Here is a 72089-nt window from a genome sequence, read left to right on the forward strand (position 1 = left end):
TTAAATTCTACATTGGATTTGCTTCGCAACGAGGTATTGAACTTTAAAATCCGAGCTTGTTTCAAAAACTGCCAAAAATAGCTCGTTTCATCTGGAAATTTTTTGAAAAGACTATTTTACCCCTCTAATCTTCAAAATAAATTTCAAAATTGGAATTTGGACCGGCTCTGAGATGGCCCATCCATTCGCATTTCCTTTTAATTTACACATAAAAAAAATTTATTTTATTTTCTTTATTTTTTTTTTAGTTATTTATTTTTCTTTTTCTTTCTTTTTTTACTAAGGTGGGACCCACAAGGGGGTCGACCCCCCCTAGCCCACTCTCTTTCCTTTCTTTCTCTATTTTTTTCCCTCTTTTCTTTCCTCTTTCCTTTCTTCTTCTCCTTTTTCTTTTCTTCTTTCCTCTATCCTTTTCTTCTTTCCTTCCTTTTTCCCTTTCTTCTTCTTTCCTTCTTTTTTTTTCTCTTTCCCATTCTCTTAACCCCATACGGCTGAACCTCCTTTACGCCTCCCTTGTTCTTTAAAAAGATCAAAACTAAATTCATTAAACCCTAGATACTTACCATTTTCCCTAAGTCTACCCCCTTAAAACCTTTCCTTCTTACCTATTCCCATTCATTCACGCACAGCCTTGGCAACTCTTATCTCTCTCTCTCTATCTCTATCTTTTGGCTGCAGCCTTCATTGCTACACCTTCAGCCAGCTCCACCAGAGATCCACACCATCTTCAACCTCCAGCCACACCGAGGTGGCGGCATAGCAACACCTCCAGCCTCCACGGTTGCAGCAGCTTTCTCCATCGGTTCAACACAACCCCATCAACAGACATCTTCCTTCAGCCCTGTTGTGCGTCCACATCAGCTTCAGCATGTTCAACTCCCTTCAGCCAACGCTTGTGCATCTTCTCTACCAACTGGTGCCCAGCAGTCAAAGCCACTACCTCTTTGCAGCCCTCTACAGCCTTGACAAGACCTTCTAGCCACCTCACAACACCAACCTATTGGCAGCATAGCAGCAACCCCTTTTGAAGCTTCCATCAGCCGACCACAAGTCTTCTTCTTCGACCTCTTTCACTAGGGTTGCAGTAGTTCATTGGCTACGTCATAAGCCCAAGGTGAGATATCACTCTCTTGATTTAACATTGGTGTTAAATTTCATTAGAATGATGATCACCTTTGACGCCCTCCTAAAAAAAAAAAAATTTGATGTTTCAAGCATGGCTTTCGTGAAGACGATCATGCGAAACCAGCCCAAAAAGGTTGAATCTATAGCAGCATGAAAGTGGTTTGTTTACGTTTAAATGGCTGAGATAACTAGATCTTCGTCCTATATGTTTATGCAACTTAAGAGAGGGAATTCATCCATTCAATGGATTGAATTTTTCTTTTAAGATGCAATATTAAATATAAATCATGCCCCCCTGTCATTTTTTTATTATTATTTTCATGTCCCCATGTGGTTTGCATGCTTAAATATCACATTTAGGTTAGCTGCATCATTTTTTTTTATTACTTCATTCATGTAATATAGAGTTTTTTAGCTTTTGAATCAAGGTTCATAGGTTTTAATTTATGCGCATAGGCCTAATCGTTATTGCATGTATTAATTCTTTTCTAAAAATTCCGAAAATTTTATGATAGTTTGGTTTGTTTATCTGTGATCCCCTACCAAAAACCCGGACTGATTTGAATTTCAAAACCACACTGAATAAATCTGAAACCCAAATTGGGTCTTGAACCCCCTGAAAATTCTAGAATTTTGTTTTAGCAGACAAGAACCTTCAAGATTGCCTCCATGGACGATCCAATTTTCCCTCAAAAAAATCACAATGGATTTATGATTGAATCTACTAATGATCTGGAAATTTTTAGGTGTTTCCAAGCAGTTTTGACCTCTGTAAAAAATTGGATTTCTCAGACCTCTGGGAAAATATCGATTTTCTTTCGTCAGGTTATAGACATACCCTAATGCACTGAGTCTATCCAATCTGTAACCTTTCTGCAAAAACATTCAACATAAAAGTTGCTCTTAACATAATTTCCTATCATTTCCCAAAATTTGCGAATTGTTGGATCTGTTTCATTTTTTTTTCCCGGATTTTCTCTTTCTGTCTAACAGATTCCAATGTCCAGAAATCTCAGAGATTTAGGTCTCTGATAACAGTATGGCCTTTTCCAAACCATAACCCGAATTCTAATGGTGTCAAAAGATCAAATCTTTCTCTGTTTGTCAGGAACATTTTCCCACAATTTCAGCCTTTTTACCATCGTTTTACTATGTTTCTCACATTTTCTACCGAAACTTGTCTGGTTCCTTCATTTACTAGAGTCGCCGGATTCCGATCCGACTTGTTGGAGTGGTACAGCTCCGACCATATGTCAAAACCAGAAAGTGTAAAAAGAAACAATCATTGCCTTACTGTCCTATATCACCCCATAAAATTTGGGAAATTGTTATGAAAATTTGATATCCTAAATTCCCTTTAGAATCAACATTTTAGGCAAAAATCACAAAATTTAGGGTTTTTACTTGAATTTCCATATTTAAAAATACAAAAAAATTAGATTTTCGAGTTCCATTCTGTTTTAGGGTTATTTTAGGTGTCCATGCCAAATTTGGTTTAATTCCAAGTTCATTTGCTCCATGTGTTAGTTTATCTTTAAATTTAGAAGCGAAAATCAGGTTAAATTTGATATTTTATGATATTTTCGCCATTTTTGGGTTTTTATCATGTACATGAGCATGTAGAATCATATTAGGGTTAATTTCAATCTCGTTTGCATTTCATATTTTTCAATTTTGCAAAATTTATTTCAGAAAACCCTGGTTTCAAGGCCATAGTCTTGTTATCGGGGGTATTTTGGTCATTTTGACCTAAATTTCGAAATATCAATTTTTAATTCCATAAATTTTCATGCATATCATCATATTTAATCATATTATGTTTGATTTATTTCATTTGATTTTCAAATTTCCAAAATTTCTTTCAAAAAACCTTGATTTCAGGGTCATCAGGGGTATTTTGGTCATTTTGACCCCAATTTCGAAATTTCAAGTTTATTTTTGAAATGTATTCAATTTTTATCATGTTTATATCAAAGGGGGTATGAATTTGGGTTTATATCTGAATAATATCTGATAATTTCTCATATTTTCGGATAAATTCAGAAAAAACTACATTTTTGTGCTAACCTTGTTTTCTAGTTTTGCAGGAGCATTCAAGAAGAAGACTTAGTTATTTTATTTCTTTATTTTATTCAATTCAATGTAAAAATCAATGTAATATTTGGAATAAGAGTTACTTTTCTGCTTAGAATAGGGTTGCATTGCATATAGTTTAATTTCTGCAAAATTTCAATATCTGAATGTATCATTCATGCATATTTATTTCAAATTCACTATGGTTTACACGAATGGCACGTGCACAAGCTCTTGTAGAGTTTATAAACTCGGTGGGATTCATATTTATGGCCATAGTCAGAATAGGAAGAAAACCAAGATTTATGATCTTCATATTAGCCACATTAAAAAATGCACTGCATTTTTCAAAACTTCAAAGGGATTCCTCAATGAAATTCCCTTTTCAAATTCATATTCATTCATTCATATCATTCAAATTGCATTATTCTCAAATTCATTTTCCAATTTCAATTTCAGAAAATTCAGTTTTCTCAAGAATTTTCAAGTCTTTCTCAGGATCTGATTTTCTCAAAATCCTGAGTTTTCAAAAGAGATTTCAAAGCATTTCCCAAGTTCAAACCAAGATTTTCCAATGTTTCAAAATTCTCAAATTTCAAAGTCTCAAGTTAAAAAAAAAAAGATCGATTTTCTCAGATTTCCCATTTTCCTGAGAACTCAGATTCCTGATAATCTAGTTTTCATTTCAAAAGTCATTTTCCAATGAATTTCTTAGATTTTCTCAGAATTCTCAAATCCATTTTCTCAGAAAAGCAAATCCAAATTTCAAAATCAATTTTCTAAAGTTCAAATTTTCTTGAGAAATTGCTTTCCAATGCAAATTTCTGATTTCCAATGAACTTCAATGATTTTCCCAGGAATTCAATTTTCAAGTACTTTTCCAATCATTTTCCAAGCATATTTTCCAAAGCAAACAACATATTTTCTCAAACTTGTATTATTTTCAAAATTTCATATCATAAGCCTTATTCTTTGTGCATTCTAGGAAAAACAAAGCATAATTTAGATATTTGAGTCGAGTTAAAGCACATAATTGATCCTTGGTTCAATTACCCCTAGTAAAGGCGTCAGGAACGGTTGAACCTCGTACCGACAGGCGGATCCCATTCCATGGAATTTTCCCGCAAATTTTCAAAACGAAGGCGAGTTAGTTTTCAAAACAATTTTTCAAAACTTTGGTCGAGTTTGACTCGCGAAATTCGTTTCTCTCTCGCGAGGGAGGGAAAAAATTTTACGATGATAACAGGTTTGGAGACCGTGATGGGACCTATCTTTGCCTGATCAATCGTGTGCTTGACTTAGTTCAATTATCAAAATCATGCTCTATAAACTGTCAGCTTTTAACTTATGATATCATGTGAACCTAGGAGCCTAGATCTGAACCCAGCTGACATGGATTGCATGTAGACTAGGCATGGTTTGGTAGGACCATATTGAGGAGAATTATGCATGCTCACATAGACTTAGGTCGGAAATACAACACTCCTCAATCTAGGACTTGTATGAAAACAATGTTTTCTTCTTCAAAAAAATTCAAAATTCTATCTCTTTAGGACTTAGAGCCCTCTGTTTGCTTGCATGTGATCATATTTCAAAAAACCACCCCACCTATGTCTACCCGGTCTTCACGTTGCTGGGCTCTTTTCCAGAACCATAGTTCGGGACAGAGCCTCAAAACTGGGCCACTTATTTGAGCTAACGCCTCCCTGCCACGTACCAAGGGCCATAGTCCAACGTATATCGGCAGGTGCTCAAGGATGTTGGGAAAACACAAGCCTAGACCCAGAGATGAATTTTTATGCCACGTACATCGAGCCTCGGTTCGAGTATATCGGCATAGCATGATTGGACACAGTTGATCTGAGCCTAGAGTCAGGATTAGAGTCCTAAAGCTCTTTCAAAATTGATGCATTTAGAGTCAGCTTCTTAGGGAATGTTGTATGTGCATAATTGTTTGTGATTGAATGTATGATATTCATTTCCATATTATTTTCCCATATTTTTCCCAATTTTTCCAAAATACTTCATTTTTTTTTCATTTATGAAACATTTCTTTGTAAACCCTTGACGATTTTTCCAAATAATCCACCTTTTCTTCAAAACTTCAAGAGATTTTTCATTCTTTCGTTCCTCTGGACTTCGAATTGCCAGCTTCCATTTTATCCTGCCTGCAATTTTCAAAATTCTTGTATTTTTCCAAAGTCTAATTTCAGTCTTCTTGTCTTTCAGTTCAATGGCATCCAGTCAGCTCGATTCTGCTTTTCCTGAGGGTCACATCTCCTACGAGGTGCGACAAAGTCTTCCTGAGCATCGATCTCTTAGGACCGGACCCTTCTTCCCCCGGTGGTACTATGTCTGGTTCAAAAACTTCTCTCGTATGTTTCCGGACCACTTGAGTGATTGCAGGTTGGAATTGGCATCTGCAGTGGGAAAGTTGACAGTCAACGACAATTTGATTCATGCACTGGCAGAGGGGTGGAATCCGCGCACTTGCACGTTCTGGTTCCCGTGGGGTGAGATGACACTACTGATGGATGAATTTTCAGAGATTATGGGACTGCTCGAGCCAGCCGGTCAGCTTGGAGATTCATTAGAGCAGCAATATCTAATCAATGGCAAGGGTCTGGACCCCAAAGATGTCGTAGCTTGCATGACAGGGTGCAAGTCTTGGCCACTGATTGAAGAAAATGGGAATGAATACGTGATCTTGATCGAGATCTACCGACAGTATGGAGAATTCACAGAAGTCAGCTCGCTGTCCAGAACAGCTCGAGAGAGAATTCAGCATGTGATGGTTTTGTGCACTGTGGGACTTGCTTTCTTTCCAGACGGACAGAACTATATGGATGTCAGAATAGTCCAGCTTCTGAGGAGATGGGGAAGTCGACAGACCAGCCGTCTTTCGATAGCCATGGCCGCGCTTGCTTTTCTATACAGAGGACTGACCCGCTTCACACTTGGAGAGTCCATCTTAGTCGAGGGATGTACTTATGTTCTTCAGTCTTTGTTCCTTCAGCATGTACCGGCCAGAGCTAGTTCGTTCAGATACAATAGCAAGGAACTTCTTCCAGTTGCGCGGTACCGATTCATGATCGATTATCTGCTGGAAGAAGAAGTGGTGTGGGACTATTTTGATCGAGAATTATCGCCTCCCAGACACACCTAAGCATATGGCAAGAGATTCAAGTTGCTCGGTCCATTCTTCTGCGCTTACTATCATCCAGAGTGGTGTGTTCGACAGTTTTCTCAGAGACAAAAGCACATAGAGATGTGGCTGCTATCAGGAGTCGTGCCAGAGTTCGACCTTACATCAGCACAGTGGTCCGGAACATACCATTCTGCCAGATATGGCTGGGACTCTTTTGTTACTCTTCCACTTTTCCCCGGTCCTCGTATCTCTTCTAGTTATAAAGAGTGGTGGCAAATTGTCTGTCCGCCCCCTCTTTCCCAAGTTTATTATTGATGCAATCATGTTTTTCTTTCAATAAATAAAAATCTCGCAAATTCTTCAATTCTTGGTTTGACGACCTCGTTGAAATTCCACTAGAGGGGGGTGAATAGTGAAATATGATGCAAGTTGATATAATAAAAAATAAAGCAATAAGGCACAACACAATAAACACAGGATTTATACTCGTTCGGTCAAAACCTTGACCTACATCCAGTCCCCAAGCAAACCACTTGAGCTTTCCACTATAACATCCGAGTCACCGGATAAATAGTACAACACCCTCTTCCTCAGAGGTCTTCTTGTCTCAATAGAGAAGGGGCACACCCTCTTCCACAGAGGTCTTCTTCTCTCAACAGAGAAGGACAACACCCTCTTACACAGAGGTCTTCTTCTCTCAACAGAGAAGGGCAACACCCTCTTTCTCAGAGGTCTACTTCTTTCAATAAAGAAGGAATACAGTGAATAACAGAAAGTTACAATACTTTCTATAGAACCTTCAGGATGATATGAATGCACGAATGAAGGATTCTCAGAATGTTCTGTTTGTCACTCAGAAGATACTCTTTGTCAAAGAGTTATTTTTGACTTTTTCTCTTTCTTTTCTCTTTCTTTTTCTAGGCTCTCTTTCAAATATTGAATAGGTATTTTTCTCGTTGTAAGCTCACTTGTCTATTCCATTCCCTTCTGTCTTGAATAGTTCATTTGAGTGTGTTTTTATAGCTTAAAAAAATAGTCGTTGGCTTTTTGAAATCGTAGCCTTTTTGAGATGTGAAATGTCATGTCATTTCAAAAAACATCTTTAGAGAAATTCGAGAAAGTCTTTTATCCATAAAAGTAAAATATAGGGTACACTAGTCATTGTAATATTTTTAGGTAATATATATTTTATGTAAAAAGTCTATTTCTTACAATAGTACATTGAACGTTGGATTGTAGGTTGTCATGTGGTTTTGTCTTTATCCTAATTAATGATTTGTGGTACATAGGTACTTCTTTACTTTAAATGAGTGTAAGTACAATAAATGCTTTGAGATATTTATTTGTACATAGTCATGTCAAGAGTTTTCTTTATGTTGTGTTTTTCAAAGTCTACAAAGAGAATGAAGACTACAAGTAAGTCGACATTCTTGAGAAGGATATTTAAAAAGGATTCTTTACAGAAGGTATTTAATGCTATACAAAGAGAATGATGACTTCAAGTAAGTCGACATTCTATGAGTTTGTAAAAAGGTAACTAGAGTCTTTTCAAAACCAATATTATATTTGTTTTCTTTGTGTAGCCAATTTCATGTTTTGTCTTTTTCCTATATTTGAAATCATTTCTTTAAAGAAGGTAACTAGAGTCTTTTCAAAACATATTATATTTGTTTTCTTTGTGTAGCCGATTTCATGTTTTGTCTTTTTCCTATATTTGAAATCATTTCTTTTCATGTTGTCTTGTATATGATATAAGGTACAATTATTACATTTTGAAATCATGTCAAAATACCATTTTCATAAAGGGTTGTAAGAAGGTACAATTATTTGTTTTCAAAAAGGAGCTTTTTGAAACTATCGTATACTTTTATGAAATAGCTTTTATGAGTGAGTATGTAATATGCAATATGAATCCTTCTGAAGGTTCTGTTACATATGACTCTAAAGAAAAAAAATCTTCAACTTGTGGAAGCCGATCTCTTTAGATGGTCTTTAGGAGTGCATGGCTCAACAAGCTTTTTCTTCAAGGAGTATGATTGCATCATAGTTGTACTTGAACAAGAGGTCTCCATCCTTTTTTAGTGAGATATCCTTGCATCAAATACTCGTTAGATATATGGGAAAACATATCCAGTCATTATATAACATTTTTCAAGAAGACATATTATCATATTATCATATCATATGAAATCAAATAAGACAATGTATCATATTATGTGACATCAAAATAGAGTTTCTCAACATTCTCCCCCTTTTTGATGATGACAAATTATGCTCCTTCTGTCAAAAAGACATTATGCATAGAAATAATACTTATCATAATAATATTGAAAAAATGTTAAATACGAGTATTTTTCTCCAATAATGGAGACAGGATTTCTCCCCCTTTGTCATGGACAAAAAGGAAGGGATCAGAGTAAGAGAGTTTTTACAGACCAAAAAATAATGTAAAGTTATTACAGACCGAATAAACAAATGAGTTTATACCGAAGGTAGAGAGGATTGAAGTGAACAGTTGGCTTGATCCGGCTGGAGGGTCTGTAGAGTTTGCTGCAACAAGGCTTGACGACGAAGTATGCGATCTTGAGAACGCTGGACATCCATCAGTGCAGAGAAGTAATCAAAGTTGGATGTTGGATCTTCTTCATCAGAGCCGGGCAGGTGCAGGGACCTGAGATTGAAGGAAGTAGCATCGAGGACCTGAGAGGGATAGAGGATAACTTCGTTTTGAAGGAGTACTTTGAAGTATTTTAGAATGGGAGTTATAAAACACCCAAAAAGAAGAGGCTGGAATTTTTTATAACGAATAAAAAGGTCAAAAAGAATGTTGGACAAGTTTATCGGAGTAGAAGAAAAAATTGCGTAAAGAAGGAGAGAGATTTTTCTTGGTACTAATCCCTTGCGTGGAGGCTTGGGATAGATATTGTGGAGAAGAATCTGGGCAAGCAGTTGAGCATGAGGTTGGAGATTCCTCATATGCCAAGGAAGTTTTAAGCAGTTGGTGCAGAGAAGAATTTTTCGAAGTACCGACCGTTCGAGTGGTACTATGTTGTCTAGATTTATGCCGGTGGAAGGAAGGTTAAGAATTTTGCCTAATGAGGAAGCATGAAAGAACATCAGGCGTCCGCGTACTTTTGTGGTGATGGTAGTTTGCTCATGATCAGAGGAAAAATTTGTGTAGAAGAGTCGGACGAGTTAGGGATAGTAAGCAGCTTGGGATGAAGATCCTAGTAAGTGTTTAAGTTCGGGGAGAGATCTTTCTAGGTCAAATAATACAAAGTCGTCGTAGTTAACCAATTTACCTTCATGAATTGGTCGAGAGCAAAGGGAGTTGTAGAAGTAAAATAGATCGGGATACCTTAGGTCGGCGGCAGTGATTGCTGTGTTTGAGGAGGAAGCCATGGCAAGAGCTTAGAAAAAACGAGCAAGAGAGAAAGACTTGGAAATGAGTAAGAGTTTGTAAGAGAATAGAGAAAATCGTGGGAATGAGATATGAATCATTCTAATAAATAGAAGAAGAAATATAATGGTGATAAGAAATGAATGACATTGGAAGTGAAGGATTTTTAGATTTAAGTGGAAAGAGGAAATGCGTGAGTTGTAAAATAAGAGACTTGTGAATGACAAATCAAATCAATTTTGGAAGAAAGTGTATTATATTAGTATAGATATAAAGAAGGACATAGTTTCAAAATAATTTTTCTGTATATGTAACAAATTTACTATGGGCAATCTTGTTGGATAGTGAGAAGAGTCATGAATTGAGAATGGAGTGTCATATTAAACGTAAGAGAAAGAATGATTCAAGAGTTTTTTTAAAGATTTTCGTGAAGATCATGAAGAATAGAGAGTGGTCATAAAGGACACCAATCACTTGAAGTTGGATAGGAGATGTATGACATAAAGTGGAGTGAAGGACAAGGTTTTAACGAATCTCGATTGGAGAGAGATATAAAATATATGAGAGAGTCATGGTCACGGATGAAAAGGAACTTCGTATAATGTGGAGAGAGAGAGAGAGATAAAAAGGTGATACAAATCGTACTTATGAGTGGAGTACAAGTTTTTGAAAAGAGAATTTTACAACACTTTTTCGTAAAAGATGTAAAGCATGAAGAGATGATAATAGATTGTTTTTAGGCTATGATATAATAGATGATATAGTACAAATTTTACGTGAAATATAACAACTTAAAAGGTGGTATGAGAGGATAATCAATTGAATTTTTCATGAAAGGCATTAATATTTTAGTGAAGTGTCTCGATAGGAGGAAAAGAAAGACATGATAGAAATAGAGTGTACGTAATATATGATATAACAAATGATATAGTAAAAATTATACGTAAAAACATAGCAACTAGATCTTTAGAAGAAGGTAAAATGAACAAAAAAAAATAATCATTGGATTTTGACTAAAATTTGAAAAGCAAGATTTCTCATAAAATAATATGTTATCATGTTGAAGGTGAATCAACTTATCGTAAGAGAAGTTTTCACAAAAGGACAAAAATAATAAAGGAGTTATGAGATGAGTGATGTGAACAATGTCATGATAGCTTTTAATATAATTAGTTCTTATGGATATGAGTGAAAGGAGATAGGACAAGGAGTCATTATGGATGTGTACTTGAAAGATGACAAGTTGAAAGACATAAAGAATGTGTCTTATAAGAGTTTAGAGTATACGTGAATATGGAAATCTAGTTTGACTAACAAAAATCGATAAGAAGAAAAAAGCTTTTAAAATAAGATTTTAACATAACTTATAAGAAATATTATAATAAGTGTGATTAATTTATAAGTCACTTAGTTTGCATATTTCTAGTTCTCTTCTAATTCGTGTAAAGTCTTCATGTTTCAATGGTTTAGTGAATATGTCTGCTAACTGTTGATTAGTGGGTAGGAATTCGAGTTTAATTATGTTGTTTAAGACTTGTTCTCTTAAGAAGTGATGTCTTATTTGAATGTGATTAGTTCGTGAGTGTAAAATAGGATTCTTAGATAAGTTTATAGCACTAGTATTATCACAGAAAATAGTTGTATTTTCAAAATTTAAACCAAAATCTTTTAAGGTTTGTTTCATCCAGATAACTTGTGTACAGGCTAGGCTAGCAGCAATGTATTCGGCTTCAGTAGTTGATAAGGATACACAGTTTTGTTTCTTACTGAACCATGATACAAGTGAGTGCCCTAGCATATGACATGTTCCACTTGTGCTTTTTCTGTCAGATTTACTTCCAGCAAAGTCAGCATCGTTGTATGAGATTAAATCAAATGTAGAAGATTTTGAATAGAATAATCCAAAATCAACTGTATTTTTTAAATATCTCATTATTCTTTTTACAGCTTTAAGATGTGATTCTTTTGGATTTGACTGAAATCTAGCACACAAGCAAACACTGAACATAATATCTGGACGGCTAGCAGTTAAATATAGTAGTGATCCTATCATACCTCGGTATACCTTTGTATCCACAGACTTACCATCTTCATCTTTGTCCAAAACAGTAGTAGTGCTCATAGGAGTGGTTTTTGAAGCAGTTGAGTTCATGTTGAACCTCTTCAGAAGTTCACAAGCATACTTAGATTGATTGATGAAAACTCCATCCTTGGTTTGCTTAATATGCAGTCCAAGAAAGTAGTTGAGTTCTCCCATCATACTCATTTCGAATTCCTTCTGCATGGACTTAGAAAATTCTTCACAGAGAGTGCTGTTAGTAGATCCAAAGATGATATCGTCTACATATATTTGAACAATTAGGGTATGATTATTCACTATTTTCACAAATAATATTGAGTCTGCTTTGCCTACAGAAAAACCAGTTTTTAATAGAAAGGTTTTGAGTCTGTCATACCAAGCACGAGGTGCTTGTTTTAGGCCATATAAAGCACGTTTTAGTTTGAAAACATGATCTGGATATTGTTCATTTTCAAATCCTGGAGGTTGTTTTACATAAACTTTTTCATTTATAAAACCATTTAAAAAGGCACTTTTAACATCCATTTGATATAATTTGAAATCCATATAGCTTGCATATGCTAAAAACATTCTAATAGATTCAAGTCTAGCAGCAGGAGTAAATGTTTCATCAAAATCAATACCTTCCTCCTGGTTGTAACCTTGAGCTACTAGTCTGGCCTTGTTTCTTATAACATTACCTGTTTCATCTAGCTTGTTTCTGAAGATCCATCTTGTCCTAATGATCGAATGATCCTTTGGTCTTGGTACAAGATCCCAAACTTCATTCCTTTGGAATTGATTCAGTTCTTCAGTCATGGCTAGCATCCAGAACTCATCGATGATGGCTTCATCAATCTTCTTTGGTTCAAGTTGAGAAATGAATGCCATATTTGCAATCCGTTCTAGCTGAGCTCTAGTCTGAACCCCCTTTGTCAGTTCTCCCAAAATCTGCTTTTGAGGATGATCTTTGATATCGACAAATGTTTTTTTATGATCATCTTCATTAGACTTAGCTGTGTTATCTAAAAATAAATCTGTACTTTCAACATCATCATCGTTAGTTTGCTTATGAACAGATTGATCAATAGATTCACAGAAACTAACATGCATAGATTCTTCAATAGACTTAGAACTCTTATTGAAAACCCTGTATGCTTTACTATGACTTGAATATCCTAAAAATATGCCTTCAATAGATTTAACATCAAATTTATCTAGGCTATCTTTTGTGTTTAGGATAAAGCATTTACAACCAAAGACTTTTAAATAGTCTATTCTTGGAGTTCTGTTATAGAATAGTTCATAGGGAGTTTTATTTAATAAGGGTCTAATGAGAACTCTATTTGTTATGTAGCATGCAGTATTAACAGCTTCTGCCCAAAAAGATTTAGCAAGATTATTGTTTTGGAGCATAGTTCTAGTAGATTCCTGAAGGGTTCTATTCTTTCTTTCTACTACACCATTTTGAGGTGCAGCTCTAGGAAAGGCAAAGTTATGAGAAATACCATGCAAGTTACAAAAATTTTCAAAAAGTTCATTTTCAAATTCTCCTCCATGGTCACTACGGATTTTAACAATAGAACAAGATTTTTCATTTTGTAATTTTTTACATAAAATTTTAAATTGACAAAACGTATCACTTTTGTTTTTCAGAAATATTACCCAAGTAAATCTTGAGTAGTCATCTACAATGACAAAAACATATTTATTGTGATTATGACTAGCTACTCTAGAAGGACCAAAGAGATCCAGGTGGAGAAGCTCTAGAGGTCTTTTGCTTGAAATGATATTTTTTTATTTAAAAGATGATTTAGACAGTTTTTCTAATTGACATGCATCACAAAAATAATCCTTTTTAAAAGATATTTTGGGTAACCCACATACTAACTTATCTTTAGCTAATTTAGACATGTACTTAGAATTGACATGACCCATTCTCATGTGCCATAAATGTTGAGAGTCATTATTAGCTATGAGGTAATGTTCTGTGATGTTTTCTAGGTATAGTTCATATATATTATTTTTTCTTATACCTTTTAAGATAATATTTTCGTTGGTGTCTGCTATAAGACAAGCATTATGATTAAAGCTAACATTATAACCTGTATCACACATTTGACTAATACTTAGAAGGTTATGTTTTAAGCCTTTAACCAGGAGAACGTCTTTGATAAGAGGTTTATCTATATTTCCAATATTACCAATACCTATTATCAAACCTTTGTTGTTATCTCCAAAGGTGACGGTTTCTCCTTTTTTATGAAGAACAGCAAAGAGGTCTGAATGTCCAGTCATGTGTTTTGAACATCCACTGTCTAGTATCCATCTGTTCTTCTTGTTTGGAGCCTGCAAAACATTAAGTAAAATTTCTTTTTGGTACCCAGTCAGGTCCCTTTTTGTTAGACTTTGGAACCCATATCCATTTAGATTTGGGTTTGTTTACAGCCTTGGAGGAGTTCAAGAAGTTAAAATTATAATGCTCCTTTTTAGGTTCAGAAGAACTTTTCACAAATGTGGTCTTTTGATTCATACAAGAAGGCTTGTTGAAATGAGAGTAGCCAATACCATTCTTGTAAAAAGACACTTTTTGAGAGGATAGGAGTTTATCCAAGTTCTCTTTTCCTTTAGTAAACTTGAAAACCGTTTTTATAAGGTTCTCAGTTTTACTTTTTAATTCTGAAATTTCTACTTGCAGATTTTTAGTCTTGGAGCTGGTAGAAGAGATTTCAGAAGTAATAAGAAGATTTTTCTTTTGTAACTCAGAATTTTCAATACTGAGTTTTTCATTTTTCAAAATGAGCTCTAGATTCTCAGATTTCAAATGTTTATTTTTTAGAATCGTTTTCCTTGATTCTTCAAAAAGTTCCTGAAAAGCATTTTGAAGTTCTTCAAAGGAGAAATCAAGAAATTCACTTAAAGAGCTTTCTGCCATGAAGCACATGTTGGCGGTTTCTGCTTCATCATCATTTGACACTTCACTGGTGGATGGTTCTGAATCATCCCATTGAGCATGTAGAGCATTTTTCTTGAAGAACCTTTTCTTTGGTTCCTCAGTCTTGGATTTTCTTTTGAGAAGAGGACAGTCACGTCTCAGGTGACCTGGCTTATTACACTAGTAGCACATAGAATCTTCTTTTGGGTCTTTTCTTTCTTTGTGCTTATTTGGAAGCCGGTTCCTTCTCATAAAGTGCTGGAATTTTTTGGTGAGTAGCGCAATCTCAGTTTCTTTTCCTGAGTCCTCATCCTCAGAAAGGGCTGGAAAGGCTAGAGTTTTCTTCAAAGGTTGTTCTTCTTCCCTTCTTTCCTTCATATGGACTTCATAGGCCATAAGATTGCCTATTAAATCGTCCAGAGTAAGTTTGGACAAATCTTAAGCTTCTTCAATAGCACTAGTCTTTTTCTCCCAATCAGTTGTGAGAGATCTCAAGATTTTCTTCACCTTTTCTGTCTGAGAGTGGGTTACACCCAGAGATTTCAGATCGTTGGTGATATTGGTGAATCTGGTGAACATCTCTGTGATGGGTTCATCTTTGTTCATTTTGAACAACTCATATTTTCTGACAAGAGATGAGATTTTGGCTTCTTTCACTTTGTTGGTTCCTTCATGAATGACCTCCAAAGAATGCCAAATATCATATGCAGATTCACATATAGATATTCTATTAAATTCATTCTGATCGATGGCACAATATAAGGCATTCATAGCCTTTGCATTTAGGTTTGCCATTTTCTTTTCTTCATCAGACCATAAGTTATAGTCTGCGGAAGGAGATGTGTATGAATGCTCAACAATTTTCCATACAGCAAAATCTATGGATTTGAGAAATATAGCCATTCTGCACTTCCAGTATCCATAGTTGGAGCCGTTAAAGAATAGAGGACGAGATGCGTGTTGACCTTCAATATCACGAGCATAAGAGGTAGATGCCATATGTGCTGGAAGACTTGTTATGTCGAAACCAGCAAACCTGCTCTGATACCAAATGAAATTTCACTAGAGGGGGGTGAATAGTGAAATACGATGCAAGTTGATATAATAAAAAATAAAGCAATAAGGCACAACACAATAAACACAGGATTTATACTCGTTCGGTCAAAACCCTGACCTACATCCAGTCCCCAAGCAAACCACTTGAGCTTTCCACTATAACATCCAAGTCACCGGATAAATAGTACAACACCCTCTTCCTCAGAGGTCTTCTTGTCTCAACAGAGAAGGGGCACACCCTCTTCCACAGAGGTCTTCTTCTCTCAACAGAGAAGGACAACACCCTCTTACATAGAGGTCTTCTTCTCTCAACAGAGAAGGGCAACACCCTCTTTCTCAGAGGTCTACTTCTTTCAATAAAGAAGGAATACAGTGAATAACAGAAAGTTACAATACTTCCTATAGAACCTTCAGGATGATATGAATGCACGAATGAAGGATTCTCAGAATGTTCTGTTTGTCACTCAGAAGATACTCTTTGTCAAAGAGTTATTTTTGACTTTTTCTCTTTCTTTTCTCTTTCTTTTTCTAGGCTCTCTTTCAAATATCGAATAGGTATTTTTCTCGTTGTAAGCTCACTTGTCTATTCCATTCCCTTCTGTCTTGAATAGTTCATTTGAGTGTGTTTTTATAGCTTAAAAAAATAGTCATTGGCTTTTTGAAATCGTAGCCTTTTTGAGATGTGAAATGTCATGTCATTTCAAAAAACATCTTTAGAGAAATTCGAGAAAGTCTTTTATCCATAAAAGTAAAATATAGGGTACACTAGTCGTTGTAATATTTTTAGGTAATATATATTTTATGTAAAAAGTCTATTTCTTACAATAGTACGTTGAACGTTGGATTGTAGGTTGTCATGTGGTTTTGTCTTTATCCTAATTAATGATTTGTGGTACATAGGTACTTCTTTACTTTAAATGAGTGTAAGTACAATAAATGCTTTGAGATATTTATTTGTACATAGTCATGTCAAGAGTTTTTTTATGTTGTGTTTTTCAAAGTCTATAGAGAGAATGAAGACTACAAGTAAGTCGACATTCTTGAGAAGGATATTTAACAAGGATTCTTTACAGAAGGTATTTAATGCTATACAAAGAGAATGATGACTTCAAGTAAGTCAACATTCTATGAGTTTGTAAAAAGGTAACTAGAGTGTTTTCAAAACCAATATTGTATTTGTTTTCTTTGTTCATGTTTTGTCTTTTTCCTATATTTGAAATCCTTTCTTTAAAGAAGGTAACTAGAGTCTTTTCAAAACATATTATATTTGTTTTCTTTGTGTAGCCGATTTCATGTTTTGTCTTTTTCCTATATTTCAAATCATTTCTTTTCATTTTGTTTTGTATATGATATAAGGTACAATTATTACATTTTGAAATCATGTCAAAATTCCTTTTTCATAAAGGGTTGTAAGAAGGTACAATTATTTGTTTTCAAAAAGGAGCTTTTTGAAACTATCGTATACTTTTATGAAATAGCTTTTATGAGTGAGTATGTAATATGCAATATGCATCCTTTTGAAGGTTCTGTTACATATGACTCTAAAGAAAAAAAATCTTCAACTTGTGGAAGCCGATCTCTTTAGATGGTCTTTAGGAGTGCATGGCTCAACAAGCTTTTTCTTCAAGGAGTATGATTGCATCATAGTTGTACTTGAACAAGAGGTCTCCATCCTTTTTGAGTGAGATATCCTTGCATCAAATACTCGTTAGATATATGACAAAACATATCCAGTCATTATATAACATTTTTCAAAAAGACATATTATCATATCATATGAAATCAAATAAGACAGTGTATCATATTATGTGACATCAAAACAGAGTTTTTCAACACTCGCCTAGGTAACAAGGCATGATTTTCTGTTGTTTATTTTCTTTGCAAAAGAATGACAATACAATTGTCGTAATCTCAGCGATGACTCAATCCCTAGTAATGGGATATTCTTTCAATTGTCTACCAAAATTCTGAGCAAATATCTTTCTTCTAATCGAAATCTCTTTCAAAAGCCTAACCCTCAATTTTGCCCTGCAGAGAGCATTCGTGACATTCAATGGTTCAGACAAGGTCAGAGAAGAAAACTGCACCAGTTGAAGGCATCACATATTCAACAGCTTCGGACGAAGAGATGGATTCCCCGCACTCGGGCAAAAATCAAGGGCAGCAGGTTGAGGATGACATTGATCCTCAGATGTATGCCATGTTCAAGAAGATGATGACCAAGATGCTGGCAGAGCAAGCTGAAGCCAGTACAGAGAAAACACAGGTAAAGCAAAAGACAAAAGGTCGGGTAGTCAAGAAAGCCGCGAAGATATCTAAAAAGCCTACCCAGAATATTAATACAACTGATAAAGAGGGATCAGCAGAGGATTCAGATGAAGAGTTTGAGACTCGTCAGGCATTCCGCAAATCTACTCAGGGGTAGGGGTCAACCGACAAATTCAAAGAGCAGTCCGTCAATGACTCTGACCAGCCGCAGTTCAAAGATGTGGTCAGAATGCATCGAGACCTGCAGGCCCGCGACAAGGGCAAGAAAGTCTTCACCAGGGAAGACTTCTATGATGGTTTGGATGGGGACGACAATCTCGAGAATATCCCCAGAAAGTTCATCAAATTTGATGGTTCTGGCAATCCTAAAGCTCATCTCGCCATGTTCTTCGCTGAATGCTCCAAATTCAAGCGTGACAACCAGGCACTTTTCCTTTGTTTCCCTCGCAGTCTGGAGAGAACAACAACAAAATGGTATTCAAAACATGTCAATCCTATCGAGTTGAAAGAATTTGACAAAGTGGTGAACATGTTCATCGAGCGATTCCTCTTCAATGCCGAGGCGCTTCCCACCCTCAATCATCTGTGTGGCCTCAAACAGAGAGAAAATGAGAAGGCCAGAGATTTCATTCACCGTTGGAGGTCAGCTTGCAACAAGATGAGAGACCCCATATCAGAGGGACATGCTCTGTCCCTAATTCTGAGTAACTTCTCACAGCCTCTAAGAGGTCTCATTTCTACTGCACCATCAAGGACATTCATTGATCTGACAGAGCGAGCCGAATGGCTCGAGTTGAGTATGGAAAATGGTTTCTATGAAGGTTTCACCTTCACTAAAAACAACGGCCAAACTGAGCAGAAGAAGAAGACTCACTTCACTCATTCTGTTAGAAATAATAATTGGAACCACCGTAAGGGGCAGAACAGAGATTTCTGTTATGGGGCAGGAAGTTCAAACAAGAATGACCAAAAAGGCAAGTCAGTTCCTCAATTCAATAAGCCACTTCAACTAGAGCAGGAACCAAAGCCCCGAGAAAAAGTAAAGCATGAAGGGTGGAGTTATGACAGGAAATTCACTCCGCTGGATCAATCACTCGAGACTGTACTCGAGTATATGTTGACCAAGAAGATGGTCAAACTGCCTAGGCTGGCCGATCCCCCTGTTCCCATGGGAAAATTCAAAGATCAGTTCTGTAAATTTCATAGAATAGTGGGACATAATATTGAGAACTACTTTGTTCTTAAGAATATTGTTCAGTATCTCATCGATAAGAATCTTCTGGTAGAGGGTGCTGAAGATGAAAATATGGATATTCTGAATAAACCCTTTCCCCATCATTCTACAGCGGTCATTTCTGAACAGCCTTTTCAGCCACAGGAGCATATCAGGCCATGCTCTAAAAAGGATATGCAAGTCCAACATGAGGTCCTTGTACTGCAGCGGACTCAGTCCAAAGCTCAGAAAATGGATCTCATTGCAGCTTTTGGTAAAATGAAAGTATCTGATAAACCCGCTGGGGTATCTCTTGAGGTGGCTAAAAGAATGCCATGGCTCCCCAAACACTTTATTAAGTCCGCCCCGGAGAAAAGTGAGACATTTGCACCGAAGCCGATAACTGCATTATCTAACGTCTCAATTTTGGATCTAGCCCAAGCTTCCACCAAACACCAACAGGTGTTGAATGATCTGTTGTAGAAAATCAAAGTAAAACTGTGATCATCACAAAATTTTTCCTCTCTCTTGTGGTTTCTCTCTCTTCCTTCTCTTTTCCTTTTCTAACCTCTATTTTCCTCCTTTTTGAAGGGAGAAGAATAAAAGAAAGAAAAGAGAAAGAGAAGAGAAAAAAAAGAAAGAAAAAGAGAAGAGGAACTATTTTGCACGGTTTTCACTTGACCTTTATTTGAAAATATTTAGAAAATTACTCATCTCCGTTTTGAAAATATTGCGGGAAAAAATGGAGAGACGGGATTCGCTCGTCGGTACGAGGTTCAACCGTTTCTGGCACCTTTACCAGGGGTAATCGAACCAAGGATCGAATCTATGTCTTTTGCTTTGCCTAAATATAATCTAAGAATTTATCCTAACTCTAAATGCACAAAGAGTCATACTTGTGCAATGCAAGGATGTATGCTCTTTTGAAAATTGATTTAGAAATTTCCAAGTATTCTGAGATGAATTTGATGAGGGAGTGAAGAAATGTTTGAATCTAACTTAGAACTTTGAGATAGATCAGAGAAGTTCTAAGTCTTGGAAGTAAATCAAAGTTGGAAGAATAAATCTTGATTTTGAGAAAGAATGATTTGAAGCTTTGAAATGAAAGGAAATGAAGTTTCAAAGTCAGAAATGGATTTTGAATTTAATCATGGATATAGGAGAAGAAGAAGATGAAATTTCTTTGAAGTGATATTGAATTTTGAATCTTAGAATGAACCAGGGAAAATCAAATGGTATTTAAGAATAGAAATGGATTTAGGGAGTTCAGATGAGATCTGAAAATGAAATTGGATTTGAAATATAGAATTGGGAATGGAATTGGATCTCAAAAATAGATTTAAAATCCGATGTAGAATTTGGGTTTTGGATTCTAAGATGGATTTGGATATGAAGTCTGAGATCCAACATGTGATTGAATTCTGGATCCTAAAATGGAACTGGATCTGAAGTCAGAGATCCAATGTAGAGTTAGACTCTGGATCCTAAAATGGATTTGGATCTGAAGTCTGAGATCCAAAGTGAAGTTGGATTCTGGATCCTAAAGGGGAATTGTATCTGAAATTTGAGATCCAAGATGAAATTGGGTTCTGGATCCTAAAGGGGAATTGGATCTGAAGTCTGAGATCCGATATGAATATTGAATCCTGGATCCTAGAATGGGTTTTGGATCTGAATTTGAGATCCAAAAAAATTGGGGATTTATACTTGGAAATCTGGATCCAAATTGGATTTAGGATCTAACTTTGGATTTGGAATTCCAAAATTTGATTTGAGAATTTTGAACTTGGAATATGAATTTCAAAGTCAAATTGGATTTTGAATTTTGAATTTAGAATTTGGAACTATAGAAAATGAGTCAAGAATCTCAAAGTTAAATTGAACTTTGAGTTTGATTGGAGTTTTGAATATAAAATAAATTTGGGATTTCAAAGTCAAATTGAACTTTGAAATCTGATTTGAATTTGAATATAAAAATGACTTTGAAATCTCAAAGTTAAATTGAACTTTGAGTTTGAAAATGAAATTGAATTTGAAAATGAAAGGATGAATTGGATTTTATAGGAATTGGAGATAGATTGAGGAAGATATTTACATCACTTGGAGTTTTTTAAAAAGGAATTTTGAAAATATGATGCATTTCTATCCTAAATGATGAAAGAATTTTGAAATTGGATTTAAAAAAAAACTATTCCATTCTTTAAATGAATTTAAGATAAGATTGAAAAATATAATACATCCTTGACTATAGTCATTGAATGTATTATATAATAATCTATATTTAAATTCAGGTGAAGAATAAAACATATTTTGGTGCTTTTATAGAGTTTAAAATGAAATTAACTCTCAATATACCCTGACTATGGCCATTGGTATATATTTTGAGCTAATTTTAAGTTAAACTCTAATAAAAGAAGGAAATATTTTGAAAATATGATGATTTTTGAAGATGATCCAGTGTGGATCCAATGTTATTTTATAAAAGATAAAAATCTGAAATTCTGTTTACATCCTGACTATGGCCATTGATGTAAATCCTCAACTTAGGATTAATTTACCTCTTACGAAATGGTGCATGTGCCATTCGTGGTCCCATTTGTGAGATTTTTGAGAAATAAAGGCAAAAAGCATGAAAATAAACAATGTATGTACATATATATGCATATATATATATATATATATATATATATATATATATATATATATATATATATATTTATATATATATATATATATATATATATATATATATGTATATGTATGTACATATATATGCATATATGATATATATAATATCTAGTGAAATGAATGTACATGATGATGACATAGCTGATAATATACTACATAATAATGAAAATGAAGTGATGAACACATGTGGTGAATATAAGATATGCTAACGTAGGTATATATATGAATAGCAACCATGATTGAAATACATCAATAGTTCATTTCCTGTGAACTGGCTCCCATCCTGACAGCCGATTAGCCTTGATTCTATAAACCCACCCGGAAGGTTCATTATGTCAAAAACCACTATTTCGTTTATCTTTTCAACCTTCATGGAATATGATTTTAGTTTGCCCTAAATGGATAAATGTGGATGAACACTACTAGAGGAGCTGGACAATTACAGCAACGGCTGTGGATGTGAGGTAGTAATGAAAAGGGAAAATGCATATCAGTTGGTGAAATGGAGGTAAGATGGGTTGAAAGTGGGTGACTATGTTGCTGCGAGGACAACAACGTTGTTGTGGGTTGCAGCAGGTAAGGGAGGAGCTGTGGCAGGTGCTGCACGTAGCAGACATGCTGCAAAATAGGCAGAGATGATAAGAATGCAGGGGCTGTAGTGACTGGGGATGAAAGGTGAAGGCGTGATGCACATGCCAACGAGGCTGTAGCATAGGCTGTGAAATGGGAAGATGGACTGGATTGCTGACATGGGTAGGGTACTGGAAGTATGAAGGATAAGCTGCTATAAGCAAGGGATGGATAACGCAGAGGCGAAGATGGATGCAGAATGAGTCCCAACAATGAATTTGCTGTGTTATGGGTGTTGAGATGGTTAATGTAAAGTGATGTTGTGCAATGAAGTAATACTGTGCAGTAATGATGGTGGTAAAAATATGCATAGGCAACATGTAAGTGAAGTAAAGTGCAAAGGTGCAGAAACACTAAAGATGAACAAATCTGAGGTGTCGTGGAGTGTATACACAGGGGTGAATGCATAAAATCACAGCAGCTCCTGGGGCTACTGTGTTGTGAGTCGGGTAATGTATGAAAGACACGTGTTCCATGCCTTCCCCTATAAGTTATAAACATTTAACCATGATAGGAAATGCATTAGAGAATTAATGAAATGTAGCTGCTAAGGTTCAGGATGTACATTCCCAACTATCAGAGTTCAGGTTCATTTTCAATTACTACTCAGGAGAAGTAACATAAGCAAAATATTGTTTACACATCATACAAGAAAAATAAAAGTTCAGTATATTGGCATTCCATGGCAAGGTTGAGATACTATTTATGACCAACACAACTAATAGAGTAATAATAACATAAACATTTTACTAGTAACAAGTGAGACATACCTGGTTGCAGCTGTACAAACCACGGTCATTAAAAGCTCGAGAGAGTCCAAGAACCACTTGATCATGGGCATCAAACCGTCCAGAGAACTTGATTTCACCACTTGAAATATAACAGCCCAGTACCCCTAATGAGCCAGATCCTTTCCCAACCACCAAGGAAATCTCATCTAGAGTGGTTGAAGACATAATGCATGAAAGTACAGCCAGGGACAGCAATAGTGGCTACCATCTGTCTCGGAGGGCGAAGGCAATCTTCATCCCCTTTCTTAGACGTGGCGACTCCCTCAATATCTCCTAGCCATAACTTTACACACCCATCACAGCCTCCAGACTTCTAGTAGCTAAGAGGAAGTTGGTGGACTCTAGGATGTCCCAGCTAGTTGCAGTAACTCTAGAACTGAGCTTGGAGGAGCCCACCGAGCATTCTATCAATAGAGACTGGACAAGGATCAGCAATGTAACACTGTGGTTTATTGGATTTCCAAAAGGAAATTATACTAAGTCCTTTACTAATGTTCTGCACATATTAGACTCAGAAAGTCGTTGTCCTCCAGTTGCTTCCTGGAGCCTTCCTCCTTTTCATGAGAACTTTTGTTGTCTCTTCATTGTAGTTGGCCCAATGTACTTCACTCAGCAGATTACCCAAATCAAACGATAGATGCACATTACACAATGGAGCAACCTTCTTTTTTTTTATCAGGTTCAAGGTTCAGTTAGAAACCATTCCTCATTTTGCCCTTCAATAACTTCAGCGAAGTGATCAAGTGCCTTTCCCTTAATACAAAGTATTTCCCCATTAAGCCAGAACCTTTGAGAAGACTTGTGTTTCAGAAACTCAACTAAGGCTCCTTAAGAAAATAAGCATGGAACATATGAACCGTAGCAGCATTTTTGGGAATATCCCAAAGAGTTTACTGCATCATCATCATGATCTGGATCCTCATTGGTGCCATTTGTTGAGCTCCAGCCGACAACCATTAGTTCCTCCCTGCAAAACATGAATTTCTGGGGGGAAACAATTGAGATCATGATGAATTGAAGTATTTTGAATGGCACCTACGAAGCTAAAGTAGGCACTATTGTGGAAAGGGAATGTATTGCCATCAAAACATCACGAAATCTGGATGAATATTGAGGAATCCACCACAGTCCACAGAAGATCCATGGAGGTTCATGATACAACAACCCATAAGAGGCTCAATTTCCAGCAAAACAGGGCGAAACTCTTGCAAATGATCCAGAAAACACTTTCTTGACATATTACAGGGTGGGTTTATTTTCATAATAGCTACAAATCTGATTGGAACTGGGATTCCTTGTCAATTCGAGCTCATTTTCAGCAGACATGCTGACTCTGGAATTTTATCTCTCCATGAAATCCAAGGATTTCATCGTGGCTGAAAGAAACCCATGGGATGTGCACGCTGAATGCATAGTAAAGTAGATCCATTGATATTTAAAGATCCAAACTAATGGTTCGCTAATCCTTCATAGCAAATCATCTTGGGAACTCAATGTTCACAGCCGATCTAGCGAAATAGCTACCAAGCTCACCCGATTTCTCAAAAGAGGGGACTAAGCAAAGTAATTACAGCAGATCATATAATGAGGAATATGTGTCAAAAATTTTGATGATTCCAGATTGAACCGAGAGACATATAAACTTATGTAGGCGACCATGTAAATGTAATTGATGACGAACAAAATTTCGGAAAATGAAAAAGAAAAAAAAGAAATAAAATTTTTTTTTGGAAATAAACAAAGACAGTATCACATAAGCCACAACTTGATGAACAAAATGCCATTAAACCCTATTGAAACAGGAATTTGACTAAAATGAGCTCATTAGAGAGTTGTTGGAAAAAAAATGAATGTAATGTATTAAACAGAATGCTATGAACTAAATGCAAGTGAGGACCTACCTGTGCAATTTATCACAGATAAAAGGGAAGAAACACCAAACAAACAAAGACAACATAAAAGAAAAGAGAAAAAAAGGAGAAGGAAAGAAATCGATGAAGAAAACTACTCGATCTAACACATAATGACACAAGCAGGTGTTAGAAATAAGAAATTCAGAAATAAATTATAAAAGAGAAATAATAAAAAAAAAGTGTAGGAATATATATTCCGTCGATTTCGCACACAGGTGGGTCGGTCTTGCTATATGCAGACTGATCCCACCTCCAATGCATTTTGGTAAAAAAAGTCTGGATGGTAGGGTAAAGTTTCTATAAACAAAATCAAGATGAAATGGGGAAGAAAAACTGGAATACGGTAAATCAATGAGGAAGATAAGCAATATGAAAGAAAAAAGAAAGGATGGGCCACTTACCTCCGATTGCCTTTACTGAAACTGGGAAATCTTCTGGTCTATCAGAGGAGAGGCCTTTTTTTTTTTTACCTTGTTTTTTACAGAACTTTGAGGTCGAAGAGGTGGTTTCTTCTGCTCGTTGAGGTTGAGTTCTGCTTTCTTCACGATTAAGGGAGATATGGAACTGTAGCTTCGTGACCGACCACCAGATTGCTTTAGGATTCCTGGAGCAGAGTTGACTCCCTTCAATCTGTGGTTGGGGGAAATCAAAGAAAGAAGAATAAGCAGAGAAGGATTGAAGCAGAGGGAAAAAGGAGAAGCGGAGAGGTAATGGGGAGGTGAAGATGATGCATGAAGGAGAAAGGGGTAATGGTGGGGTGAAGACGGGTCTGAAGGAAAGAGGAAAGGGGGAAGGGTGGAAACGGATGCTAGGGTTTTCGTTGTATGGTTTCTTTATAGGGGAGAAGGAGGAGGTTCGGTTGAAGATGGGAGGCTGGCGATGAGGTTGTTGGTGATGGATGAAGAAGAGAGAGAGTTTGAGGAGAGGAGCCATGGAGGGTTCGGCTGAGGGTTTCGAGAGTGCAAGAGAGGGGCGTTTGTCTTCCTCATTTGAAAACCCTAAAAGGAAGTTTTACAATGGGCCCCTCTTATTTTTAAAATTTTACAAAGAGGGGCTCGATTTTCAGCCAAAGTGTTTTCAAAAAAAGATTGTTTTGCGAAAATGATGGTTTTCAAAAAGAGGTTTTTCAAAAACTAATTCTTTGTTTCTTTTCTTATTTTGCATTTTCTATTTTTTTTGTATTTTTGTAATAGAAAAACTAAGATTTTATGAAAACAAAGTTTAAACACTAAATTTTTGTATTTTTCTAAAAAATATTTAAAAAAAATGTTTTCTCAAGAATTTCAGGCCATCTAGGGGAAAATTTCTTCAGAAAAAGGGGTTGGATCCAGGTTTTGAGAAAATGTTCAAGTTTTGATACTCGAATCAAGAAATACGATTTGATGGATCCAAACAGATGTCGGATGGACTGTTCGAGCTATAAAAACTATTTTTGGTATTTTCTGAAAAATTGGACAATGAGACTCAATTTTGGATTTGGACAATGGATCCGGATCCAAAATTAATATAAAATGAATTTAATTTCAGTAAAGCTTGAGAAAAGAACTGGAATTTAGATTTAAAAATGACTCATTTGCTAAAAAAAAAATGAATTTAGGGGCAAGAAGGGAATATTTAAAAGATTTTGAAAAATTTGGGGTGTTCACAGATGCCCCTCTTTGCTACTAAGCCGGTTGAAAGTCGTGCTTAGTGGCAAAGAAAACACTCCAAATTTTGAAAAAAATGCCCCAGTCAGCAGATCTGAACTGGGTGTGGAAGAATTTATTTGAAAGACATGGTTTCAGGCTTAATATCTTATCCTGAATGGCTTGGGGGAGACGAAATCCTCGAAAATGATATGACTGAATAATAGAAATGAGGAAATCGTGATGGGATTTTGGGCGAAGATCCCGAAATGGTGAAAGATAAGAATTTTGATCAAGTCTCATGGGTGAGACAAGATCAACCTCGTGGAATGACTCAGGTTTAGCCCTTAACCTGGATGGGATGAAGATATGTCAAGATAAGCTGGATGGGGAAAGGAATATGTGAGGACTTTGATGGGACATTTTTTAGAAAACGCCTCATGAGATGAAGCTCAAGTAGGATTCTATCCTGGATGAATATACAAAGTATGGATTCCTTGATAGGAAGAGCCATGATGGGATTGGAGGAAAATACCTCGTCGAAACGAGACTCAGGTTTAACCCAAACCTAAAAAAGGAAGATACCTCAAGGGGCGAGGTTCAGGCTTAACCCTTAACCTGAAGGCGACGACCATATGGAATCCTCGAGTGAAGAGACCATGATGGGACCTTCGGAGTTTGGACGAACAAATCCGAAAGGGGTTTGCGAAAGGAGGAAGGAAATGGGGTTCCCTAAAGCTTGAAAAAGGGATGAACTTGGGCGTCTCATTGCTGAGACTGAAACCAACTTTTGAATTTAATGACCTCTCGCAGGGAGTACAGGTTTTGACCCTTAACCTGAATGGGAACAACCATACGGATTTCTTGAAACCATGATGGGACAGGAGAGATACTTCAACTGAATGGGGTAACTCTTCTGGGAATGTGAGAGATGGAAAATAAGGAGATGTGAGACAAAAATGGACGATGAATAAGGTAACATGATGCGAATCTTTTGACAAAGTGAAAGATGAAGGAGGGCAAATCCTTTTGACAGGAGAAGGCAAATGTGAAATATGAAGAAGGCAATGCTTTTAACAAGGAAAATGTAAGATGTGAAATATGAAGAAGGCAATCCTTTTAACAAGGAGAATGTAAGATGTGAAATATGAAAGAAGGTAATCCTTTTAACAAGGAGAACGTAAGATGTGAAATATGAAGAAGGCAATCCTTTTAACAAGGAGAATATAGGATGTGAAATATGAAGAAGGCAATCCTCTTGGTAAGGAGAAGGCGAGTCTCTCGACAAAGCGAAAGACGAAGAAGGCAATCATTTAATCAAGGAGAAAGGCAAATCTTTTGACAACGCAAAAGACGGGAAAAGGCATCCTTTTATCAAGGAGAAAGGCAAGTCTCTCGACAAAGCGAAAGACGAGGAAGGCGATCCTTTTATCAAGGAGAAGGCGAGTCTTTCGACAAAGCGAGAGACGGGGAAGGCAATCCTTTTATCAAGGAGAAGGTGAGTCTTTCGATCAAAGCGAAAGACGAGGAAGACAATCCTTTTATTAAGGAGATGGCAAGTCTCTCGACAAAGCAAAAGACGGAGAAGGCAATCCTTTTATCAAGGAGAAGGCAAGTCTCTCGACAAAGCAAAAGACGGAGAAGGCAATCCTTTTATCAAGGAGAAGGCGAGTCTTTCGACAAAGCAAAAGACGGAGAAGGCAATCCTTTTATCAATGAGAAGGCAAGTCTCTCGACAAAGCGAAAGACGGAGAAGGCGAGTCTTTCGACAAAGCGAAAGACGGAGAAGGCAATCCTTTTATCAAGGAGAAACACAAATCTTTTGACAACGCAAAAAGACAGGGAAGGCGATCCTTTTATCAAGGAGAAGGCGAATCTCTCGACAGAGCGAAAGACGGAGAAGGCGAGCATTTAATCAAGGAGAAAGGCAAATCTTTTGACAACGCAAAAGACGGGGAAGGCGATCTTTTTAACAAGGAGAAGGCGAGTCTCTCGACAAAGCGAAAGACGGAGAATGTAAACAACTCTAGGTTGCATCCAAATGGATATTGAATATTTATTTCATTCTTAGAATATCTAGAAAATTTTGCCAATAAGATAAATTTATAGTTGACTTCAACGCTTGAAAATGTGCACATGTGTGCAAAGATATTTCCTCTTTTACCTAGAGTACTTCCTCCAACGAGGTTAACTCCTCGGTTTTAGGAGTCAAATTCAAAATTTTAGCGCTGATGATTTTCTTCAAGGAAGTTATCCATTTCCCTGATATGAGAAGAGAAGAAATATTCTCAATTTCATAAAAGCAAGTAATGAAAAGATATTGATAAAAGAATTTTGCATGAGAAAAGATGACTTCTGGCAATTTAGGCAGTTTGATATCTGGGTGTTTTTCCCATGATGATCTTCTCGCACTCTTTTTGAGTCATTGGTTTTTTTCGGGCTTTTACATCATCCTTCATTTTGGATGTTCTTGACTTTTCTCTCTTTTTCAGGGAAGGGTATGTCATAAACTCCTTCATCTTGGAGATGTTCCGATCCTTCATTTTCTCAGGGATTATATATGATATTGGCTCAAAGGTCTTTAGATGATAGCTGAAATCAAATATCATTTAGGGTTTGTCTGTAGGTTCGTCACACTCGCCTTCATCTTGACGGTGATCTGAACTTTTCCTGGAAGGATCCTTCACAAACTGCTTCATCTCGGTAGATGATCCAAATCTTCTTTGGCCCCGGGGATCTGCTCGCATAATTCGCCTTCATCTTGACGACAATTGAGAGATCCCTTTTGCAGATATTTGACTGCAGCTTTAAACTGGATAAGGAGATATGGATTAAGTGGATTCTTTTATGGCTCAAGATATCTCCACTGCCTAATTGCCAGAAAATTGTCTTTAAACATGCACCATAGTTATGATCAATATCAATTCGCTTCCGGCTTTTCAATATCATCGAATATTTCTTTCGCCAATCATACCGAGGATATTTCTTTCATTCTTTTGGTTGATCATCAGGAAAAGATTTGAACTTTACCTCTTTTTCGCAAAAAGTTTCGCCTTTTTGGAAAGAAATACTAGAGGTAATCTGAGGTAATTCTTTTGTGCATTTAAGAATATTGGAATCAACAAATATTTTTAGCAAATTGGCAATTTTTTCATGAATTCTTTGAAATAATCACTCATAATAGATTTTGATACAACCTTTAGTTGCAATTTATGATTTTGGACATTCTTACCAGTAAAACTGGAACCTTTCATTTAGCGACCAACGAAGTAGCTGGAACCTTTCATTTAATGACCAGAAAAAACTGAGACCTTTCATTTAACGACCAGCGAAGGAGCTGGAACATTTCATTTAGCGACCAGCGAAGTAGCTGGGACATTTTATTTAACGACCAACGAAGTAGTTGGGACATTTCATTTAATGACCAGTAAAAACTGGAACCTTCCATTTAACGACCACCAAAGTAGCTGGAACCTTTCATTTAGCGACCAGCGAAGTAGCTGGGACATTTCATTTAGCGACCAGCGAAGTAGCTGGGACATTTCATTTAATCATTTAACGACCAGCGAAGTAGCTGGGACATTTCATTTAATCATTTAACGACTAGCGAAGTAGCTGGGACATTTCATTTAATCATTTAACGACCAGCGAAGTAGCTGGGACATTTCATTTAATTATTTAACGACCAGCGAAGTAGCTGGGACATTTCATTTAATCATTTAACGACCAGCGAAGTAGCTAGGACATTTCATTTAATCATTTAACGACCAGCGAAGTAGCTGGGACATTTCATTTAATTATTTAACGACCAGCGAAGTAGCTGAGACATTTCATTTAATCATTTAACAACCAGCGAAGTAGATGGGACATTTCATTTAATCATTTAACGACCAGCGAAGTAGCTAGGACATTTCATTTAATCATTTAACGACAAGCGAAGTAGCTGGGACATTTCATTTAATCATTTAACGACCAGTGAAGTAGCTGGGACATTTCATTTAATCATTTAACGACCAGCGAAGTAGCTGGGACATTTCATTTAATCATTTAACGACCTTTGATTTAATGATTTGTTCTAAGATTGAGACTTTCTGAGGAACAAACAGCACGAGGACTGAACTTGATGTTTAGATTTGAAAATTTAGCAAAAATAACCAGTGCGAACACCAGGTTTTTCAACTGAGAGTCGGGAAGGAGATCGGCCTATTTAAGATATTTAGAGATCGAAGCAAGAAGAATGGTCGAGGTTTCAGGATTATCCCTTATCCTGAAGGCAAAATAAAATAGGCATTTTGAAAAGATTTTAGAAAAAGAATGATTCAGGTTTATCCCTTAACCTGAAGGGGAAATGGAATAGACATTTGATGAAAATTTAGGAAAAGAATGATTCAGGTTTATCCATTAACCTGAAGGGAAAATAGAAGATTTTATGAAGAGGTAACCTGAGACTTGAATTTAGAAGGGATATGACAAGATTTAGAATTTATGATCTATGATTTAGATGGACCGGGTATGTAACGGGGAATATAAAAAGAATAAACTTTGAGAAGACAAAAGGATATAGAACTTTGAAAGAAAATGTAGAACATTTGAGGAAATTGATTTATTTTTGTAAAAAGAATTCTCACAGGTAGCATGGTTTCCCCTATGAGTGATCTCAGGATTATCCCTTATCCTGAATGAGGAAAAGAATAGAATTTAAAGAGATTTTATGAAGGGAAATTGATATATAAATCTAGAAAATCAACAAAGATTGACAAAACTTGTATTTACAAAAGAATCCTCATAGGTAGCGTTATTGCTCCTACGAGGGGTTTTAGGATTATCCCTTATCCTGAATGGGAAAAGAATAGAATTTAAGAAAATTTAGCGAAGGCAAATTGATATAAATCTAGAAAATCAATAAAGATTAACAAAACTTGTATTTACAAAAGAATCCTCATAGGTAGCGTTGTTGCTCCTACAAGGGGTCTCAGGATTTTCCCTTATCCTGAATGGGAGCACCTCGGACAACGAGGGTCAGGTTTGTCCCTTAACCTGAAAGGGAATACCTCGGACAACGAGGGTCAGGTTTATCCCTTAACCTGAAAGGGCAAAAGAATTGATAAAATTTACTGGAATTTTGAAGAAATATTTGACAAACTTGATAAAATTGATGTAAACTTGATAAGATATGAATAAAATGAATGAAACAGATAAAAATACCAAAAATTAACTGAAAATTTATAAGATTTGAGAAAAAGGAGTTTTTCTGATCCTGCCTGCATATGGGATCTTGAAAAAAGAATGTTTATTTAAAAGATAAGTGAGAAGTCATTTTGGGAAGAAAATTCATTCGTAAGAAGAACTATCAGTGCGGGATCTGATCCTTTTAAAAAGGAGAATCATCATGAGAGATCATCATGAGGTTTGATTTCGAAGATAGTGGTTTAAAAACCAATTTTGAAAGAGAAAACAAACATGAGGTGATGAAAATGGTTCTTCTTAATTAGGTGATGAAACCTAATTTGAAAAAAGGAAAAATCAACATGTTAGTTTATTTAAAAGGGATTTAGATCAAAATATTTGAACTTTTGAAGACTTTTGCAGAAACTTTTGAGATTTTATGATTTTGAAAATCCTCATAGGCAATATCAATTCTCTCATGATGGAGGAAAACAAATTTTGAAAATAGATGACAAGGATTTAAAAATTTTGAAAAATAGCAAGCAGGATCAAAAGATTTTGAAGAAATCAGAAAGAAAAGGCAATACACCTGGGTTTTTAAAAGAGGAAATTTTGAATAATATATACCCAGGGTTTTGGAAAATATAAGGAAGATATATATATAAAATATCATACAATCGCAGATATACAAGCAAGGATGCACAAATAGCACTCCCTAAAGCTGACTCTATATGCAATATTTGAAATGGCAAATAGGATCTTAATCCTAACTCTAAGATTTAGATCATCTGATTTCAATCAAGGTAAGCCGATATACTCAAGCCGAAGCTCGAAGTACGTGGCATATAAGATATCTCTCCGGTTCTAAGGTAAAGGCTTCCCAACATCCTTGAGCACCTACCGATATACCTCGGACTATGGCCTTTAGGTACGTGGTAGGGGGGCGCGAACCCAAATAAGTGGTCCAGTTGTGAGGCTCTCTCCCGAACTATGGTTCAGTGAGATAACCCAGCAACGTGAAGACCAGGACAATATAGGTAGGGATGTTTTCAAAATATGATCAACATGCAATAAAATCAGAAGGCTCTAATGCAAGTCCTATAGAGATAGATTTAAATAAAGAGAAGCATACATTGTTTTGCATTCAATCCCTAAAATTGAGGAGAGTTGTATTTAAGACCTAAGTCTAATGTGAGCATGGAATAATCTCCTCAATATAGTCCTACCAAACCATACTTAGATCCTATATGCAATGATGTCAGCTTAGGACAGAGTCTAGGCTCCTAAGGTTTGCATGGAAAATTTAGCTGACATATGTTAGAATAAAGACTTAGATTATATAAAAGCAAAGCAAAGGCACAAATTCGACCGGACGAAGACGACGTCCCATCATGGTCGCCAAAACTGTGATCATCGCAAAATTTTTCCTCTCTCTTGTGGTTTCTCTCTCTTCCTTTTCTTTTCCTTTTCTAACCTCTATTTTCCTCCTTTTTGAAGGGAGAAGAATAAAAGAAAGAAAAGAGAAAGAGAAGAGAAAAGAAAGAAAGAAAAAGAGAAGAGGAACTATTTTGCGCGGTTTTCACTTGACCTTTATTTGAAAATATTTAGAAAATTACTCGCCTCCGTTTTGAAAATATTGCGGGAAAAAATGGAGAGACGGGATTCGCTCATCGGTACGAGGTTCGACCGTTCCTAGCGCCTTTACCAGGGGTAATCGAACCAAGGATCGAATCTATGCCTTTTGCTTTGACTAAATATAATCTAAGAATTTATCCTAACTCTAAATGCACAAAGAGTCATACTTGTGCAATGCAAGGATGTATGCTCTTTTGAAAATTGATTTAGAAATTTTCAAGTATTTTGAGATGAATTTGATGAGGGAGTGAAGAAATGTTTGAATCTAACTTAGAACTTTGAGATAGATCAGAGAAGTTCTAAGTCTTGGAAGTAAATCAAAGTTGGAAGAATAAATCTTGATTTTGAGAAAGAATGATTTGAAGCTTTGAAATGAAAGGAAATGAAGTTTCAAAGTCAGAAATGGATTTTGAATTTAATCATGGATATAGGAGAAGAAGATGAAATTTCTTTGAAGTGATATTGAATTTTGAATCTTAGAATGAACCTGGGAAAATCAAATGGTATTTAAGAATAGAAATGGATTTAGGGAGTTCAGATGAGATCTGAAAATGAAATTGGATTTGAAATATAGAATTGGGAATGGAATTGGATCTCAAAAATGAATTTAAAATCCGATGTAGAATTTGGGTTTTGGATTCTAAGATGGATTTGGATCTGAAGTCTGAGATCCAACATGTGATTGAATTCTGGATCCTAAAATGGAACTGGATCTGAAGTCAGAGATCCAATGTAGAGTTAGACTCTGGATCCTAAAATGGATTTGGATCTGAAGTCTGAGATCCAAAGTGAAGTTGGATTCTGGATCCTAAAGGGGAATTGTATCTGAAATTTGAGATCCAAGATGAAATTGGGTTCTGGATCCTAAAGGGGAATTGGATCTGAAGTCTGAGATCCGATATGAATATTGAATCCTGGATCCTAGAATGGGTTTTGGATCTGAATTTGAGATCCAAAAAAAGTGGGGATTTATAGTTGGAAATCTGGATCCAAATTGGATTTAGGATCTAACTTTGGATTTGGAATTCCAAAATTTGATTTGAGAATTTTGAACTTGGAATATGAATTTCAAAGTCAAATTGGATTTTGAATTTTGAATTTAGAATTTGGAACTATAGAAAATGAGTCAAGAATCTCAAAGTTAAATTAAACTTTGAGTTTGCTTGGAGTTTTGAATATAAAATGAATTTGGGATTTCAAAGTCAAATTGAACTTTGAAATCTGATTTGAATTTGAATATAAAAATGACTTTGAAATCTCAAAGTTAAATTGAACTTTGAGTTTGAAAATGAAATTGAATTTGAAAATGAAAGGATGAATTGGATTTTATAAGAATTGGAGATAGATTGAGGAAGATATTTACATCACTTGGAGTTTTTTAAAAAGGAATTTTGAAAATATGATGCATTTCTATCCTAAATGATGAAAGAATTTTGAAATTGGATTTAAAAAAAAACTATTTCATTCTTTAAATGAATTTAAGATAAGATTGAAAAATATAATACATTCTTGACTATGGTCATTGAATGTATTATATAATAATCTATATTTAAATTCAGGTGAAGAATAAAACATATTTTGGTGCTTTTATAGAGTTTAAAATAAAATTAACTCTCAATATACCCTGACTATGGCCATTGGTATATATTTTGAGCTAATTTTAAGTTAAACTCTAATAAAAGAAGGAAATATTTTGAAAATATGATGATTTTTTAAGATGATCCAGTGTGAATCCAATGTTATTTTATAAAAGATAAAAATCCGAAATTCTGTTTACATCCTGACTATGGCCATTGATGTAAATCATCAACTTAGGATTAATTTACCTCTTACCAAATGGTGCATGTGCCATTCGTGGTCCCATTTGTGAGATTTTTGAGAAATAAAGGCAAAAAGCATGAAAATAAACAATGTATGTATAGATATATGCATATATATATATATATATGTATATGTATGTACATATATATGCATATATGATATATATAATATCTAGTGAAATGAATGTACATGATGATGACATAGCGGATAATATACTACATAATGATGAAAATGAAGTGATGAACACATGTGGTGAATATAAGATATGCTAACGTAGGTATATATATGAATAGCAACCATGATTGAAATACATCAATAGTTCATTTCCTGTGAACTGGCTCCCATCCTGACAGCTGATTAGCCTTGATTCTATAAACCCACCCGGAAGGTTCATTATGTCAAAAACCACTATTTCGTTTATCTTTTCAACCTTCATGGAATATGATTTTAGTTTGCCCTAAATGGATAAATGTGGATGAACACTACTAGAGGAGCTGGACAATTACAGCAACGGCTGTGGATGTGAGGTAGTAATGAAAAGGGAAAATGCATATCAGTTGGTGAAATGGAGGTAAGATGGGTTGAAAGTGGGTGACTATGTTGCTGCGAGGACAACAACGTTGTTGTGGGTTGCAGCAGGTAAGGGAGGAGTTGTGGCAGGTGCTGCACGTCGCAGACATGCTGCAAAATAGGCAGAGATGATAAGAATGCAGGGGCTGTAGTGACTGGGGATGAAAGGTGAAGGGGTGATGCACATGCCAACGAGGTTGTAGCATAGGCTGTGAAATGGGAAGATGGACTGGATTGCTGACATGGGTAGGGTGCTGGAAGTATGAAGGATAAGCTGCTATAAGCAAGGGATGGATAACGCAGAGGCGAAGATGGATGCAGAATGAGTCCCAACAATGAATATGCTGTGTGATGGGTGTTGAGATGGTTAATGTAAAGTGATGTTGTGCAATGAAGTAATACTGTGCAGTAATGATGGTGGTAAAAATATCCATAGGCAACATGTAAGTGAATGCAGAAAATCTGAGGTGTAACACTAAAGATGAACAAATCTGAGGTGTCGTGGAGTGTATACACAGAGGTGAATGCAGAAAATCACAACAGCTCCTGGGGCTACTGTGTTGTGAGTGGGGTAATGTATGAAAGACACGTGTTCCATGCCTTCCCCTATAAGTATAAACATTTAACCATGATAGGAAATGCATTAGAGAATTAATGAAATGTAGATGCTAAGGTTCAGGATGTACATTCCCAACTATCAGAGGAGAAGTAGCATAAGCAAAATATTGTTTACACATCATACAAGAAAAAAAAAAGTACAGTATATTGGCATTCCATGGCAAGGTTGAGATACTATTTATGACCAACACAACTAATAGAGTAATAATAACATAAACATTTTACTAGTAACAAGTGAGACATACCTGGTTGCAGTTGTACAAACCACGGTCATTAAAAGCTCGAGAGAGTCCAAGAACCACTTGATCATGGGCATCAAACCGTCCGGAGAACTTGATTTCACCACTTGAAATATAACAGCCCAGTACCTCTAATGAGCCAGATCCTTTCCCAACCACCAAGGAAATCTCATCTAGAGTGGTTGAAGACATAATGCATGAAAGTACAGCCAGGGACAGCAATAGTGGCTACCATCTGTCTCGGAGGGCGAAGGCAATCTTCATCCCCTTTCTTAGACGTGGCGACTCCCTCAATATCTCCAAGCCATAACTTTACACACCCAACACAACCTCAAGACTTCTAGTAGCTAAGAGGAAGTTGGTGGACTCTAGGATGTCCCACCTAGTTGCAGTAACTCTAGAACTGAGCTTGGAGGAGCCAACCGAGCTTTCTATCAATAGAGACTGGACAAGGATCAGTAATGTAACACTGTGGTTTATTGGATTTCCAAAAGGAAATTATACTAAGTCCTTTACTAATGTTCTGCACATATTAGACTCAGAAAGTCGTTCTCCTCCAGTTGCTTCCTGGAGCCTTCCTCCTTTTCATGAGAACTTTTGTTGTCTCTTCATTGTATTTGGCCCAATGTACTTCACTCAGCAGATTACCCAAATCAAACGATAGATGCACATTACACAATGGAGCAACCTTCTTTTTTTTTATCAGGTTCAATGTTCAGTTAGAAACCATTCCTCATTTTGCCCTTCAATAACTTCAGCGAAGTGATCAAGTGCCTTTCCCTCAATACAAAGTATTTCCCCATTAAGCCAGTACCTTTGAGAAGACTTGTGTTTCAGAAACTCAACTAAGGCTCCTTAAGAAAATAAGCATGGAACATATGAACCGTAGCAGCGTTTTTGGGAATATCCCAAAGAGTTTACTGCATCATCATCATGATTTGGATCCTCATTGGTGCCATTTGTTGAGCTCCAGCCGACAATCATTAGTTCCTCCCTGCAAAACATGAATTTTTGGGGGGAAAGAATTGAGATCATGATGAATTGAAGTATTTTGAATCGCACCTACGAAGCTAAAGTAGGCACTATTGTGGAAAGGGAATGTATTGCCATCAAAACATCACGAAATCTGGATGAATATTGAGGAATCCACCACAGTCCACAGAAGATCCATGGAGGTTCATGATACAGCAACCCATAAAAGGCTCAATTTCCAGCAAAACAGGGCGAAACTCTTGCAAATGATCCAGAAAACACTTTCTTAACATATTACAGGGTGGGTTTTTTTTCATAATAGCTACAAATCTGATTGGAACTGGGATTCCTTATCAATTTGGGCTCATTTTCAGCAGACATGCTGACTCTGGAATTTTATCTCTCCATGAAATCCAAGGATTTCATCGTGGCTGAAAGAAACCCATGGGATGTCCACGCTGAATGCACAGTAAAGTAGATCCATTGATATTTAAAGATCCAAACTAATGGTTTGCTAATCCTTCATAGCAGATCATCTTGGGAACTCAATGTTCACAGCCGATCTAGCGAAATAGCTACCAAGCTCACCCGATTTCTTAAAAGAGGGGACTAAGCAAAGTAATTACAGCAAATCATATAATGAGGAATATGTGTCAATAATTTTGATGATTCCAGATTGAACGGAGAGACATATAGAATTATGTAGGTGACCATGTAAATGTAATTGATGATGAACAAAATTTCGGAAAATGAAAAAGAAAAAAAAGAAATAAAAAAAAAATGGAAATAAACAAAGACAGTATCACATAAGCCACAACTTGATGAACAAAATGCCATTAAACCCTATTGAAACAGGAATTCGACTAAAATGAGCTCATTAGAGAGCTGTTGGAAAAAAAATGAATGTAATGTATTAAACAGAATGCTATGAACTAAATGCAAGTGAGGACCTACCTGTGCAATTTATCACAGATAAAAGGGAAGAAACACCAAACAAACAAAGACAACATAAAAGAAAAGAGAAAAAAAAAGGAGAAGGAAAGAAATCGATGAAGAAAACTACTCGATCTAACACATAATGACACAAGCAGGTGTTAGAAATAAGAAATTCAGAAATAAATTGTAAAAGAGAAATAATAAAAAAAAAGTGTAGGAATATATATTCCGTCGATTTCGCACACAGGTGGGTCGGTCCTGCTATATGCAGACTGATCCCACCTCCAATGCATTTTGGTAAAAAAAGTCTGGATGGTAGGGTAAAGTTTCTATAAACAAAATCAAGATGAAATGGGGAAGAAAAACTGGAATACGGTAAATCAATGAGGAAGATAAGCAATATGAAAGAAAAAGGAAAGGATGGGCCACTTACCTCCGATTGCCTTTACTGAAACTGGGAAATCTTCTGGTCTATCAGAGGAGAGGCCTCTTTTTTTTTTTTTACCTTGTTTTTGACAGAACTTTGAGGTCGAAGAGGTGGTTTCTTCTGCTCGTTGAGGTTGAGTTCTGCTTTCTTCACGATCAAGGGAGATATGAAACTGTAGCTTCGTGACCGACCACCGGATTGCTTTAGGATTCCTGGAGCAGAGTTGTCTCCCTTCAATCTGTTGGGGGGGGGGGGGGGAAATCAAAGAAAGAAGAATAAGCAGAGAAGGATTGAAGCAGAGGGAAAAAGGAGAAGCGGAGAGGTAATGGGGAAGTGAAGACGATGCATGAAGGAGAAAGGGGTAATGGTGGGGTGAAGACGGGTCTGAAGGAAAGAGGAAAGGGGGAAGGGTGGAAACGGATGCTAGGGTTTTCGTTGTATGGTTTCTTTATAGGGGAGAAGGAGGAGGTTCGGTTGAAGATGGGAGGCTGGCGATGAGGTTGTTGGTGATGGATGAAGAAGAGAGAGTTTGAGGAGAGGAGCCATGGAGGGTTCAGCTAAGGGTTTCGAGAGTGCAAGAGAGGGGCGTTTGTCTTCCTCATTTGAAAACCCTAAAAGGAAGTTTTACAATGGGCCCCTCTTATTTTTAAAATTTTACAAAGAGGGGCTCGATTTTCAGCAAAAGTGTTTTCAAAAAAAGATTGTTTTGCGAAAATGATGGTTTTCAAAAAGAGGTTTTTCAAAAACTAATTCTTTGTTTCTTTTCTTATTTTGCATTTTCCATTTTTTTTGTATTTTTGTAATAGAAAAACTAAGATTTTATGAAAACAAAGTTTAAACACTAAATTTTTGTATTTTTCTAAAAAATAATTTAAAAAAATGTTTTCTCGAGAATTTCAGGCCATCTAGGGGAAAATTTCTTCAGAAAAAGGGGTTTGGATCCAGGTTTTGAGAAAATGTTCAAGTTTTGATACTCGAACCAAGAAATACGATTTGATGGATCCAAACAGATGTCGGATGGACTGTTCGAGCTATAAAAACTATTTTTGGTATTTTCTGAAAAATTGGACAATGAGACTCAATTTTGGATTTGGACAATGGATCCGGATCCAAAATTAATATAAAATAAATTTAATTTCAGTAAAGCTTGAGAAAAGAACTGGAATTTAGATTTAAAAATGACTCATTTGCTCAAAAAAAAAATGAATTTAGGGGCAAGAAGGGAATATTTAAAAGATTTTGAAAAATTTGGGGTGTTCACAGATGCCCCTCTTTGCTACTAAGCCGGTTGAAAGCCGTGCTTAGTGGCAAAGAAAACACTCCAAATTTTGAAAAAAATGCCCCAGTCAGCAGATCTGAACTGGGTGTGGAAGAATTTATTTGAAAGACATGGTTTCAGGCTTAATATCTTATCCTGAATGGCTTGGGGGAGACGAAATCCTCGAAAATGATATGACTGAATAATAGAAATGAGGAAATCGTGATGGGATTTTGGGCGAAGATCCCGAAATGGTGAAAGATAAGAATTTTGATCAAGTCTCATGGGTGAGACAAGATCAACCTCGTGGAATGACTCAGGTTTAGCCCTTAACCTGGATGGGATGAAGATATGTCAAGATAAGCTGGATGGGGAAAGGAATATGTGAGGACTTTGATGGGACATTTTTTAGAAAATGCCTCATGAGATGAAACTCAAGTAGGATTCTATCCTGGATGAATATACAAAGTATGGATTCCTTGATAGGAAGAGCCATGATGGGATTGGAGGAAAATACCTCGTCGAAACGAGACTCAGGTTTAACCCAAACCTAAAAAAGGAAGATACCTCGAGGGGCGAGGTTCAGGCTTAACCCTTAACCTGAAGGAGACGACCATATGGAATCCTCGAGTGAAGAGACCATGATGGGACCTTCGGAGTTTGGACGAACAAATCCGAAAGGGGTTTGCGAAAGGAGGAAGGAAATGGGGTTCCCTAAAGCTTGAAAAAGGGATGAACTTGGGCATCTCATTGCTGAGACTGAAACCAACTTTTGAATTTAATGACCTCTCGCAGGGAGTACAGGTTTTGACCCTTAACCTGAGTGGGAACAACCATACAGATTTCTTGAAACCGTGATGGGACAGGAGAGATACTTCAACTGAATGGGGTAACTCTTCTGGGAATGTGAGAGATGGAAAATAAGGAGATGTGAGACAAAAATGGACGATGAATAAGGTAACATGATGCGAATCTTTTGACAAAGTGAAAGATGAAGGAGGGCAAATCCTTGTGACAGGAGAAGGCAAATGTGAAATATGAAGAAGGCAATGCTTTTAACAAGGAAAATGTAAGATGTGAAATATGAAGAAGGCAATCCTTTTAACAAGGAGAATGTAAGATGTGAAATATGAAAGAAGGTAATCCTTTTAACAAGGAGAATGTAAGATGTGAAATATGAAGAAGGCAATCCTTTTAACAAGGAGAATGTAGGATGTGAAATATGAAGAAGGCAATCCTCTTGGTAAGGAGAAGGCGAGTCTCTCGACAAAGCGAAAGACGAAGAAGGCAATCATTTAATCAAGGAGAAAGGCAAATCTTTTGACAACGCAAAAGACGGGAAAAGGCAATCCTTTTATCAAGGAGAAAGGCAAGTCTCTCGACAAAGCGAAAGACGAGGAAGGCGATCCTTTTATCAAGGAGAAGGCGAGTCTTTCGACAAAGCGAGAGACGGGGAAGACAATCCTTTTATCAAGGAGAAGGCAAGTCTCTCGACAAAGCAAAAGACGGAGAAGGCAATCCTTTTATCAAGGAGAAGGCAAGTCTCTCGACAAAGCAAAAGACGGAGAAGGCAATCCTTTTATCAAGGAGAAGGCGAGTCTTTCGACAAAGCAAAAGACGGAGAAGGCAATCCTTTTATCAATGAGAAGGCAAGTCTCTCGACAAAGCGAAAGACGAAGAAGGCAATCATTTTATCAAGGAGAAGGCGAGTCTTTCGACAAAGCGAAAGACGGAGAAGGCAATCCTTTTATCAAGGAGAAACGCAAATCTTTTGACAACGCAAAAAGACAGGGAAGGCGATTCTTTTATCAAGGAGAAGGCGAATCTCTCGACAGAGCGAAAGACGGAGAAGGCGAGCATTTAATCAAGGAGAAAGGCAAATCTTTTGACAACGCAAAAGACGGGGAAGGCAATCTTTTTAACAAGGAGAAGGCGAGTCTCTCGACAAAGCGAAAGACGGAGAATGTAAACAACTCTAGGTTGCATCCAAATGGATATTGAATATTTATTTCATTCTTAGAATATCTAGAAAATTTTGCCGATAAGATAAATTTATAGTTGACTTCAACGCTTGAAAATGTGCACATGTGTGCAAAGATATTTCCTCTTTTACCTAGAGTATTTCCTCCAATGAGGTTAACTCCTCGGTTTTAGGAGTCAAATTCAAAATTTTAGCGCTAATGATTTTCTTCAAGGAAGTTATCCATTTCCCTGATATGAGAAGAGAAGAAATATTCTCAATTTCATAAAAGCAAGTAATGAAAGGATATTGATAAAAGATTTTTGCATGAGAAAAGATGACTTCTGGCAATTTAGGCAGTTTGATATCTGGGTGTTTTTCCAATGATGATCTTCTCGCACTCTTTTTGAGTCATTGGGTTTTTTCGGGCTTTTACATCATCTTTCATTTTGGATGTTCCTGACTTTTCTCTCTTTTTCAGGGAAGGGTACGTCACAAACTTCTTCATCTTGGAGATGTTCCGATCCTTCATTTTCTCAGGGATTATATATGATATTGGCTCAAAGGTCTTTAGATGATAGCTAAAATCAAATATCATTTAGGGTTTGTCGGTAGGTTCGTCACACTCGCCTTCATCTCGACGGTGATCTGAACTTTCCCTGGAAGGATCCTTCACAAACTTCTTCATCTCGGTAGATGATCCAAATCTTCTTTGGCCCTGGGGATCTGCTCGCATAATTCGCCTTCATCTTGACGACAATTGAGAGATCCCTTTTGCAGATATTTGATTGCATCTTTAAACTGGATAAGGAGATATGGATTAAGTGGATTCTTTTATGGCTCAGGATATCTCCACTGCCTAATTGCCAGAAAATCGTCTTTAAACATGCACCATAGTTATGATCAATATCAATTCGCTTCCGGCTTTTCAATGTCATCGAATATTTCTTTCGCTAATCATACCGAGGATATTTCTTTCATCCTTTTGGTTGATCATCAGGAAAAGATTTGAATTTTACCTCTTTTTCGCAAAAAGTTTTGCCTTTTTGGAAAGAAATACTAGAGGTAATCTGAGGTAATTCTTTTGTGCATTTAAGAATATTGGAATCAACAAATATGTTTAGCAAATTGGCAATTTTTTCATGAATTCTTTGAAATAATCACTCATAATAGATTTTGATACAACCTTTAGTTGCAATTTATGATTTTGGACATTCTGACCAGTAAAACTGGAACCTTTTATTTAGCGACCAACGAAGTAGCTGGAACCTTTCATTTAATGACCAGAAAAAACTGAGACCTTTCATTTAACGACCAGCGAAGGAGCTGGAACATTTCATTTAGCGACCAACAAAGTAGCTGGGACATTTTATTTAACGACCAACGAAGTAGTTGGGACATTTCATTTAATGACCAGTAAAAACTGGGACCTTTCATTTAACGACCAACAAAGTAGCTGGAACCTTTCATTTAGCAACCAGCGAAGTAGCTTGGACATTTCATTTAACGACCAACGAAGTAGTTGGGACATTTCATTTAACGACCAGCGAAGTAGCTGGGACATTTCATTTAATCATTTAACGACCAGCGAAGTAGCTGGGACATTTCATTTAATCATTTAACGACTAGCGAAGTAGCTGGGACATTTCATTTAATCATTTAACGACCAGCGAAGTAGCTGGGATATTTCATTTAACGACCAGCGAAGTAGCTGGGACATTTCATTTAATCATTTAACGACTAGCAAAGTAGCTGGGACATTTCATTTAATTATTTAACGACCAGCGAAGTAGCTGGGACATTTCATTTAATCATTTAACGACCAGCGAAGTAGCTGGGACATTTCATTTAATCATTTAACGACCAGCGAAGTAGCTGGGACATTTCATTTAATCATTTAACGACCAGCGAAGTAGCTGGGACATTTCATTTAATCATTTAACGACCAGCGAAGTAGCTGGGACATTTCATTTAATCATTTAACGACCAGCGAAGTAGTTGGGACATTTCATTTAATCATTTAACGACCAGCGAAGTAGCTGGGACATTTCATTTAATCATTTAACGACCAGCGAAGTAGCTGGGACATTTCATTTAATCATTTAACGACAAGCGAAGTAGCTGGGACATTTCATTTAATCATTTAACGACCAGCGAAGTAGCTGGGACATTTCATTTAATCATTTAACGACCAGCGAAGTAGTTGGGACATTTCATTTAATCATTTAACGACCTTTGATTTGATGATTTGATCTAAGATTGAGACTTTCTGAGGAACAAACAGCACAAGGACTGAGCTTGATCTTTAGATTTGAAATTTTAGCAAAAATAACCAGTGCGAACACCGGGTTTTTCAACTGAGAGTCGGGGAGGAGATCGGCCTATTTAAGATATTTAGAGATCGAAGCAAGAAGAATGGCCGGGGTTTCAGGATTATCCCTTATCCTGAACGGAAAATAGAATAGACATTTTGAAGAGATTTTAGAAAAAGAATGATTCAGGTTTATCCCTTAACCTGAAGGGGAAATGGAATAGACATTTGATGAAAATTTAGGAAAAGAATGGTTCAGGTTTATCCCTTAACCTAAAGGGGAAATAGAAGATTTTATGAAGAGGTAACCTGAGACTTGAATTTAGAAGGGATATGACAAGATTTAAAATTTATGATCTATGATTTAGATGGACCAGGTATGTAACGGGGAATATAAAAAGAATAAACTTTGAGAAGATAAAAGGATATAGAACTTTGAAAGAAAATATAGAACATTTGAGGAAATTGATTTATTTTTGTAAAAAGAATTCTCACAGGTAGCATGGTTGCCCCTATGAGTTATCTCAGGATTATCCCTTATCCAGAATGAGGAAAAGAGTAGAATTTAAAGAGATTTTATGAAGGGAAATTGATATATAAATCTAGAAAATCAACAAAGATTGACAAAACTTGTATTTACAAAAGAATCCTCATAGGTAGCGTTATTGCTCCTACGACGGGTTTCAGGATTATCCCTTATCCTGAATGGGAAAAGAATATAATTTAAGAAAATTTAGCGAAGGCAAATTGATATAAATCTAGAAAATCAATAAAGATTAACAAAACTTGTATTTACAAAAGAATCCTCATAGGTAGCGTTGTTGCTACTACAAGGGGTCTCAGGATTTTTCCTTATCCTGAATGGGAGCACCTCGGACAACGAAGGTCAGGTTTGTCCCTTAACCTGAAAGGGGATACCTCGGACAAAGAGGGTCAGGTTTATCCCTTAACCTGAAAGGGCAAAAGAATTGATAAAATTTACTGGAATTTTGAAGAAATATTTGATAAACTTGATAAAATTGATGTAAACTTGATAAGATATGAATAAAATGAATGAAACAGATAAAAATACCAAAAATTAACTGAAAATTTATAAGATTTGAGAAAAAGGAGGTTTTCTGATCCTGCCTGCATATGGGATCTTGAAAAAAGAATGTTTATTTAAAAGATAACTGAGAAGTCATTTTGGGAAGAAAATTCATTCGTAAGAAGAACGATCAGTGCGAGATCTGATCCTTTTAAAAAGGAGAATCATCATGAGGTTTGATTTCGAAGATAGTGGTTTAAAAACCAATTTTGAAAGAGAAAACAAACATGAGGTGATGAAAATGGTTCTTCTTAATTAGGTGATGAAACCTAATTTGAAAAAAGGAAAAATCAACATGTTAGTTTATTTAAAAGGGATTTAGATCAAAATATTTGAACTTTTGAAGACTTTTGCAGAAACTTTTTAGATTTTATGATTTTGAAAATCCTCATAGGCAATATCAATTCTCTCATGATGGAGGAAAACAAATTTTGAAAATAGATGACAAGGATTTAAAAATTTTGAAAAATAGCAAGCAGGATCAAAAGATTTTGAAGAAATCAGAAAGAAAAGGCAATACACCTGGGTTTTTAAAAGAGGAAATTTTGAATAATATATACCCAGGGTTTTGGAAAATATAAGGAAGATATATATATAAAATATCATACAATCGCAGATATACAAGCAAGGATGCACAAATAGCACTCCCTAAAGCTGACTCTATATGCAATATTTGAAATGGCAAATAGGATCTTAATCCTAACTCTAAGATTTAGATCATCTGATTTCAATCAAGGTAAGCCGATATACTCAAGCCGAAGCTCGAAGTACGTGGCATATAAGATATCTCTCCGGTTCTAAGGTAAAGGCTTCCCAACATCCTTGAGCACCTACCGATATACCTCGGACTATGGCCCTTAGGTACGTGGTAGGGGGGCGCGAACCCAAATAAGTGGTCCAGTTGTGAGGCTCTCTCCCGAACTATGGTTCAGTGAGATAGCCCAGCAACGTGAAGACCGGGACAATATAGGTAGGGATGTTTTCAAAATATGATCAACATGCAATAAAATCAGAAGGCTCTAATGCAAGTCCTACAGAGATAGATTTAAATAAAGAGAAGCATACATTGTTTTGCATTCAATCCCTAAAATTGAGGAGAGTTGTATTTAAGACCTAAGTCTAATATGAGCATGGAATAATCTCCTCAATATAGTCCTACCAAACCATACTTAGATCCTATATGCAATGATGTCAGCTTAGGACAGAGTCTAGGCTCCTAAGGTTTGCATGGAAAATGTAGCTGACATATGTTAGAATAAAGACTTAGATTATATAAAAGCAAAGCAAAGGCACAAATTCGACCGGACGAAGACGACGTCCCATCACGGTCGCCAAAACTGTGCTCATCGCAAAATTTTTCCTCTCTCTTCCTTCTCTTTTCCTTTTCTAACCTCTATTTTCCTCCTTTTTAAAGGGAGAAGAATAAAAGAAAGAAAAGAGAAAGAGAAGAGAAAAGAAAGAAAGAAAAAGAGAAGAAGAACTATTTTGTGCGGTTTTCACTTGACCTTTATTTGAAAATATTTAGAAAATTACTTGCCTCCGTTTTGAAAATATTGCGGGAAAAAATGAAGAGACGGGATTCGCTCGTCGGTACGAGGTTCGACCGTTCCTGGCGCCTTTACGAGGGGTAATCAAACCAAGGATCGAATATATGCCTTTTGCTTTGCCTAAATATAATCTAAGAATTTATCCTAACTCTAAATGCACAAAGAGTCATACTTGTGCAATGCAAGGATGTATGCTCTTTTGAAAATTGATTTAGAAATTTCCAAGTATTCTGAGATGAATTTGATGAGGGAGTGAAGAAATGTTTGAATCTAACTTAGAACTTTGAGATAGATCAGAGAAGTTCTAAGTCTTGGAAGTAAATCAAAGTTGGAAGAATAAATCTTGATTTTGAGAAAGAATGATTTGAAGCTTTGAAATGAAAGGAAATGAAGTTTCAAAGTTAGAAATGGATTTTGAATTTAATCATGGATATAGGAGAAGAAGAAGATGAAATTTCTTTGAAGTGATATTGAATTTTGAATCTTAGAATGAACCTGGGAAAATCAAATGGTATTTAAGAATAGAAATGGATTTAGGGAGTTCAGATGATATCTGAAAATGGAATTGGATTTGAAATATAGAATTGGGAATGGAATTGGATCTCAAAAATGGATTTAAAATCCGATGTAGAATTTGGGTTTTGGATTCTAAGATGGATTTGGATCTGAAGTCTGAGATCCAACATGTGATTGAATTCTGGATCCTAAAATGGAACTGGATCTGAAGTCAGAGATCCAATGTAGAGTTAGACTCTGGATCCTAAAATGGATTTGGATCTGAAGTCTGAGATCCAAAGTGAAGTTGGATTCTGGATCCTAAAGGGGAATTGTATCTGAAATTTGAGATCCAAGATGAAATTGGGTTCTGGATCCTAAAGGGGAATTGGATCTGAAGTCTGAGATCCGATATGAATGTTGAATCCTGGATCCTAGAATGGGTTTTGGATCTGAATTTGAGATCCAAAAAAAGTGGGGATTTATACTTGGAAATCTAGATCCAAATTGGATTTAGGATCTAACTTTGGATTTGGAATTCCAAAATTTGATTTGAGAATTTTGAACTTGGAATATGAATTTCAAAGTCAAATTGGATTTTGAATTTTGAATTTTGAATTTGGAACTTTAGAAAATGAGTCAAGAATCTCAAAGTGAAATTGAACTTTGAGTTTGATTGGAGTTTTGAATATAAAATGAATTTGGGATTTAAAAGTCAAATTGAACTTTGAAATCTGATTTGAATTTGAATATAAAAATGACTTTGAAATCTCAAAGTTAAATTGAACTTTGAGTTTGAAAATGAAATTAAATTTGAAAATGAAAGGATGAATTGGATTTTATAAGAATTGGAGATAGATTGAGGAAGATATTTACATCACTTGGAGTTTTTTAAAAAGGAATCTTGAAAATATGATGCATTTCTATCCTAAATGATGAAAGAATTTTGAAATTGGATTTTAAAAAAAACTATTCCATTCTTTAAATGAATTTAAGATAAGATTGAAAAATATAATTTATCCTTGACTATGGTCATTGAATGTATTATATAATAATCTATATTTAAATTCAGGTGAAGAATAAAACATATTTTGGTGCTTTTATAGAGTTTAAAATGAAATTAACTCTCAATATACCCTGACTATGGCCATTGGTATATATTTTGAGCTAATTTTAAGTTAAACTCTAATAAAAGAAGGAAATATTTTGAAAATATCATGATTTTTGAAGAGGATCCAGTGTGGATCCAATGTTATATTATAAAAGATAAAAATCCGAAATTCTGTTTACATCCTGACTTTGCCATTGATGTAAATCATCAACTTAGGATTAATTTACCTCTTACGAAATGGTGCATGTGCCATTCGTGGTCCCATTTGTGAGATTTTTGAGAAATAAAGGCAAAAAGCATGAAAATAAACAATGTATGTACATATATATGCATATATATATGTATATGTATGTACATATATATGCATATATGATATATATAATATCTAGTGAAATGAATGTACATGATGATGACATAGCGGATAATATACTACATAATGATGAAAATGAAGTGATGAACACATGTGGTGAATATAAGATATGCTAACGTAGGTATATATATGAATAACAACCATGATTGAAATACATCAATAGTTCATTTCCTGTGAACTGGCTCCCATCCTGACAGCCGATTAGCCTTGATTCTATAAACCCACCCGGAAGGTTCATTATGTCAAAAACCACTATTTCGTTTATCTTTTCAACCTTCATGGAATATGATTTTAGTTTGCCCTAAATGGATAAATGTGGATGAACACTGCTAGAGGAGCTGGACAATTACAGCAACGGCTGTGGATGTGAGGTAGTAATGAAAAGGGAAAATGCATATCAGTTGGTGAAATGGAGGTAAGATGGGTTGAAAGTGGGTGACTATGTTGCTGCGAGGACAACAACGTTGTTGTGGGTTGCAGAAGGTAAGGGAGGAGCTGTGGCAGGTGCTGCACGTAGCAGACATGCTGCAAACTAGGCAGAGATGATAAGAATGTAGGGGCTGTAGTGACTGGGGATCAAAGGTGAAGGGGTGATGCACATGCCAACGAGGCTGTAGCATAGGCTGTCAAATGGGAAGATGGACTGGATTGCTGACATGGGTAGGGTACTGGAAGTATGAAGGATAAGCTGCTATAAGCAAGGGATGGATCACGCAGAGGCGAAGATGGATGCAGAATGAGTCCCAACAATGAATATGCTGTGTGATGGGTGTTAAGATTGTTAGTGTAAAGTGATGTTGTGCAATGAAGTAATACTGTGCAGTAATGATGGTGGTAAAAATATCCATAGGCAACATGTAAGTGAAGTAAAGTGCACAGGTGCAGAAACACTAAAGATGAACAAATTTGAGGTGTCGTGGAGTGTATACACAGGGGTGAATGCAGAAAATCACAGCAGCTCCTGGGGCTACTGTGTTGTGAGTGGGGTAATGTATGAAAGACACGTGTTCCATGCCTTCCCCTATAAGTTATAAACATTTAACCATGATAGAAAATGCATTAGAGAATTAATGAAATGTAGCTGCTAAGGTTCAGGATGTACATTCCCAACTATCAGAGTTGAGGTTCATTTTCAATTACTACTCAGGAGAAGTAACATAAGCAAAATATTGTTTACACATCATACAAGAAAAAAAAAAGTTCAGTATATTGGCATTCCATGGCAAGGTTGAGATACTATTTATGACCAACACAACTAATAGAGTAATAATAACATAAACATTTTACTAGTAACAAGTGAGACATACCTGGCTGCAGCTGTACAAACCACAGTCATTAAAAGCTCGAGAGAGTCCAAGAACCACTTGATCATGGGCATCAAACCGTCCAGAGAACTTGATTTCACCACTTGAAATATAACAGCCCAGTACCCCTAATGAGCCAGATGCTTTCCCAACCACCAAGGAAATCTTATCTAGAGTGGTTGAAGACATAATGCATGAAAGTACAGCCAGGGACAACAATAGTGGCTACCATCTGTCTCGGAGGGCGAAGGCAATCTTCATCCCCTTTCTTAGACGTGGCGACTCCCTCAATATCTCCTAGCCATAACTTTACACACCCAGCACAGCCTACAGACTTCTAGTAAATAAGAGGAAGTTGGTGGACTCTAGGATGTCCCAGCTAGTTGCAGTAACTCTAGAACTGAGCTTGGAGGAGCCCACTGAGCATTCTATCAATAGAGACTGGACAAGGATTAGTAATGTAACACTGTGGTTTATTGGATTTCCAAAAGGAAATTAAAATAAGTCCTTTACTAATGTTCTGCACATATTAGACTCAGAAAGTCGTTCTCCTCCAGTTGCTTCCTGGAGCCTTCCTCCTTTTCATGAGAACTTTTGTTGTCTCTTCATTGTATTTGGCCCAATGTACTTCACTCAGCAGATTACCCAAATCAAACGATAGATGCACATTACAAAAAGAGCAACCTTCTTTTTTTTTATCAGGTTCAAGGTTCAGTTAGAAACCATTCCTCATTTTGCCCTTCAATAACTTCAGCGAAGTGATCAAGTGCCTTTCCCATAATACAAAGTATTTCCCCATTAAGCCAGAACCTTTGAGAAGAGTTGTGTTTCAGAAACTCAACTAAGGCTCCTTCAGAAAATAAGCATGGAACATAAGAACCGCAGCAGCGTTTTTGGGAATATCCCAAAGAGTTTACTGCATCATCATCATGATCTGGATCCTCATTGGTGCCATATGTTGAGCTCCAGCCGACAACCATTAGTTCCTCCCTGCAAAACATGAATTTCTGGGGGGAAACAATTGAGATCAGGATGAATTGAAGTATTTTGAATGGCACCTACGAAGCTAAAGTAGGCACTATTGTGGAAAGGGAATGTATTGCCATCAAAACATCACGAAATATGGATGAATATTGAGGAATCCACCACAGTCCACAGAAGATCCATGGAGGTTCATGATACAGCAACCCATAAGAGGCTCAATTTCCAGCAAAACAGGGCAAATCTCTTGCAAATGATCCAGAAAACACTTTCTTGACATATTACAGGGTGGGTTTATTTTCATAATAGCTACAAATCTGATTGGAACTGGGATTCCTTGTCAATTTGGGCTCATTTTCAGCAGACATGCTGACTCTGGAATTTTATCTCTCCATGAAATCCAAGGATTTCATCGTGGCTGAAAGAAACCCATGGGATGTCCACGCTGAATGCACAGTAAAGTAGATCCATTGATATTTAAAGATCCAAACTAATGGTTCACTAATCCTTCATAGCAGATAATCTTGGGAACTCAATGTTCATAGCCGATCTAGCGAAATAGCTACCAAGCTCACCCGATTTCTCAAAAGAGGGGACTAAGCAAAGTAATTATAGCAGATCATATAATGAGGAATATGTGTCAAAATTTTTGATGATTCCATATTGAACTGAGAGACATATAGAATTATGTAGGCGACCATGTAAATGTAATTGATGACGAACAAAATTTCGAAAAATAAAAAAGAAAAAAAAGAAATAATTTTTTTTTTTGGAAATAAACAAAGACAGTATCACAAGCCACAACCTCATGAACAAAATGCCATTAAACCCTATTGAAACAAGAATTCCACTAAAATGAGCTCATTAGAGAGCTGTTGGAAAAAAATGAAATGCTATGAACTAAATGCAAGTGAGGACCTACCTGTGCAATTTATCACAGATAAAAGGGAAGAAACACCAAACAAACAAAGACAACATAAAAGAAAAGAGAAAAAAAAGGAGAAGGAAAGAAATCGATGAAGAAAACTACTCGATCTAACACATAATGACACAAGCAGGTGTTAGAAATAAGAAATTCAGAAATAAATTGTAAAAGAGAAATAATAATAAAAAAGTGTAGGAATATATATTCCGTCGATTTCCCACACAAGTGGGTTGGTCCTGCTATATGCAGACTGATCCCACCTCCAATGCATTTTGGTAAAAAAAGTCTGGATGGTAGGGTAAAGTTTCTATAAACAAAATCAAGATGAAATGGGGAAGAAAAACTGGAATACGGTAAATCAATGAGGAAGATAAGCAATATGAAAGAAAAAGGAAAGGATGGGCCACTTACCTCTGATTGCCTTTACTGAAACTGGGAAATCTTCTGGTCTATCAGAGGAGAGGCCTCTTTTTTTTTGTACCTTGTTTTTGACAGAACTTTGAGGTCGAAGAGGTGGTTTCTTCTGCTCGTTGAGGTTGAGTTCTGCTTTCTTCACGATCAAGGGAGATATGGAACTGTAGCTTCGTGACCGACCACCGGATTGCTTTAGGATTCCTGGAGCAGAGTTGACTCCCTTCAATCGGTGGGGGGGGGGGGGGGAATCAAAGAAAGAAGAATAAGCAGAGAAGTATTGAAGCAGAGGGGAAAAGGAGAAGCGAAGAGGTAATGGGGAGGTGAAGACGATGCATGAAGGAGAAAGGGGTAATGGTGGGGTGAAGACGGGTCTGAAGGAAAGAGGAAAGGGGGAAGGGTGGAAACAAATGCTAGGGTTTTCGTTGTATGGTTTCTTTATAGGGGAGAAGGAGGAGGTTCGGTTGAAGATGGGAGGCTGGCGATGAGGTTGTTGGTGATGGATGAAGAAGAGAGAGAGTTTGAGGAGAGGAGCCATGGAGGGTTCGGCTGAGGGTTTCGAGAGTGCAAGAGAGGGGTGTTTGTCTTCCTTATTTGAAAACCCTAAAAGGAAGTTTTACAATGGGCCCCTCTTATTTTTAAAATTTTACAAAGAGGGGCTCGATTTTCAACAAAAGTGTTTTCAAAAAAAGATTGTTTTGCGAAAATGATGGTTTTCAAAAAGAGGTTTTTCAAAAACTAATTCTTTGTTTCTTTTCTTATTTTGCATTTTCCATTTTTTTTGTAATTTTGTAATAGAAAAACTAAGATTTTATGAAAACAAAGTTTCAACACTAAATTTTTGTATTTTTCTAAAAAATATTTAAAAAAAATTGTTTTCTCGAGAATTTCAGGCCATCTTGGGGAAAATTTCTTCAGAAAAAGGGGTTTGGATCCAGGTTTTGAGAAAATGTTCGAGTTTTGATACTCGAATCAAGAAATACGATTTGATGGATCCAAACAGATGTCGGATGGACTGTCCGAGCTATAAAAACTATTTTTGGTATTTTCTGAAAAATTGGACAATGAGACTCAATTTTGGATTTTGACAATGGATCCAGATCCAAAATTAATATAAAATGAATTTAATTTCAGTAAAGCTTGAGAAAAGAACTGGAATTTAGATTTAAAAATGATTCATTTGCTAAAAAAAAATGAATTTAGGGGCAAGAAAGGAATATTTAAAAGATTTTGAAAATTTTGGGGTGTTCACAAAAACCGAGCATAACTCCTGAAGACATGGCCCAGATAGTCAATCAGGCCATGACAAATGCTCCGATCACTTTCTCAGATGAAGATCTTTTCAAGCCGCATGTGTTTCACAACAATGCTTTGTGTGTTGTGATTCAAGCCAGAGGAATGACTGTTCCTCATGTGCTTATAGATGGAGGCAGCAGCCTCAATATATGCCCAGAAATGACAGCCAAAGCTTTGGGCATCAAAGAAGAGGAATATATTCCGGACTCGATCACTATCTACGGGTTTGATAATCATGGTCAGACAGTGAAAGAAAAAATTTTCTTGGAGATTTTCATTGACTATTCAGTCCACTCTGTCCTTTTTCATGTGGTTAATGTGCCACCCACCTATAATCTGCTTCTCGGGAGACCGTGAATTCACAATACGAACGCTGTGCCGTCTACTTTGCAACAGTGTGTCAAATGGTCAAAAGGTGGAATGATCACAACAGTCTTGGGCGAGGATCCAGAACAGAGGCTTGCACAACCCATGGTTCCTAGGCCCACTTTCACTACTGATATCCCTAGCATTAGGGGCATTGATGAGGCCAGTTTCGAAGAAAACTCAGGAATACTGCAGATGATAGAACAGCCAGAGCATACAGTGGCCAAGACTCGATGGAGAGGCCCTCAGTTTTTCAAGATTGGAGGACGAATTGACTATAGCACATTCAAAGATCATCCACTGTTCTCCCAATTTATGAAGGCCAAAAAGGGATTTGATCTGTTGGTAAAGCATGGCTATAAGCCTTTTCAAGGCCTGGGAAAAAATGAAAATGGTCGTCTTGAGCTAGTAATTCCTCCGCACTATCCTCAGAGGGCCGGATTGGGCTTTAATGGCAGAAGATCTCAGAAGGGCACTATCTTTATCAAAGGGACGCACTAAGGGCATCTGCTTGTCTTTTCATTTCTATTCTTTTGTTTCCACATTTGGGATGATATCCTGTTTCATTTTAATCGTTGTCATCAATTCAATCTTTCAATAAAGTTGCAAATTTTCATTGTCTGTCTGGATGCCATTTGTCTTTTTACTTCTCATTATCAAATCTTTACAAAATTGCCATTATTTTGCTCTTTTATTTTTCCAATTATTTTCTCAATAAAAGCAGTTTGTTTTATGATGGGAGATTTTTCTGAATTGATTTATTCTTCAATTTTCAGAATGTCTTCCTGATCTATCAAGAAGCTCATTCTTAATCCAGAGGCCTTTTTGAAGCCAACAGTGATTCATCAGGTTAAAATAAGAGCAGAATGTAGTCAGATTACAAAGCAGTCAGAAGAACCTGCAGAATTTGATTCAGCTCTTCAAGAATTACCAGAATTTGCAGCAATTCAGAAACAAGATGAGCCATCATCCTTAGTCCAGGATCCGACTGAGGATATCAATATTGGATTAGAAGATGATCCTAAAATTCTCAAGATTGGCAGCATTTTGAGCCCGGAAGAGAAAGAAAGGCTCACCCATTTTCTCAAGCAACATGAAGAAGTGTTCACGTGGACGTATGAGGACATGCCAGGTCTAGATACCAAATTGGTTGAGTATCGTCTCATCCTAAAACCAGATGTCAAGCCGGTTAAGCAGAAACTGAGAAAGATGGATTCTCGAGTGGAACAACAAGTTAAGGAAGGTCTGGAAGACCTACTCAGAGCAGGGTTCATTCGAACCATTGACTATCTAGATTGGCTAGCAAATGTTGTCGTTGTTCCCAAGAAAAATGGTAAAGTTCGAATTTGCATCGACTTCAGAGATCTTAATAAAGCGACTCCTAAGGATGATTATCCACTTCCTAATATTGATCTTTTGATTGATAGCACAACAGGTCACGCTATGTTCTCTTTTATGTATGGATATTCCGGATATAATTAGATCAAGTTGGCTACTCGTGATCAGTCCAAGACGTCTTTCACTACTCCTTGGGGCACTTTTTGTTATACAGTCATGCCATTTGGGCTTAAGAATGTTGGAGCCACTTATCAGCGTGCTATGACCGTCATTTTCCATGATCAGATGCACAAAATCATGGATGCCTATGTCGATGATATTCTGGTAAAGTCCAAAGAAGAGGAAGATCACATCGAAGCTCTCAATCAAGTTTTCAAGCGGCTCATTCTTTACAAGCTAAGACTCAATCCACAAAAATGTGTTTTTGGAGTCGAATCTGGCAAATTGTTAGGCTTTCTAGTCAGCAAGAAGGGGACAGAAGTTGATCCCGCTAAGGCCAAAGCTATCATTGACATGTCTCCCCTGACTAATCTGAAAGAATTACGTAGTCTTCAGGGATGTATGCAATCAATTTGGCGATTCATATCCAATTTGGCCATGAGATGTGAGCCTTTTAATCATTTGCTCAGAAAAGGAGTGAAATTCGAATGGGGACCAGAGTGTCAGCAATCGTTCGAACGCATCAAGAAATATTTGCTCAATCCTTTTGTGTTAAAGCCACCAGAATTGTGGAAACCCCTACTGCTATACATTTCAGTTAATCAAGTGGCTTGTGGCGGATTCTTGGTGCAATACGAAGAAGGCAGTCTGATAGAGCATGCCATTTACTATGTGAGCAAAACCTTCATTGATTATGGGAAGAAATACTCTCAGATAGAATAGACATGTCTAGCTCTGGTTTGGATGTGTCAGAAATTGAGACACTATCTGTTGGCATCTGAAGTCAAGATCCTATCCAAATTAAATCCTCTCAAGTACATTCTAGAGCAACCCTTCCTCAGCGGACGGATTGCCAAATGGCAAGTCCTATTGATGCAATACGATTTGGAATACGTCTCTCAGCAATCTATCAAGGGCCAAGCAATTGCAGATCAATTGGCAGATTTTCCTCTAGCAGAGGATGTTAAAATCGAGGATGATTTCCCCGATGAGCGGATCTGCAATATTCAACAATCCCCAATTTGGAATTTATTCTTTGACGGTTCCAAGAATATGGCAGGCATAGGAATCAGGATTCTGTTGATCACACCTGAGAAGGAGATGATCCCCTTTTCTCTCAAATTAGATTTTCAGTGCACTCATAATATGGCCGAGTATGAAGCTTTGATACAAGGTCTGAAAATTCTACAAGACTTCAATGTCAAAAGAGTGCATGCTTATGGCGACTCTTTGCTCGTCGTCAATCAAGTCTTAGCCGAATGACAAGTAAAGGATCAAAAATTACTTCCTTATCAGAAGATCGTCTCAGCTCTTGTCAGCAATTTCGAAGAATTCTAACTTTTTTATGTCAAGAGAGACTTCAATCAAATTGCAAACAGTTTAGCCAATTTGGGATCCATCATGTCTTTCAAGAGCGGAGAATCTTGTCGCTCCTTTGAAATTGGCAGACTTGATCAACTTGCTTTCGTTTCAGTAGAGCAGTTAAACCAGGCTAAGCAAAAGAAGAAGCCTTGGTATCATGACATCAAGAATTTCATTGAAACTGGCGAATTTCCTTCAGAACTCTCAAAGAAAGAGCAGTGAGCAATTCAGCGCATGTCTGCTCGATATTTTATTCTTGCTGACGTCCTTTATCGTCGTGGATTCAGCTCTGAATATTCCAGATGTTTGGACGAAGAAGAAGCCAAAGAAGTTGTGCAAGAAGCATATGAAGGTATCTGCGGTGGTCATGTTGGCTACCAAACTCTTGTCAAACAAATCATCCGAGCAGGATATTACTGGAGAACTATGCAACAAGATTATTATCGTTTTGTGTAGAAGTGCATTCAATGCCAGATGCATGCACCTTCCATTCATGCGCCAGCGACATATTTGCAATTTGTCGTCTCGCCATGGCCATTTTCTATGTGGGCTTTTGATGTTGTTGGCCCCATTACTCCTTCTGCTTCAAATGGCCATAAATATTTTCTTGCTGCAACCGAATATTTTACTAAATGGGTAGAAGCAGTCACTCTACACACAGTAGAAGGTCTACATGTGGTCTCATTCATCCATAAGAATATCCTATGTCGTTTTGGCATATCACATGATATTGTGTCAGATAATGGCAGTCATTTCAAGAATGAGAGAATGAGGACTTTCTGTTTGAAGTTCAAAATCCATCATCATTTCTCCGCTCCTTATTATCCACAAGGAAATGGCCAAGCAGAGGCCACCAATAAGATTTTGATTTGAATGCTGGAGCGAACTTTGGAAATAGGCCGTGACTGGCATAAGAAAATTCATGATGCATTGTGGGCGTATTGAACCACCATTCGAACTCCAACCAATGCTACTCCGTCAGAACTTGTCTACGGAACTGAAGTAGTACTGCCTCTACATGTTCAGAAACCTGCTCTGAAACTTGCATCACTTCTCGAATTACCTCTTGATCAGTATCAGCAACAGCGACTAGTACAACTTGATTTGCTAGATGAAAGAAGACTCAGAGCGGCAGAGCACGCTCAATCATATCGTCAGAGGATAGCCAGACAATATGCAAAATCCGTCATTGAAAGAAAATTTCGAGTCAATGATCTAGTGCTTAGATCAACGGCTTATCTCAAGCACCGCCCAGGTGGCAAGTGGTCACCAAATTGGGAATGTCCCTATGTTGTCAAAGAGGCATTACCTCGTAATTCATATCGGCTCATCAATGCCGACGGAGTGAAATTACTAGATCCCATCAATGCTCGACATTTGAAAAAATTCTATACTTAAATTATTCTTTGTAATTCCTCAAATTTTCTTCAAATAATGATCAGATTCTCTTTTCCCAGTTATATTGGGGCATTTTTAAAATATTTTTTTTTATCTACAAATATCCTATATGCAGGCAGGATAAACAAATCTCTCACTTTGCACGCATGTGCACTCATTTATATCATTTTCATATTTGCATACATCTGCATTCATTGGCATGCATTTGCATCAAGTTTGTTACCCATTCAGGATAAGAGATAATCCTGAGACCCCGACAATCACTCTCGTTACAATTCCCAAATATTTTAATAGCATAGGTCTCTTTCAAAAAACTCAAATTTTAATTTAAAAACAAGGTATGTTTTCAAAATCCAGTGCTCGAACTGGTACATTTTCAAAATCCAGTGCTCGAACTGGTGTGTTTTAAAAAATCCAGTGCTCAAACTGGTACATTTTCAAAATCCAATGTCTATGTTGACATATTTTCAAAACCCGGTATTCATGCTGGAGTTCTTTCAAAGTTGAGCACTCGTGGTTAGTGTCTCCCTGGTTGGTCGTATCACTCAACCTCTCGAGTTCATTCTTTGTGTTGATCATTCATTAAAGTTCAAATTCCAATTACCAGTTTCGGCCCTTGGGCCATCCAATTTCCAAATTTGGCCTTCGGACCATCCAATTACCAATTTCGGCCCTCGAGCCACCCGATTTCCAAATCTCTAATTTTGACCTTTGGGTCACTCAATTTCCAATTTTCAAATTCCAAAGTTCCAATTTCGACCTTCGGGTCAATTAATTTCCAAATTTCCAACTTCGACCTTCGGGTCAATCAATTTCCAATTTCCAATTTCCAATTTCCAATTTCCAATTTCCAATTTCCAATTTCCAATTTCCAATTTCCAATTTTCAATTTTCAATTTCTAAATATCAATTTCTAAATATCAATTTCCAAATTCCAGATTTCCAATTTCCAATTTCAAATATCAAATTTCAAATTTCAAAATTTCAATTTCCAATTTCGACCCTTTTGGTCACCCAATACCAATTTCAATCATTTCCTCTTGCGAGAGACCCTTTTTACAGGGAGAGTTCGAGGGAGCTCGTTCTTTTCGCATGCTATCCTCTGTTCACCTAGCCCCTTTTCAGGGAGAGTTTGAGGGGACTCGTGTCTATGTGAACCGTTTGCAAAACAAAATTCCAATTTCATATAAGGAACTCTTAGTTCAGGGAGAGCTTCGACGGAAGTTTGCTTTCCTTGTGATCACAATTTCGTACTAGGCCATTTCATCATGGAGGACCCTCTTTTCAGGGAGAGTGTGATGGACTCGCTCCTTCATGACCAATTCATCAACCTCACCATTACCGGCCCCCTTTCCATAAGAGAAGCCTAATGTTAGGAAGTTTTGACGAAAGCTTAATTTCTCTTCGAAAGTTCATTTTGCAAACACCTCCTCTTCAATGAAGAGAGGAGTAATTCCTATTTCTGAATCTTTTCCTTTGGGGAAAGGAGAAGAAAATTTCTGTCATGGATGCATTGCGTAGTGCTTCAGATGCTCGCTCTCACCAAGGATTGCAAGAAAATTTTGCCAATTTGTCATTAAATATTTGTTGATTTCAAAATCTTTATTGCACAAAAACATTACCTCAGAATACCTTCAATATTACTTCCGAAAGGACAAAGCTTTCAAGAAAAAAGATTTAAAATTCAGAATCTTTCTATTGGTCGACCAAAAGGATGAAGAATAAATCCTCGATATGGCCAGCAAAGGAAATTCAATATTGTTGCAAAGCCATAAGTGATCGGTATTGATCGCAGTCAATGGCACATTCTTAAAGATAATTCTTGAAAAATAAAGCAGTCGAAATATCCTGAGTAATGCAGAAAAATCCATTCAATCCCTATATCTTCTCAATCACCTAAAGCAGCAATTAAATATCTGCAAAAGGGATCTCTGAACTGTCGTCAAGATGAAGGCGAATTAGGCGAGTAGAACCCCGGGGCCAAAGAAGATTTGGATCATCTCCAAGATGAAGGAGTTTGTGACGGATCCTTCCAGGGAAAGTTCAGAGCACCGTCAAGATGAAGGCGACTGCGATGAGCCTCCCGACAAACCCTAAAGGATATTTAATTTAGGCTATCATCAAGAGATTTCCAACCAATGAGTCAATAACCGTCGATATAATCCCTGAGAGAAAAAGAAGGATCAGAACATCTCCAAGATGAAGGAGTTTGTGACGTACCCTTCCAAAAAAAAAAGAAAAGAGAGAAAAGTCAGGACATCTCCAAAATTAAGGATGATGTAATAAAATCCCCAAAAGCTTAAGAGAGCTCCAATTCTGCCAATAAAAAAAAAAAAGTGGGCAGAAAGATCATCATGAGAAAAGAATCCCAGGATATCAGACTGTCAAATCTTCCCAGAATCTTCTTTAATTTTGTGAAATTCTATTATCAATATTCTTTCACCAATTGCTTTCACAATATCAAGAATTCTCTCTTTTCTGTTCATATCAAGGAAAATGATAACTTCCTTGAAAGAAAGCCAATCGCATGCAATTTGAATTCGAATCTTGATTCTACGAAGTTAAGCCCAGTCGGAGGTAATACTTCAGGTAGAAAAGAGAGAATATTTTTAAAACAATGTGCATCACTTTCAATTATTTTGAATCAACAATAATTTTCAACATTTTGACAATATTTTCTAGCCATCCTGACGTGAAGCGCGAGCTTGAGGTTCATCTTTGGCGCATCCTGACATCAGTTGTTATCCCTTTTAAGGACTTGATAATAGGAGTTTTCAAATATTTCTTCCCTTCTGTTGGTATAATCTGAGCGCCTGGGCTCTCAGATTCACACACTTCCCTGTGTCCCCACTGTCCCACCATAAACAATCCAATTTCGGCTTGAGGTTAAGCCACCAATCATTTTCTCGCAAAAGGTTATTAATTTCAAAAGTTATTTAGTCTCAGCAATGAGGTGCCCAAAATCAAACCCCTTTTCAAGCTTTAGGGACCCCAATTTCATCCTTTTGCAAAACCCCTATCAGATTCATTGTGCGGAAATTCGAAGGTTCCATCATGGTTTCTTCCTTCGAGGATTTCATTCATTTTCCGCCCAATCAGGATAAGGGTACAAACCTGAGCCTCCTTTGATGAGGTATTTCATTTTCTGCCCAATCAGGATAAGGGTACAAACCTGAGCTTCCTTTGAGGAGGTATTTCATTTCCCGATCAGGTTAAGGGTTAAACCTGAGCCTCATTTTGATGAGATATTTCATTTCCCGGTCAGGTTAAGGGTTAAACCTGAGCTTCGTTTCTACACGAGGTATTTCCTGTCCCATCCAGGTTAAGGGCAAAACCTGAATCTCACATCTTTTGAGGTAAAATTTTTCTTCTTTATTCTCCATTTCATATCTACCATTTTCATCAGGGCTAAATCTCTTCATATCCAGTCAGATCCTTCTAACTGGGGCATTTTTATAGCCCAAATTTGGTGTGTTTTTCTTTGCCACTAAGCTCGTCTTCAAGCCGGCTTAGTAGCAAAGAGGGGCATCTGTAAACACCCCAAATTTTTCTTATCCATTCTCAAACAACCCTTCTCGTGCAGTGCTAACCCTGTTAGGTCAATATAGGAGTCAAACCTCGAGTCAGTTTCAGAAAATCACCACTTTACCCATTTTTCATTAGGAAAATTACCATTTTACCCCTAGGACATCCCGGACCCCAGTCAGCCAGAGTCAACCAAGCTCAGTGGTCAGTTCAGAACATTTAGAATATCAGTCATTTCAAATTCATTTGAGCCCACAATGAACAGACCATTTTCATTTCTGACCATTCCTGCCAAAATGGGATCATTTCTTCAGAATTGAGCTCATTTGTCACTCAAATCCAAGCTGATTGTCTCTGAGTCAGTCATTCATAGTCAGTCATACTCCTCAGAGTCTAACTTGAGCTCACCAGGAGTTCGAGTGCTTCTATTTCAGTTCAAAACCATTTCTAAGTGTTCAGGAGCCCATTTTAGTCCATTTCAGCTCTTTCAACTGAAATTGAGCCGAGTTCAGTCAGTTGAGCTAGTGTTTGAGCCTTGATTTTAGTTCATCTCATTATTACTGACCTTTGTTTTAGCTCAAAGTCAGTTCAGGTTCGTAATTCACTTCGCTCCAGTGACCATTCCGTATCATTTCTTTAAAAATGACAGCTTTTCTTGAAAATTCAGCCGGAAAGGTCAGTTAAGTCAGTATCATTGTCAGTTCATTTGAGTTCTAAAACTCTAAAACCCAGCTCAAACCCTAATTTCCAGTGTCACTCTAGCTTGGCAGAGCTCAAAAATCATTTCTTCAACCATTTTTGCAAATTTTGTCAATTTTAACACTTTTTGAACTGGTATAAGTGTCAATCGGGGTCTAACATCCAAAATTCTTCATTCAGGGTTAGCATTTTGCATAGCATTTCATGTCATTTCTCATCATTTCATATCATTTCTCAGCATTTCATAACATTTCATCACATTTCATTCCATTTTCGAAGTCCAGAACTCCAGTTTTATAAATTTCAATCCAGATTGAGTTTTAAAAATTTTCAGAAATCGATTTCAAACCTTGGGTTTCCAAAATTGACATTTTCACCCCTAGGAGTCTAAATTTGGAAATATTTTCTCAAGAAAAATAATCTGGATTTATTTCAAACTCAAATTTTCAAATTCTATACTGGATTTGCTTTGCAATAGGGTATTGAACTTCAAAATCCGAGCTCGTTTCAAAAACTGCCAAAAATAGCTCGTTTTGTCTGGAAATAAATTGGGAAGCATTTTCTTGAGAAAAACAATCAGGATTTCTTTCAAAATTATATTTTTAAATTCTACATTAGATTTGCTTCGCAACGAGGTATTGAACTTTAAAATCCGAGCTCGTTTCAAAAACTGCCAAAAATAACTCGTTTCATCTGGAATTTTTTTGAAAAGACTATTTTACCCCTCTAATCTTCAAAATAAATTTTAAAATTGGAATTTGGACCTGCTCTGAGATGGCCCATCCATTTGCATTTCCTTTTAATTTACACATAAAAAAAAAATATTTTATTTTCTTTATTTTCTTTTTAGTTATTTATTTTTCTTTTTCCTTTTTTTTTTACTAAGGTGGGACCCACAAGGGGGTCGGCCCCCCCTAGCCCACTCTCTTTCCTTTCTTTCTCTATTTTTTTTTTCCTCTTTTCTTTCCTCTTTCCTTTCTTCTCCTCCTTTTTCTTTTCTTCTTTCCTCCCTCCTTTTCTTCTTTCCTTCCTTTTTCCCTTTCTTCTTCTTTCCTTCTTTTTTTTTCTCTTTCCCATTCTCTTAACCCCATACGGTTGAACCTCCTTTACACCTCCCTTGTTCTTTAAAAAGATCAAAACTAAATTCATTAAACCCTAGATACTTACCATTTTCCCTAAGTCTACCCCCTTAAAACCTTTCCTTCTTACCTATTCCCATTCATTCACGCACAGCCTTGGCAACTCTTATCTCTCTCTCTCTCTATCTTTTGGCTGCAGCCTTCATTGCTACACCTTCAGACAGCTCCACCAGAGATCAACAAACATCTTCCTTCAGCCCTGTTGTGCGTCCACATCAGCTTCAGCGTGTTCAACTCCCTTCAGCCAACGCTTGTGCATCTTCTCTACCAACCGGTGCCCAACAGTCAAAGCCACTACCTCCTTGCAGCCCTCTACAGCCTTGACAAGACCTTCTAGCCACCTCACAACACCAACCTATTGGCAGTAGTTCATATAGAAATTTTGTTTTGATTTTAGATTAGTCAATTTCTGTTTTAGCATGTTATGTGTTAATTATTTCATTGACAGCATAGTAGCTAGATTATTTTGGTGTATCATAGTTCAGTTTTAATCGAGTGTTAATGTAGTATAATTTAGGTTTTGACTAGAAGTTATGTCAATAGTTTCATCTATTTTAGTTGGTATTTCAGAGTAGAGTTAATGTAATGTTGGGTGCAAATCATGTTTTGTTCAAATTCTTGTAGATAGTAGTTTGTAGATTAATTTTTTATGTATTTAATATTGAGTTTAGTCATAGGTTACATAGAATAATTACAATTCCTAATTTTCGTTTTAGTTAATTTAGCATTAATTTAGTAATTTAATTTTGGGTGTAGTATTTAATTTGATAGATATTTCCAATTCGTTTTTACTCTTTGTGCCCTTGAGTTAGTTGTATATATTAGTTTAGTTAGACTAATGTTAGAGTAATTTAGTCAGTTGCTTAGTGTGATATTTTAGATAAGGGGCATTGAGGTCATTGTATTGAAATGCGTTTTTGGGAAGGAGGATATGCCATTCAAATTCGTAGGAACCATGTTTGGAAGGTGTTGATTGTGTGTCATCCAGCCAAGAGGAGATGTTCTTTCTTCTACACGTTTAGAAATAAAATTGGAATTTTAACTTTTATGCTAAAAACGTGTGGATCATTTATGGAATGGATCTTGTGCTTTGAATTTCAAAACTATTTCTAAAATGGTACACACGATTTTGAGGTAAGGATCTAAATGGTTTAATTGTAAAGCCAACTTCAAAATCGTGTGAGACAAATCAGCTGGACGGTTACACATTCTCAAACCTTTCCATTTAGATGATTAAAGTAATTATTGATGGAGGATATAGACCTTTCCAAATTCGTGTGTGAGTCTTTACAGCCCTATCTACTAATTGATTAATTTGAATTAGCATTGATTAGGTATTCATTAATTTAGTAAATATAGTAATAGCTTAGATTATAAAATCGTGTGTGTCTCTTTTGGTAGGTAAAGATATTAGCTTACTTTGCACTTAGGAGTTAATTTAGGTTTGCATTAGTGTTTTAGGAAATAACAATTAATTATTAGTGTAATTAGTGACTCTAGGTTGGCGTGAACCCTATTCAATGCCCTATCCTAAACCGCCACCCTACTAACCCTTAGGTAGTTAGTTAACCTAGTTAGTAGTTAACCTTAGCTAGTTATTAACTATAGATAGTTACCCGTACCCCTAACTTAGGTAGATAGTTCAATCCTAGTTAACCCTAACTGTACCTCTAACTAACCATAGTTAATCAATTGACCCTAGTCGACCCTAGTTAGTAACTAATCCTTCTAACCCTAGGTAGCTAACCTTAGTTAGTACCTAACTTTAGTTAGTGTCTAACATTAGTCGACCTAACCTTAGTTAGTACCTAACTCTAGTTAGTATCTAACATTAGTCGACCTAACCATAGTTAGTCATTTCTTCTAACTTAGTTCCTCACCCTAGTTAGACTAACATTAGGTTATTATTTGTTTTAATTAAGTTTTTGAAATAACAATAGTTTAGTTAGTTAGTTGGTAGTGATGTTAGATAATCTATATTAGGACTAATTAGAGTAGTTGTGCACTTGAATAGTTTACTTAGAGTAGTACTTAGTTTAGAATAGAGTATTATTATTGTTTGTTTAGATTAGGTTTAACATTAGTTGTTTATTTCTTTTATTAATGTTATAATTAGCTTAATTGTTGCTCTTTTTGTATAGTTCAGCAGTAGATTGGAGTAGGTTAGGACTGTTTTCATGTGTTATTTCATGCTAAAATGTGATTTGTGGATTGGCACAAATGAATAGTGCACTGATTTTTAAATCTGATTTTTATCGTATTTAGCACTCATCATTTTATGTGGATTTTTCTAAAGTTTTCTGAAAATTATTTTTCTATTCTCTACATCCGTGTGTTTATTGTCTGCAGACCAAATTTCAGCTTGATTCGAGTTGATTTGGTCTGGTTTTTAAGTGTTTTGTGAAAACAACTTTTTCGGGATTTTAAATTTCTGGTCCTGCGATTTCCAAGATTATCCTGATTTTGAAACACTTATATCTGGAGATCCAGAACGTATTTTTCAAATATGTAAAAACTGTCATCTTTTTGGATTTGTCAGTTACAGAATAGAAGTAATTTCGGGAAAATTGGACTTTGTTTGACCCCTCAAATCTTCGATTTGCAAAAAGCTGTCAGAATCCACTTTTGCATTGTTTCGGGACAAAACAGTCATTTCATTAATTGTTTAATTTAATGCAGTTTTAGTGTTTTCTAGTATTGTAGTTAGTGAATTAACAATAGTTAGAGTAGTTAGCATGCATTTTTTAGTTAGTTTAGTTAGACAAAGTAATTTTAGTTTTCTATGTTTATTTAACTATAGTTTAATTGTAGAATTAGTTTAACAATAAGTGTAGATGTAATTTAGATTTAATTTTTATTAGTTTACTGACTTTTTGTTTTCATTGTGTAGGTTGATAAGTTAGAACAGGTTTACAGGTGTATTTCAAAGATGAAGTGCAACTGCACATGTGGTGAAAAGACCAAATTGCCCTGGAGATCTGCCGAAAACTTAGCTTCCTTCTTTAGTTTATTTTCATAGTTTAGATTGTTATTTAATTTAAATTATAATATTGACATAGTTGTAAATTCTGTTTTATTAATAAATTGTTATTTTAGAATTATTTCAGAATATATCCTGTTCCCTGTGGATTCGACCCGTACTCGCCACTTCTGTGGAAAGTCAGTTTTTATATCTTTGGTTGACGATTTTCCAAGTATTTTATTGAAAATTATTGTTTAAAAATATGCATTCCAAAAGTCAAACCAAATTTTGGCGCTGTTGCCGGGGAACGACGATTATATTCTGATTATTTTTAAGATTTCAGTTTATTAATATGTGTTAGTTGTTTTTATTTGTTTTAATTAGTTAGGATTAACATAGTTAGAAAATATAGGTTCACTTGCTGTTTTTCCTAGGATTCACTGAATTCCATGCTTCAATGATCAATTAGACAAGTGAGTCTTAGATAACATAGCAGTGATTTTTTGTATTTACTGATTTAGATTAGAATTGTTTTTATTTTAATAGAGTAGTTAGAATGTTTTAACATAGCTTAAGATAGAGTATTTGATAAACTGCTGATTTAGATGTAGAGTTATTTTCTTAGAGTAATTCTAACATAGTTTAGTTGTTTAATGTGTTAGAATTTTTTTTAATTGTTTTTCTTCATGTATCATATGTATATTAGAAATAAATTAGTTAGTTGTTTATGTGTTTTGTTTTAAATTTTGTTTTGATTTCATGTTGAATTTCATTATTGACATGCATGAACATCATTACATCAATGTATGAGTTCAAGTAATCAGACATGGAGAAGCTTTCAGAAGTAGAACATTGACCAGGTGAGCAAAAAACTATGCATTTGTACATACATAGTAGTGGTGCAAAATCTAGTGTGATCATCGCAAAATTTTTCCTCTCTTGTGGTTTTTCTCTCTTCCTTCTCTTTTTCTTTTCTAGCCTCTATTTTCCTCCTTTTTTGAAGGGCAAAATAAAAGAAAGAAAAGAAAGAGAGAAGAGAAAAGAAAAGAAAGAAAAGATAAGAGAAACTCTTTTGCGCGGTCTCACTTGACCTTAATTTTGAAAATATTTAGAAATTTAACTCGCCTCCGTTTTGAAAATTCGCGGGAAAAATGGAGAGACGGGATTCGCTCGTCGGTACGAGGTTCGACCGTTCATGGCGCCTTTACCAGGGGTAATCGAACCAAGGATCAAATCTATGCCTTTTGCTTTGCCTAAATATTATCTAAGAATTTATTCTAAGATTAAATGCACAAAGAATCATGCTTGTGCAATGCAGGGATGTATGCTCTTTTTGAAAATGATTTAAAAATTTCCCAAATGTTTCTGAGATGAATTTGATAATAGGGTGAAAACAATGGTTTCTAACTTAGAACTTAAGATTTAAAGTTCTGAGTTTTTAGAATAATCAGGGCTTGGAAAAATAAATCTAGACTTTGGAGTTGAGATAAAGAGAGAAGAAAGGAAAATCCAAAGTCATAAATGGACTTTGGTTTAGGATTTCGAATCAAAATGGAGATGAGATTTGAAATGTAATTTGAATTTCATTTGTAAAGTTTGAAATCAGAGAAATCTAAATAGAATTGAGAGATGGAATTGGTTTTTGGAATTTTGGGAATCTAATCTTGGATTTTGAAATCTCGAAGAAATGGAATTGGATTCTGGATTCTAAAATAAAATTGGATCTGAAGTATGAGATCCAAAGTGGAAGTTGGATTCTGGATGCTAAAATAGAATCAGATCTGAAGTCTGAGATCCAAGATGAAAGTTGAATTCTGGATCCTAAAATGGAATTGGATATGAAGTTTGAGATCCAAGATGGAATTGGGTTCTGGATCCTAAAATGGGTTTTTGGATCTGAAGTCTGAGATCCAAGGTGAAATTGGGAAATGGATTCTGGATTCTGATAGTCCAAAAATGGGACTTTTTGAAGATGAATCTGGAGTCTGAGATCCAATATGGAGTCGGAGTCTGGGTCCTAAACGAATTTTGGATCTGAAATCTGAGATCCGAAAAGGTGGATTTGAACTTTGGATCCTAGAATGGATTTTGGATCTGCAATTTGAGATCCAAAAAGTGGAGATTTGTACTTGGAAATCTGGATCCAAGTTGGGATTAGGATCTAACTTTGGATTTTGGTTTTCGAAAGTCCAGATGGGACTTTTGAAGATGGATCTGGGTTTTGAAAACCCAGATTGAATTTAAATTTTAAGAGGGGTCAAGTTTTTGAGATTCAGAATCAATCTCAAACTGTGATTGAAGAAGATGAACTTGATTTGAATTTTAAGAATGAATCAGAAACTTCAAAGTTAAATTGAACTTTGAAATTTTGAAATTTTGAATTGAATTGGAATTTTGAATATAAAATGATTTTGAAATTCCAAAGTCAAATTGGACTTTGAAATTGAGATAGAATTGGAATTTGAAATAGAAATTTGAAGAAAGATGTTCAAAATCACTTGGGTTTTTGAAAAGAATATGATGCGATTCTATCCTAAATGATGAATGAATTTTAAATAATTTTGAAATTAGATGTGAAAATCATATTTCATTCTTTAAGTGAATTTAAATAAGATTAATGATATAATACACTCCTGACTATGGTCATTGAATGTAGTATGTAATAATCATATCTAAATTCAAATGAAGAATAAAATATCTTTTTGGTGCTTTTATAGAATTTAAAATGAAATTAACTCTCAATATACCCTGACTATGGCCATTGGTATATATATTGAATTAACTTTAGAATAAATTCTGATAAAATAGAAAAATATTTACAGAAAATATGATGATTTTTGAAAAGGATCCAGTGTGAATTCAGTGTTATTTTATAAAAGATAAGAATACTAAGTTTTGTTTACATCCTGACTATGGCCATTGATGTAAATCATCAACTTAGGATTAATTACCTCTTACAAAATGGTGCACGTGCCATTCATGTTTCACCATTTGTGGAATTTTGCAATAAGGGAAGAAATAAGATGAAACAAGCAATTTCTGATATTTTACATGCTCTAATTTAAAAAAACTGGAAATGTGAAGCTTCTCATGATCATCTAACTATCACATTATTGAATTAAATAAAGAATTTCTAAGCTGAAAAGAGAATTGCATTTTTTATGTATTTCCTGCAAAAGGCAGAGTTAGCACAAGCAAGAGAATATATGTATATATAATGGAAACATCCTATTGTATTTAAGATGCAGGATGATAGAATGTTATATCTATGCTCTGAATTAATGAAATTTTAACATATCATGAATGAGAAAACACATGTATTAAAATGAATTAGATAAAGAAATGCACATCTAAAGATGCATGTGTAATATGCTGAAAATGGATGTTTTGGCTACATGTATAAGACTCTAGACATTACCTTTTCAGTTAGGTAATTTACACGACAAAAATAGGACTATGCTGACTTTAATCTTATTGGCAAAGGGGAGCAGAATTTTGCTCCATTTCATACATGGACTATCAACATTATTCCGACTGCCTCGTAATCCAGACATTTGCTAAGAACCTCAACTTATTGTACTAGAAGTCATAGGGCTGTAGATATGATACAGCAGGTGGCTGTGAAAAGGGTGAATATAAACTACTATATGTTATACAGCTGAAAAATGTCTATGCCTAACTAATCTACAAATGACTAGTTTAATCTGCAGGTATGGATATGGTATACAAGTGAGTATTGACCGAAAGAGGAATGCTGTATTTTGCAACAGTGAGGGTACAACTGAGCCTAAAATGGTAGCCTAATGAGGTAATGTTGTAGCCTGGTGAAGCTGGACTGCAGGATATGAATGTTATACTATATGATGAATTCGATAATGCATGTGATGGTGTTGTATAACATTCAAATGGCAAATGTGGAAGTGATGACCTACTGCTAGAGCTTACTGTAAAGGGGGTGGAGGTTGGTAGTAGATAGTGAGGTGTGATGATATCTGAATGCTGATGAGGAAATGGGTACATATATATGATGTATTTGACCTAGTGTATGTTATGACACATATGGCAGTGTTGAAACATACCAGGTAAATGAAAACACATGCTAAAACCGATGTTAGTATATACTAAAAAAAATGTTGAACTGCTAAAATCAAAAAAAAAAAAAGAAAGAAAAGAAAAGAAAAAAAAACACTTACCAGGGAAGATAACAATTAATGAGAGCAGAAGGCACTGGGAGTCACTACTCAACAATAAGCAAAGACATAGTAAAACTCAGATGTAAGAAGCGGTTAGACTTAATCATAAGACTTAAGTAAAAAAAAAACTCAAATGTGAAATAATAATTGTAACACACCACCTAACACATTTGGTCATTGCTAACCATGCCCTAACTGTTAATACACCCACACAATGATGATTGTATGTACATACACTTTTTAACATGGACTAACCATATGACATTCCTCTCCAAATAATGCAATATATGATAACCAACCCGCTAGCTCACAGAAACTGCTAATGCATGTAAACAACTATTGCTAACCACACAAGACAATTCACTCGATCTTAACACATTCGCTGCTAAGATATTAACACAACCTAAATCCCGATATTCGGTATTAACATAGGTTCATTTGCTGCTATTACTCATTCCCTGCTACAACCCATTCAATCGGTGCGCAGCAATGAATTGATAATACATACTACAAAAACTGCTAACAAAAGCTATTACAACCTACCAACTCACAATGTGCTAACCCAGGCTACTAACAAAATTTGC

Source organism: Nuphar pumila, chromosome 13 (genome assembly GCF_984573655.1).
Source record: "Nuphar pumila chromosome 13, dmNupPumi1.hap1.1, whole genome shotgun sequence".
NCBI classification, from domain to species: Eukaryota; Viridiplantae; Streptophyta; class Magnoliopsida; order Nymphaeales; family Nymphaeaceae; genus Nuphar; species Nuphar pumila.